Consider the following 50,897-nt stretch of genomic DNA (forward strand, 5'->3'; position numbering starts at 1 on the left):
TCTGGGAAACAAAGGGTTGCAGAAGGGGAGATAGGTGGGAGGATAGGGTAACTGAGTGGTGGGCATTAAGGAGGGCATGTGATGAGATGAGCACTGGGTGTTACACTCTATTTGGCAAATTGAATTTAAATATTAAATTTAAAACTAAATAAATAAATAACATTTTAAAAAAACAACAAAATCCTGATGCATGAATTTAGCAATGTGCCATTTTCCACCGATTATCTTAACCAACTTATAGCTATCTCCTTTATGTGATGCATAGTTATTTATTTGGTACAGGTATGAATTAAGATAGATCAAATACAAGACAAATACCATATGATTTCAGTCATATGTGGAATTTAAGAAACAAAAAAATGAACATAGGGTAAGGGAAAGAACAATAAAATAAGACAAAATCAGAGCGGGAGAGAGACCAGTGTGCCCAAAAGACCCACCACAAATTTTCTATTATTGAGAATACATATTGAATTGCAGTCATTATAACGTAAAGAAAATATAAACAGTTCCATGAAAATTCTGTATTCTCCCCTATAAGACAAAAGGATTGTTTAATTAACAGTAGTTCCTTCTAATGTCCCTGGGATCATTTCCCCAAGGCCCGGCACATTTTAAATATTACCATTAAAATATATCAACCATTTAGTGCCAATGCAAAGTAGGTTAGTCTGCCTAAGGTATTTGCTTAATTCTTTTTTTTTTAAGATTTACTTATTTACTTGAGAGAGAGAGATAAAGAGAGAGACAGAGAGAGAAGCAGACTCCCTTTGGAACAGAGAGCCCTACATGGGGCTTCACTACAGGAAGTTTGGAAGGTCTTGAAACACGTGGAGGTTAAGGACCATCTTGCTTAAAGATGAAAGGGTCAACCAGGAAATGAAAGAAGAATTAAAAGATAGAAAGATAGAAAGAGATGGAGTACTTCCAAATTCGTTCTATGAGGCCAGAATCACCTTAATTCCAAAACCAGACAAAGACCCCACCAAAAAGGAGAATTATAGACCTATATCCCTCATGAACATGGATGCAAAAATTCTCAACAAGATACTAGCCAATAGGATCCAACAGTACATTAAGAAAATTATTCACCATGACCAAGTAGGATTTAGTCCCGGGACACAAGACTGGTTCAACACTCGTAAAACAATCAATGTGATTCATTATTTCAGCAAGAGAAAAACCAAGAACAATATGATCCTCTCAATGATGGAGAGAAAGCATTTGACAAAGTACAGCATCCATTCCTGATCAAAACTCTTCAGAGTGTAGGGATAGAGGGAACATTCCTCAACATCTTAAAAGCCATCTACTAAGAGCCCACAGCAAACATCATTCTCAATGAGGAAGTACTGGGAGCCTTTCCCCTAAGATCGGGAACAAGACAGGGATGTCTACTCTCACCACTGCTATTCAATATAGTACTAGAAGTCCTAGCCTCAGCAATCAGAAAACAAAAATAAATTAAAGGCATTCAAATAGGCAAAGAAGAAGTCAAACTCTCCCTCTTCACCGATGACATGATACTCTACATAGAAAACCCAAAAGACTCCACCCCAAGATTTCTAGAACTCATACAGGAATTTGGCAGTGTGGCAGGATACAAAATCAATGCCCAGAAGTCAGTGGCATTTCTATACACTAACAATGAGACTGGTGGAAGAAAAATTAAGGAGTCAATCCCATTTACAATTGCACCCAAAAGCATAACATATCTAGGAATCAACCTAACCAAAGAGGTAAAGGAACTATACCCTAAAAACTATAGAACACTTCTGAAAGAAATTGAGGAAGACACAAAGAGATGGAATAATATTCATGCTCATGGATTGGCAGAATTAATAACGTGAAAATGTCAATGTTACTCAGGGAAATTTACACGTTTAATATAATCCCTATCAAAATACCATGGACTTTCTTCAGAGAGTTAGAACAAATTATTTTAAGATTTGTGTGGAATCAGAAACGACCCCAAATAGCCAGGAGAATTTTAAAAAAGAAAACCATATCTGGGGGCATCACAATGCCAGATTTCAGGTTGTCCTAAAAGCTGTGGTCATCAAGACAGTGTGGTACTGGCAAAAAACAGACACATAGATCAATGGAACAGAGTAGAGAATCCAGAAGTGGACCCGCAACATTATGGTCAACTAATATTCGACACAGGAGGAAAGAGTATCCACTGGAAGAAAGTCTCTTCAATAAATGATGCTGGGAAAATTGGACATCCACACGCAGAAGAATGAAACTAGACCACTCTCTTGCACCAGACACAAAGATAAACTCAAAATGGATGAAAGATCTAAATGTGAGACAAGATTCCATCAAAATCCTAGAGGAGAACACAGGCAACACCCTTTTGAACTGGGCCACAGTAACTTCTTGCAAGATACATCCACGAAGGCAAAGAAACAAAAGCAAAAATGAACTATTGGGACTTCATCAAGATAAGAAGCTTTTGCACAGCAAAGGATACAGTCAACAAAACTAAAAGACAACCTACAGAATGGGAGAAGATATTTGCAAATGACGTATCAGATAAAGGGCTAGTTTCCAAGATCTGTAAAGAACATATTCAACTCAACAGCAAAGAAACAAACAATCCAATCATGAAATGGGCAAAAGACATGAACAGAAATCTCAGAGGAAGACATAGACATGGCCAACACACACATGAGAAAATGCTCTGAATCACTTGCCATCAGGGAAATACAAATCCAAGCCACAATGAGATCCCACCTCACACCAGTGAGAATGGTGAAAATTAACAAGGCAGGAAACCACAAATGTTGGAGACCATGCGGAGAAAATGGAACCCTCTTACACTGTTGGTGGGAATGTGAACTGGTGCAGCCACTCTGGAAAACAGTGTGGAGGTTCCTCAAAGAGTTAAAAATAGACCTGCCCTAAGACCCAGCAATTGCACTGCTGGGGATTTACACCAACGATACAGATGCAGTGAAACGCCGGGACACCGGCACCCCGATGTTTCTAGCAGCAATATCCACAATAGCCAAACTGTGGAAGGAGCCTCAGTGTCCATCGAAAGATGAATGGATAAAGAAGATGTGGTCTACGTATACAATGGAATATGACTCAGTCATTAGAAACGACAAATACCCACCATTTGCTTCAACGTGGATGGAACTGGAGGGTATTATGCTGAGTGAAATAAGTCAATCGGAGAAGGACAAACAGTGCATGTTCTCATTCATTTGGGGAATATAAATAATAGTGAAAGGGAATATATGGGAAGGGAGAAGAAATGTGTAGGAAACATCATAAAGGGAGACAGAACATAAAGACTCCTAACTCTGAGAAACGAACTAGGGGTGGTGGAAGGGTAAGAGGGTGGGGGGGGGGGGGGGTGAATTGGTGATGGGCACTGAGGGGGGCACTTGATGGGATGAGCACTGGGTGTTATTCTGTATGTTGGCAAATTGAACACCAATAAAAAACAAATTTATTATTAAAAAAAGAATATATTATGTGTAGCTATTACTAACATTACATAGTGTAACATGAAAATATGTCAGTTGTTCAAATGAAAATAATTTTATGTTTTTTTGAGTAGAGAAAAGCAACATAAGGAGATATCCTTAATATCTCTGTGTCTGATGATGAAAAATATTAAAAGAAAATTTTAAGGGGCTTATGCAGACACTTAGTTGGAAATTTTAGTTGCATAAAAACCACAGCATTTAATAAAATAGGGGTATGAATCTAAAAAATGTCAAAAAAATATTTCACATTAAATTTTTACCCAATCTGTACAGTTTTTTGGCCTCTGTATAAAATATATAGAGAAATAAGACCTTATTCTAAGGGGTAACTCATTTATGTTAAAATTGGACAGATAAAATGTACATACTTGATATAACTGGAAAACAATTTGACTTTATTAGCAAGTGTTATGCTGTGGTCAAGTTTAATAAAGAAGAGGAGACAAAATTATTGGTGATTGTGATTATTAGATAAAATTTATGGAAAACTGAGCTTGAGCTGACATTTAAGGAACTATAATTTGCTGATGGGACCTGCGTTCAGCCAGAAAGTACCATCAGTTATATTTTGAATTTTGCCAAGTACTGACCAATCCACCCATGTATCTAGATTAAATGACGATAGTGTTAATTGAGCCCCTGCCATGAGCCAGGAAAGGTAAGTAGTATGATTCCTAACATTTTATTAACAATTTCGGGGCTGAAGGGCGGCGGCTGGGGGGCTGTAGTGAACACCACAGCCCATGCAGTCCCCAGCCCGGAGGTCTGGCCACATGTGCAGGCTCCAGCTCCAGGGCCCAGGCACAGGTGCAGCCCCCAGCCCGAGGTCCAGGTATAGGTGCAGCCCTGAGCCCCGGGCCCAGCCACAGGTTTAGTCCCCAGCCCGGGGCCGGCCGCAGGTGCAGCCCCCAGGCCGAGGCAGGCACAGGCGCGCAGCTAGCCTAGGCACAGGCACAGGTGCAGCCCCAGCCCAAGGCCCGGCCACAGGTGCAGTCCGCAGCCCGCACCACCCCCTCCACAAACATGCTGCTATTTTTCAACCTCATCCTCTGGGAGCAGCTGGTATTTATGCTGTGTGGGCGCCTATGTCCTTGTCACTTGAGATGCCTGTGGCCATTTCCTTGAGGACGTGCCTGCCGTCTGCACACTGAGCTCAGCTGTGAGGAGGCTGCTTTCACCCTCGGCCTGGCTGGCGCTGCCCCCCTGTCTCGGAGACACCTCCCCCCAGGGTGTCCGTACAGCAGCTGCAGTGGCTTTGGGACCGGCTTCCGAGCTGGGCCAGGGGGTGGGGTAGCCGTGCAGCCGCTCTCAGGTGAACAGATGGAAACACCTACCCCCCCCCCCCCCCCCCCCCCCGCAGAGGGCTGCAGGGATGGGGGCCGAGGGGCCGGGCCCTTCCAGCCCCGGGGTGGAGAACTCGGCCCAAAGGCTCTCGCAGGAGGAGGAGGAAGGAGCTGCAGTTGAAGTGGACATCAGACGGTACCCTCCTCAGCGTCCTTTTAAAAACCGTATACTGTAGTCCAATAAGATAGCAACTGTATAGATTTGCTAAAGTAGATTTTAGGATCCTAAAAAAAAAGAATTAGGGAAAAATCGATCCAAATGTAGAGCTTTAGTAAGTGCACAGAATTATAATTTAAATGAAAATGGAAAATTGAAATAAAAAATACAAAACAGCCAAAAGAAGAAAATAACCAAGTCCAGTGTTTTTTTTTTTTGTTTTTTTTTTTTTTTTTTTTTTTTTTGCAAATTCAGTTTTATTCCTGTAGTTCATACCTTGACTTTTTACTCCATTGGCCAGAAACTGAGAGTTAAGAGGTTGATTTAAGAAATCTATTTAATCAAATGAAACCGACTCTCTAAAGTTGTTTTAGGTTTGTCTACATACATATGACAGCATCCAATGACTTTTTAAAGGATTTTATTTACTCATGAGAGACACAGAGAGAGAGAGAGAGGAAGAGACACAGGCAGAGGGGGAAGCAGGCTCCACGTGGGGAGCCTGATGGGGGACTCGGGGTCACACCCTCGGCCCAAGGCAGACGCTCAACCGCTGAGCCACCCAGGCGGCCTGACAACATCCAATGACTTAAAGAAAAATCAAAATACAAAGATTAAGAAGGAAAACATAAATGAATGAAAAAAATGGTGAGAATAATTGAAAATGTTCTTTTTTTTAAAGATTATTTATTTATTTATTTATTTATTTATTTATTTATTTATTTATAGAGACACACGCACATACACACAGAGGCAGAGACACAGGCATAGGGAGAAGCAGGCACCATGCAGAGAGCATGACATGGGACTAGATCCAGGGCCTCCAGGATCATGCCCTAGGCTGCAAGGCGGCGCTAAACCGCTGTGCCACCGGGGCTGCCCAATTGAAAATGTTCTTAAGAAGCAAGACCTTTGATAATTATAAAGTAAAATAATAAAATACAGATGGAACTAGAGGGTGTTATGCTGAACAAAATAAGTCAATCAGAGAAAGACACCATATGGTATCCCTTATATGTGGAATATAAGAAATATCACAGAGGACCATAGAGTAAGGGATGGAAAACTGAATGGGAAGTCATCAAAGAGGGAGGAAAACCATGAGACTCTTAACTATAGGAAACAAACAGCATTGCTGGAGGGAAGAAGGGTGGGGGGAATAGAGTAACTGGGTGACGGGCATTAAGGAGGACACATGATGGGATGAGCACTGGGTGTCATACACACTGATGAATTATTGAATACTACATCAGAAACGGAGTATGTACTATATGTTGGCTAATTGAATTTAGAAAAATAAGAAAATATGTTGATCACTTCATGTTATTATTATTTTCTGTCTTATTTGTCTGAAGTTAATGATGGGAAACCAGACATCAGTGATAGAATTCATTCTTCTTGGACTGACGAATGACACTGAGCTTCAAGCTGTGCTTTTCCTTTTTCTGCTGCTAACTTATGTCTTAAGCATCATGGGAAACTTGACCATCATCATTCTGACCCTTTTGGATTATCGCCTTCAGACTATGTATTTCTTTTCCGGAATTTTTCTGTTTTGGAATATCTTTTACTTCTGTCTTTGTTCCCAAAATGCTAGTCAATATTGCAACTGGAGACAAGACTATCTCCTTCGCTGGATGTTTCACTCAGTATTTTTTTGCCATCCTTCTGGGGGCAACTGGATTTTATCTTTTAGCTGCCATGTCCTATGATTGCTATGTTGCCATTTGTAAACCCTACATTATACAACTGTAATGAGCAGCAAACTGCATTCAACTTGTTCTGTGTTCCTGGTTCTCGGTTTTTGGTTGTCATTGTGCCACATACAATGACTCTCCAACTGCCTTTCTGTGCCTCCAATGTTATCAATCACTGTTGCTGTGGACTATACCATACTGCTGCATCTGTCCTGTTCAGACACACAGTTCATTGGAAATGATGGAGTTTATCTTCTGCAGCAGTACCGTCATTTCACCTTGGTGCTAGTGATTCTTTCCTACACGCACATAATCAGGACAATTCTGAGAATCCTTCTGTTCAACCAAGGAAAAAAGCCTTTTCTACATGCTCCTGTCACATATTGTGGTCTCACTTTCTTATGGAAGTTGTATCTTTATGTACATAAATCCTCTCTTAAGGATGCAGAAACTTTTATAAGAGATGTGGCCTGTTTTAAATAACCTCAGTTGCCCCTCGTGAACCCTTTCATCTATACCCGAAGGAAAAAGGCAAGTGAAAATAGCTTCAAGACATGGTCAGCAAGATAATGATGTTTTCAGGAAATGAAAGTGAGGTTCATAATAATAAAAAATAACAATACATGTTTGGAAAATTATAGATGTACATTATATAACATTGAAGTGTTTGCTATTATCTATCATCAATTATCCTAATGGGACACAAAAACAGTAAAACTACTATTTAATGAAGCCTATTTTGCCATCACTTGATTTCTTAAAAATTTTACAGGCCTGTGTGTATATGTGTGTGTATCCTCAAACATTTCATGCTACTTTTCCTTATCTGTACCTCACTTTTAAGGAAAGGATTTGGGAGAAAGGCAAGATTGGGAATATGACTTCCAATAGTTTCCTTTTGCTACTGAGTTTTGCTTATCTTACTCACTGCAATATGGTGTCAAATGCTGGCAGTTGATAACTGAATAGTTCAAATATACACCCAGAAGAAATCTACTTTGGTTTTGTATAATTAGCTTAAATAATATATTAGTGATTAATAGAAAGTTGGTTATTTCAATTATATTATTCAGATTTAAATTTAGTGTTTCACTATTGAGAACTTAGTCTACTAATATTTGAGATAAAGAAAGTTCTGACGAAGGGAGAAATCAATACATGTTGTTTTCAAACTGACAGGTAAATTCGTTAATAATGATTTATACACACATTAAACTCTGAGTGATCCAGAAAAGAGGGTAAAGGGATGTTCAATTTAGTTTATTTAGCGACATATCATTATGGCAAATTCTTACAATTTAGTGATGTGCCTAATCATTGTTCTGGTTCTCTTTAACAAGCATATGAAACAAAAACTATATTAACAGTATCTATGGTGTTAATAATCTTGTAAGCTTAAATCATATTATTTCTAACTTTCATACTAAACTTTACATTTTTGTAATCTGATCTCCTCAGGCAGAAATGTCCATCACAAGCTGATATTTTCTGAACATTGCTTGTTCATATTAATTTCTCAGAAAGCATGGCCAAACTCATACTATGATTTTTAAATTTTTAGATTTAAAGAAGCCAAAAAATGAATTAAAGAAGCTATAAAGTTTTCTACTTTAATCCTTTCAATGTACAGATGAAGAAAATTTGAATCCTAAAGATATTAACAAACTTTATTAAAGCATATAGTTAAGTTGTACTCTTGAATTCTTTACTCACCCATCATTAGATGCAGATTCTATTAAGTAGCAGAAATACTAAACAGTGCCCTAGGAAGCCATGGGGAAAGACGATTGGAAATGTAGAACTTGTTAGTTCATATACACCTGCCATAATTTCATCAGAAAAAAACACCTAAGTACCTGACACATGGCTGATGTTAACAGGTGAGTAAGTTAGATATTGTGGTTAGTTGTTTAGATTGACAGGTAACTGACTCAATTAGTTCACCTGATTATTTGTTTTCTACATCATCAGTGTATGTCAATCATAGTTACCCAAAACATTATGTCACATTATGGTGGCTGCTCAATTTCAGAAGACAGATCACATAATGATATGTAAGCTGAACACTATTGACAGAGGTGACTGCTTTTCAACAGACAAAATTCTGTTAATCACTGATTGGATAAAACACAAAAGTAAATCAATCAACCAACCAACCAATCAAAATCCAGGAACTGTATGTTGAAGTAGTTGAAAATCTGCAGAAGATAGGGGGGAAAAAGTTAGTCAGGATGGAGGAACCCTAGGACATCCAGGAGAATAATAAGAGGGAATAATAACAGAGTCTCTTAATTATTTTTTTTTGTTTTTTTTTATATAAATTCTTTTTTATTATTTATTCAATTAGAATGAGTTAAGTTCAGGCTGAGTTTGCAGGTTTGTTGCTGTTCTATTTTCTCCTTGTTTGTTTAGTTATTTTTTACAATTTTATGGAGTTAACAATTATGCAAAATAAAGTGTATCTAATAAACGTTTAGAACTTGAGATTTGATACCTGGATATACTGTGAATCCATTACCAAAATCAAGATAATGAACTTCAAAAGCTTCCTTAGGCAACTCTGGCAATTTATCTCTGGAGGCGTTGTAATGTTTCAATTGACTAGGCTGAACTATTTCTCTAGGATGTCCCTTCCCTGTTTGTTTCCTGTTATGGTGAACCACCAGAGAGATTATTTGGAATTTGGAGATAGAGAATAAGCAGAAGCCATTTGGTAGCTCACACAGGTTGTTTTTTATCTGCTGGTTTACCTTGTTGGTAGGAGACGGGTTGGATTTATTTGTCGGTAATTGTTCCATTTTCACCTGGAGTTTTTTTTTCTTCTTCTTCAACTCCAAATCCGGTTATCAATGTTTAGCTCTGTGGCAAAATGTCCAAGCTTTTATAGGACACCAGTAAACCTGAGCTCAGATGGCGACAACACCTAACACAGGTTTCAATTCTTCCTCATGCTTATGTTAGACACTGGCTTTACATTCATCACATAAATGAACTCAAAATTGAGATGTGGACCTATATGTACACGGCAAAACTTTAAAACTCCGAAAGTACAGAGAAAATCTAGATGACTTTGGGTTTAGTAATGATCTTTTAGCTACAACACCATAATCCGTGAAAGAAATATGTATAAGCTGGACTTCATTAAAATTAAAAACCTCTGCTCTGCAAAAGATAATGTCAAGAAAATGAGAAGACAAGGCACATACAGGGAGACAGATTTGAGAAAACACATCTAAAAAGGATTGTCAACTCAAATACACAAAATCTTAGAATTCAACAATCTGAAAAAGAACAATATTAAAAAATGGGCCAAAGATCTTGACAGACCCTCACCCAAGATACTACAGAGATGGCAAATAAGCACACAAAAGATGACCCACATCATGTGTAATCAGGAAAATGTAAATTAAAACAATAAGGAGATACCATCACTACACACATCCTGGAACATGACAACACCCAATGCTGATGAGGATGTGGAAGAAAAATGAAACTCTCATCTGTTGCTTGGTAGAATGTGAGATGGTCTAGCAACTTGGAAGACAGTTTGGCGGTTTCTTGCAAAATTAAACACATTTTTACCATACGATCCAGCAATCACTCATCTTGATATTTACCCAAATGAGATGAAAACACGTCCACGCAAAAACCTGCACATGGATCTTTATAGCAGCTTTATTCATAATTGCCCAAACTTAGAAGCAGCTAAGATACCTGTTAGTAGGTTAAATGGATAATCTATGATACTCTAGAAATAGAATATTATTCAGTTGCTAAAAATAAATGAGCTATCAAGTCATGAAAATACACAGAGGAAACTTAGTGCACGTCACTAAGTGAAAAAAACCAATCTGAAATTTTATGATTCCAACTACATGCAATTCTGGAAAAGGAAAAAACAATGAAGACAGTAAATCAATGGTTTTTCAGTGGCTGAGCGATAGGGAGTGATGAGGTAGGCAGGCCACAGAGGATTTATGTCTATATATCATCAATATCTGTATTATTCTCAAACAACCTATATCATCTACCTAGCTAATATCTTTATATGTCTATCAATCATTATACATTTTTTCCAAATCTATAGAATGAACACTCACTGAGAGTGAACCATAATGCAAAATATGGATTTTGGGTAATTATGATGTATCAATATAGGTTCATTAGTTGTAACAAACATACCTCTATGCTGAAGGAGGGAAATAGGGAAGGCTGTGTGTGTATGAGGTCCATGGGTATATAGGAAATCTCTGTACCTTCCTTTCAATTTTGTTGTATACCTAAAAGTGCTCTAAAATTAGCACCTTAAATATTGTCCCTTTCTGAAACAGATTTCTAGACTATCTGGCCTGATGATATTTGCATAAAACATTAAGTAAAATGTAGTAGACAAAAAATAGGGAGTCAAAGTTTTCTTAGTTTTCATTTTCTCTTGCTTTCTACCTGAGGACAAAGCCACCAAGGGCCAAGAGGTACACCCCTACCCACCAAGGGCCAAGGGGTAAAGACAATATTTAGTAGATAGGACAATTAGATAGATTCACCTTAGTTATGAGTCCCACCTGAAATTCCAAGGGATGAGCTTCATTATTATTGGTTACAGAGAATCAAATTAAGTTATTGGCATTCATATTCTTTCAGTTTATTTCTTGGCTCTGCTTTTCATTACCCTAGTTTGACAGTGAGGTAAACATGCTCTATTTAATGAACTCCTGAAAGTTCTGGGTTATTTTTATAGCTGTAATTATAACAGAAAAGAATATTCTAACATTTACAAAATATTTATCACATTGAGTTTTACTGAACTGACTTTAGTTTCATGCCCAACACTAATTGAGTTCTTATTTGTAGAGAGAATGTGATCATTTGTAAAGCCCAGAGTAGAAGTGTAGTCTTGAACTAATCATGGAGTCCAAAGCCTTGATTAGCTAACTATGGTTTATAGATCCGCATATGAATTACAGAAGTCATTCTACCAAAAGAAGATAATGAAAAAAAAGAAAAAAGAAAGAGAAGAAATGGAAGAAAAAAGAAAAATTTATTGAAATAGAGAAAGGTGTGTATGTGTGTATGTGAGAGAGAGGGAGAAAGAGAGAAAAGTCAGAAAAGACAGTGAGAGAGAGGGAGATTATTTAGGATATACAAAAGCAATTATCTACTTCAAAACAATTTGACTCTATACCAGACCATATGGTAAAACTGTAGGAAGCATCCTCTAAGTAAATAACTGCTACATTACGAAGTTTTCCAGATTTTTAAGTAGCATATCACATATACAAAATGACAAAGCACTACAATAAATTACATTAGCAGGCAATGGAATCAGCATGAGAATCTCTAATTGCATCTCTACACTCAATCCCAAAACTGAATCCATCATCATTTCAGAATACACGTAGATGAGTCTTTGCTACCAACTGATTAGGGATTGCTGGTACTGGATAGACATAGCCTCTGGAATCAAGCAGAAATGAATTTGAATTCTGTTTCTCTGACTAGCTATGTGACGAGAGTAACTTATCGTACCTCTCCAAAGTGCATTTTTTACAAGATAAATCAGAATAATTTATTCTACAAGTTTTCATTTTATTTTGTTTTTTAATCTGAAGAATACTGATTTTATGCTTTCAAAATAGCCTTAAAATATCTCAAAATAAAAAAAACTTGTTATATTATAGATGTAGAAATTAAGGAATACAGTTAGTTCCAAGATGAAGAAGGAATAGTTGAGAAAGCATCAAATATGATCTTTCTCTCCAGGATGCATTTTATTCTTAATCAAAGTTACTTGATTTAGTATACATACATGAGTCAGTATTTATTTACTTATTTACTTATATGGCATAAAATGTAAAATAAAAAATAATATACCATATAATATTTTATTACACTAGCATAGTGGGTTTTTTTTTCAATTCTCAAGACAAAGGATGATATTGATATTTTAATCTCAACTTCCCACTTTTAAATATATTTATTTAAAACAATAGAGAATGTGTATCAGGACATAAAAGCCAAGGAAAGGTAAAATCCCAAGGAAGATATATAATTGTTTCGAACTTAAAAGATTTTGCAGAAAATCAAATATAAGTACAAAATATACCACATAGATATAAAAATAATTAACTCTCCATGAACTAATATATAAAGTTGACTAAAATATCTTTCAAGTATTTGCTACATTTAAATGGAAGAAGCAGAGAAGAAATGAGTCAAATTTGAGAATGTTGGGATGCCTGGGTGTCTCAGTGGTTGGGCGTCTGCTTTCAGCTCAGGGCGTGATCCTGGGGTCCTGGGATCTAGTCCGGAATCAGACTCCCAAAGGGGAGCCTGCTTCTCTCTCTTCCTGTGTCTCTGCTCCTCTCTCTGTGTCTCTCATGAATAAATAAGAAAAATATTTTTTAAAATGTTTTTAAAAATTGAGAATGCTTACAATGGAACAGAAAAATAAAATGCTTGCTTCACTTGCTGTTTCCTTAGAGTATAAATAAAGGGATTCAAAAGTGGAGCAACAGAAGTATTGAGAACTGCCACTCCCTTCATCAAGGATATCCTCTGTTTGACTGAGGGTTTAAGGTACATAAAGATGCAGCTGCCATATGAGAGGGAGATGACAATCATGTGAGAAGAACAGGTGTAGAAAGCTTTTTTCTCTGGTTGACAGAAGGAATTTTTAAAATTGTCAGGGCAATATATGTGTATGATAGATTTACTAATGCCAAAGTGACCAGCAGAGTCACCAAAGCTAAGATGAAACTCATCATTTCCAACACGTGTCTGTCTGTGCAGGAGATCTGCAGGAGGGGAGCAGTGTCACAGTAGAAATGATCAATGACATTGGAATCACAGAAGTCCAGGCTTAAGCCTAAATGAGTCCTGGAAAGATGATGAGGAAACCAGTGATCCAAGAGCTAAGGACTAGCTGGATACAGATTTTGCTGCTCATAATGGTTGTGTAATGCAGGGGCCTGCAGATGGCGACATAACGATCGTAGGACATGACAGCCAGGAGGTAACATTCAGATGCTCCAAGAAGGAAGGCAAAGCAACTGAGTTGCACGACAGTTATAAGAAATGGTTTTGTCACCAGTTGCCATGCTTACAAGCAATTTGGGGATGCAGACTGTCATATAAGAAATTTCTAAGAAAGAAATATTTCGAAGAAAGAAATACATAGGGGTCTTGAGATGTGAGTCCAGCAAAGTGAGGGTAATAATAACTAAGTTGCCTGAGATGCTTAGCAAGTAAGTGAGGAGCAGGAAGACAATAGCACAATCTTCAGTTTGGGGTCCTCCATCAATCCTGCTAAGATAAATACTGTCACAGTTGTACGGTTTTCCATCTTGACCTTTTGATACGCTTCTGCTCTGGTAAAAATATTGAGAAAACAATATGCACAAGAACCAATAGTAAATTATGAAGATAATTATGTCAGAATATTAGTAGTTGCTATTGATTATACATACTAATAAGGCACATTTTTGAAATGATTAATGTAAGATAAACTCTAACAAAAACTAGTACTTATATTTTTTATTATTTTTATTACTTTATTTTTGAGGAAAGACAAATATTTTCTACAAATCTGATGAATAAAAAACTATCTTATAAATCATCTTTGCAGTCTGGCTTAGATTTATGGTAATGAGGTAAAGAAATGAACAAGCATGTGAAAAAATCATTTCTACTTTTCTCAGTATGTAAGCGCTAAGATGTCACAGTACTACTCAGCCTGATGACTGTATAAATATCATTGCCTCAAGGAACTGGCCATGAGTGCAACAGAGAAACAAGGTGATATATAAATACTTATGATGGTTGAAAATAGAAATCAAGCGTAGATTTAAGTTTAATTCTGGAAGTAATTCCGGTAACAACTGTAGCTCTTCCCTGGTTTGGCCTGCGCTGCCTCTACTTAGATAATGAACACTCTTTCTTGGTCCTGATTTTTTTATTCCTATAAATCAGTGTTTTGTTCCTATTCCATCTCTTCATTTCTTCACTTTTACTGCCTCCTATGACAATATTAAACTTATCTGATTGCATAGTAAAACGAACTTGAACAGAATTAAACTAATTCAGTGTTTCTTCTGGTTATAGTTCTGAAAACAGGAAGAGAATAAGAATAATGAGGAGAAATGCAAAATAAAGTGAATAAGTGTTCAAAGAGAAGGGAAATAGAGAAGAAAAAGTAAAAAAGAGAAGGAAGACAAAAGAAGTAGAAAAGAGGTAAGACAGTAAGGGAAGGCTATAAAGATAAGAACTTACCATTAAGATTGGATTTTTCTTCAGATGTGACAGTGACTGGTATTTAGCTCTGGGCCTCTTACCTGATAGATAGAAATGAGTTACAGCAAAACTGTAATTTACCTCCACCAAGGGGAATACAGAGAAGAAACTCTGGCAAATTTGACTCAGATGATCTGTCACTTGGCAAGTGTTTTTAGACACTGGCAAGTAATGCTGACTGCCCCCAAATAATGTGGTAACTCAACAGATAAGCCCGTGCAAATGGAGTTGACTATGTGGTTGAATATTACATAAGCTCTCATTAAGCTAAATGTCATGAAAACTCCCAGGTATAAACATTTCATCCCTTGAGGGCAACTTTCTTGTTTGATGACTTCATTATCAGTTACGCTTCTCTAAGGAGTTCATCATCAATATGAATCACTTATTAAATAATTATTTTTAGTTTCACTGGTAGAATTTAGTGTATTCATGTGCTGCATACAGCACCTGATGCTCATTAACATCCAGTGCCCTCCTTAGTGCCCATCCCCACACCCATCTTCCCTCCAGAAATCCTCAGTTTGCTCCCTGTAGTTAAAAGTTTCTTATGGTTTGCCTCTAAGTTTTTATCTTATTTTATTTTTCCCTCTACTCCCCTATGTTGATTTGTTTTGTTTCTTAAATTCCACATGAGTAAAATCATATAATAATGTCTTTCTATGACAGACTTATTTCGCTTAGCATAATACCCTATAGTTCCATCCACATCATTGCAAATGGCAAGATTTCATTATTACTGTTACTTTTTAAATAAATTTATTTTTTATTGGTCTTCAATTTGCCAACATACAGAATAACACCCAGTGCTTATCCCTACAAGTGCCCCCTCAGTGCCCATCACCCATTCACCCCCACCCCCCGCCCTCCTCCCCTTCCACCACCCCTAATTCGTTTCCTAGAGTTAGGAGTCCTCAGTACTGTCTCCCTTTCTGATATTTCCTACCTATTTCTTCTCCCTTCCCTTATATTCCCATCCACTATTATTTATATTACCCAAATGATTGAGAACATATAATGTTTGTCCTTTTCCGATTGACCTATTTCACTCAGAATAATACCCTCCAGTTCCATCCACGTCGAAGCAAATGGTGGGTATTTGTCGTTTCTAATGGCTGAGTAAAATTCCATTGTATACATAGACCACATCTTCTTTATCCATTCATCTTTTGATGGACACCGAGGGTCCTTCCACAGTTTGGCTATTGTGGACATTGCTGCTAGAAACATCAGGGTGCAGGTGTCCCGGCATTTCACTGCATCTGTATCTTTGGGGTAAATCCCCAACAGTGCAATTACTGGGTCGTAGGGCAGGTCTATTTTTTACTCTTTGAGGAACCTCCACACAGTTTTCCAGAGTGGCTGCACCAGTTCACATTCCCACCAGCAGTGCAAGAGGGTTCCCCTTTCTCCGCATCCTCTCCAACATTTGTGATTTCCTGCCTTGTTAATTTTCCCCATTCTCACTGGTGTGAGGTGGGATCTCATTGTGGCTTGGATTTGTATTTCCCTGATGGCAAGTGATGCAGAGCATTTTCTCATGTGCATGTTGGCCATGTCTATGTCTTCCTCTGTGAGATTTCTGTTCATGTCTTTTGCCCATTTCATTATTGGATTGTTTGTTTCTATGGTGTTGAGTTTATTACGTTCTTTATAGAACTTGGAAACTAGCCCTTTATCTGATACGTCATTTGCAAATATCTTCTCCCATTCTGTAGGTTGTCTTTAGTTTTGTTGACTGTATCCTTTGCTGTGCAAAAGCTTCTTATCTTGATGAAGTCCCAATAGTTCATTTTTGCTTTTGTTTCTTTTGCCTTCGTGGATGTATCTTGCAAGAAGTTACTGTGGCCGAGTTCAAAAAGGGTGTTGCCTGTGTTCTCCTCTAGGATTTTGATGGAATCTTGTCTCACATTTAGATCTTTCATCCATTTTGAGTTTATCTTTGTGTATGGTGAAAGGGAGTGGTCTAGTTTCATTCTTCTGCATGTGGATGTATAATTTTCCCTGCACCATTTATTGAAGAGACTGTCTTTCTTCCAATGGATAGTCTTTCCTCCTTTATCGGAGATTAGTTGACCATAAAGTTCAGGGTCCACTTCTGGATTCTCTAGTCTGTTCCATTGATCTATGTGTCTGTTTTTGTGCCAGTACCACACTGTCTTGATGACCACAGCTTTGTAGTACAACCTGAAATCTGGCATTGTGATGCCCCCAGATATGATTTTATTTTTAAAAATTCTCCTGGCTACCCGGGGTCTTTTCTGATTCCACACAAACCTTCAAATAATTTGTTCTAATTCTCTGAAGAAGATCCATGGTATTTTGATAGGGATTACATTAAACGTGTAAATTGCCCTGGGGAATATTGACATTTTCACAACATTAATTCTGCAAATCCAGGAGCATGGAATATTATTCCATCTCTTTGTGTCTTCCTCAATTTCTTTCAGAAGTGTTCTATAGTTTTTAGGGTATAGATCCTTTACCTCTTTGGTGAGGTTTATTCCTGGGTATCTTATACTTTTGGGTGTAAATGAGATTGACTCCTTGATTTCTCTTTCTTCAGTCTCATTGTTAGTGTATAGAAATGCCACTGACTTCTGGGCATTGATTTTGTATCCTGCCACGCTACCAAATTGCTGTATGAGTTCTAGCAATCTTGGGGTGGAAGCTTTTGGGTTTTCTATGTAGAGGATCATTGGCGAAGAGGGAGAGTTTGACTTCTTGTTTGCCAATTCGAGTGCCTTTAATGTCTTTTTGTTGTCTGATTGCTGAGGCTAGGATTTCCAGTAATATGTTGAATAGCAGTGGTGAGTGTGGACATCCCTGTCTTGTTCCTGATATTAGGGGAAAGGCTCCCAGTGCTTCCCCATTGAGAATGATATTTGCTGTGGGCTTTTTGTAGATGGCTTTTAAGATGTTGAGGAATGTTCCCTCTATCCCTACACTCTGAAGAGTTTTGATCAGGAACGGATGCTGTATGTGTCAAATGCTTTCTCTGCATCTAATGAGAGGATCATATGGTTCTTGGTTTTTCTCTTGCTGATATGATGAATCACATTGATTGATTGACGAGTGTTGAACCAGCCTTGTGTCCCGGGGATAAATCCTACTTGGTCATGGTGAATAAATTTCTTAATGTATTATTGGATCCGATTGGCTAGTATCTTGTTGAGAATTTTTGCATCCATGTTGATCAGGGATATAGGTCTACAATTCTCCTTTTTAGTGGTGTCTTTGTCTGGTTTTGGAGTTAAGGTGATGCTGGCCTCATAGAACGAATTTGGAAGTACTCCATCTCTTTCTATCTTTCCAAACAGCTTTAGTAGAATAGGTATGGTTTCTTCTTAAACGTTTGATAGAATTCCCCTGGGAAGCCATCTGGCCCTGGACTCTTGTGTCTTGAAGGTTTTTGATGACTGCTTCAATTTCCTCCCTGGTTATTGGCCTGTTCAGGTTTTCTATTTCTTCCTGTTCCAGTTTTGGTAGTTTGTGGCTTTCCAGGAATGCGTCCATTTCTTCTAGATTGCCTAATTTATTGGCAATAAACAGAATAGCTGATAATAATATGTTTTTAAAATTGTATTTCCTTGGTGTTGGTAGTGATCTCTCCTTTCTCATTCATGATTTTATTAATTTGAGTCTTCTCTCTCTTCTTTTTAATAAGGCTGGCTAATGATTTATCTTTCATTAATTCTTTCAAAGAACCAACTCCTGGTTTTGTTGATCTGTTCCACCATTCTTCTGGTCTCGATTTCGTTGAGTTCTGCTCGAATCTTTATTAACTCTCTTCTTCTGTTGGGTGTAGGATCTACTTGCTGTTTTTTTCTCTAGCTCCTTTAGGTGTAAGGTTAGCTTTTGTATTTGAGTTCTTTCCAGTTTTTTAATGGATGCTTGTATTGTGATGTATTTCCCCCTTAGGACGGCCTTTGCTGCATCCCAAAGATTTTGAACGGTTTGTATCTTCATTCTCATTAGTTTCCATGCAACTTTTTAATTCTTCCTTAATTTCCTGGCTGACCCTTTCATCTTTTAGCAGGATGGTCCTTAACCTCCATGTGTTTGAAGTCCTTCCAAACTTCTTGTTGTGATTTAGTTCTAATTTCAAGGCATTATGGTCTGAGAAACGCAGGGGACGATCCCAATCTTTTGGTATTGGTTCAGACCCGATTTGTGACCCAGTATGTGGTCTATTCTGGAGAAAGTTCCATGTGCACTGGAGAAGAATGTGTATTCAGTTGAGTTTGGATATAAAGTTCTGTAGATATCTGAGAAATCCATCTGGTCCAGTGTATCATTTAAAGCTCTTGTTTCTTTGGAGATGTTGTGCTTAGAAGACTTATCGAGTATAGAAAGAGCTAGATTGAAGTCACCAAGTATAAGTGTATTATTATCTAAGTACTTCTTCACTTTCGTTATTAATTGATATATTTGGCAGCTCCCACATTCGGTGCATATATATTGAGGATTGTTAAGTCCTCTCGTTGGATAGATCCTTTAAGTATGAGATAGTGTCCCTCTTCAACTCTCACTGCAGTCTTCTGGGTAAATTTTAGTTGATCTGATATAAGGATGGCTACCCCTGCTTTCTTTTGAGGACCATTTGAATGGTAAATGGTTCTCCAAGCTTTTATTTTCAGGCTGTAGGTGTCCTTCTGTCTAAAATGAGTCTCTTGTAGACAGCAAATAGATGGGTCCTGCTTTTTTATCCAGTCTGACACCCTGCGCCTTTTGATGGGGTCATTAAGCCCGTTCACGTTCAGAGTTACTATCGAAAGATATGAGTTTAGGGTCATCATGATATCTATTCAGTCCTTGTTTTTGTGGCTTGTTCCACTGAACTTCTTAAAGGGGAATTTTAAGAGTCCCCCTTAAAATTTCTTTCAGAGCTGGTTTGGAGGTCACATATTCTTTCAGTTCCTGCCTGTCTTGGAAACTCTTTATCTCTCCTTCTATTCTGAATGAGAGCCTTGCTGGATAAAGTATTCTTGGTTGCATGTTCTTCTCATTGAGGACCCTGAATATATCCTGCCAGCCCTTTCTGGGCTGCCATGTCACTGTGGAGAGGTCTGCTGTTACCCTAATGCTCCTCCCCATAAATGTCAGGGATTTCTTGTCTCTTGCTGCTTTAAGGATCTTCTCTTTATCTTTGGAATTTGCAAGCTTCACTATTAAATGTCGAGGTGTTGGATGGTTATTATTGATTTAGGGGGGGATCTCTCTATTTCCTGGATCTGAATGCCTATTTCCCTTCCCAGATTAGGAAAGTTTTCAGCCATTATTAGTTCAAATACATATTCTGGCCCTCTGGCCCTTTCGGAGCCCTCGGAACCCCAATTAAACGTAGGTTTTTCTTCCTCAGGCTGTCGTTTATTTCCCTTAATCTATCCTCATGGTCCTTTGTTTTTCTCTTTTTTCCTCAGTTTCCCTCTTTGCCATCAACTTGTCCTCTATATCACTCACTCGTTCTTCCACCTCGTTAACCCTCCTCCTAGGACTTATAGATTTGATTGCATCTCATTCAATTGATTTTTACTTTCTGCCTGATTGTATCTAAATTCTGCAGTCATGAAGTCTCTTGAGTCCTTTATGCTTTTTTCTAGAGCCACCAGTAGCTGTATAATAGTGCTTCTGAATTGGCTTTCTGACATTGAATTGTAATCCAGATTTTGTAACACTGTGGGAGAGAGGACTGTTTCTGATTCTTTCTTTTGAGGTGAGGTTTTCCTTCTAGTCATTTTGCTCAGTGCAGAGTGGTCAAAACAAGTTGTATTGGGAAAAGGAGAAAAAGAGAGTAGAGAAAGAAGGAAAGAAAAGAGAAAAAAAAAGAAAAAAAGGAAGAAAAAAGAAAAAAGAGAAGAAAAAGAGAAAGAAAAAGAAAGAAAGGAAAAAGGGTGGGGGAAGCAAACAGAAATCAAAAAGAAAAAAAAACGCACGGGGGAGTATCTTCTGAATCTGTATACTGTAAGTCCCTTGACTTCCCCTGGAACTGGTCCGTATAGCTGGTCTTCTGGGGGAGGGGCCTGCTGTGCTGATTTTCAGGTGTGAGCACTTGGGGGAGCTGCTCTGCCCCCTGCCTGGTGCAGGGCTCAGTGGGGGTTGTTTACCCCGTGAGGCCGCAGGAGGAACAACCGCAGTGGTGGGGCCAGCTCTGGAGCCCTGGAGTCAGCTCCCGCAGGAACTACTGAGCTCTTGATCTGCAGGGCCTGGAGGCTCCGGGGCGGGGCCGCTGATATACCCAGCTCGTGGCAGGAGCGTCCTTGCTGTCCTGGGCCCTCCCGGCCTCTGCCTGTCCCGGGGGAGGCCGGATCCTGGGCTGTGTCCCGGCGCCCAGTGCTCCCGGGCCTGCGCTGTTGGATTCCCGCTCCCGCCCCGCAGTCCCCTCCGCGGAGCTGCCCCCGAGCCCCCCGAGCCGCTCCCGCCCCGCAGCCGCCTCCGCGGAGCCGCCCCCGAACCCCCCGAGCCACTCCCGCCCCGCAGCCCCTTCCGCGGAGCCGCCCCCGAGCCCCACGAGCCGCTCCCGCCCCGCAGCCCCCTCCGCGGAGCCGCCCCCGAGCCCCTCCGAGCTGCTCCGGGTCCCGCCGTGCGCGCTGCAGCCCTTAGGGAGCTCGGCGCACTCTCCCGGGGCGCAGGTGTCTGTTACTGTCCCCGGGAGCCCAGGGCATCCCCGCCCTCCTGGGTCCTGCTCCACCTCCCCGCGAGCCCCTTTCCGCCCGGGAGGTCGGTGCAGCTCCTGCGTCTCCGGGACGGGGCTCTCCTGTCCTGGGGACACTCACCCCGGCCTCAGCCCGGCTCCTCGCGGGGCCCCTCCCCCTTGGATGCCCTTTGTTTCTTTATTTCTTCCCCCCCCCCCCCCCCCCCCCCCCCCCCCCCCCCCCCCCCCCCCCCGTCTTCCTACCTGATAGTGCGAACTCTTCTCACTGTAGCATTCCAGCTGTTCTCTCTTTAAATCTCAGGCCGAATTCGTAGATTTTTAGGATGATTTGAAGGTTATCTAGGTAATTTGCTGGGGACAGGTGATTTGGGGACCCTACTCTTCCGCCATGTTGCACCTCCCTCAGATTTCATTATTTTTGATGGATAGGTAATTTTCTATTGTATATACATACCACGTATGTTTATCCTCTCATCCCTCAATGGACATCTGGGCTCTATAGTTTCCCTATTATGGATATTGCTGCTATAAACATATAAACATTGGGGGGCAAGTGTTTGCATCCTTTGGATAAATACCTAGTACTGCAATTGCTGGGTCATAGAGTAGTTCTATTCTTCACTTTTTGAGACACCTCCATGCTGTTTTCCAAAATGGCTGTACCAGTTTGCATTCCCAGTTGTTTTATAGGTCCATGGAGAACGCATCGTTATGCACCAAGGAGTCAAGGATGTATATGTCAATATCCCTGCCTATTGTGGCTTACCAATGTATTGAGGTGACAAAATCTGTGCTTGAATACAGCAACGTACAATGTGCCATAAACTTAATGGTAAATGAGATTCACTCTTTCTATGGGGCTTATGGATGGAAGGAGATTAATAAGAACAGATGTTTTTGTTTTTGTTTTTGTTTTTGTTTTTTAAAACAAGATGGATCCAAAGCTAAGCATTGAAAATAGCTTAGGAAGCAGAGTAAGGCATTTTAGGTAGGATAAACACTGTGAAAAGGTATTTAAGAATGAAAACTCATAAATTAACAAAAGTTTATCAGAGAGAATATAATAACGGTTTTCTCCAGGGAATATTGAAGGTTCTAGAGATCCTGGTTATTAGTGCCAAAGTATAATAGCATCTTCCTAGTAGTAACACGCATTCTCCCAAACCTAAGGAACAATTCCTAAGGCAACTAATTGTATTACAATGGCTACAGTCATTTGAGTCAAAAACAGATCCATCACCCCCACAAGTAATAATTTTATCAAACCAGACCTAGTTTTACTCCTGCTCCCCAGTTCCCTAGATATGCTGGAACAGTGTGCTATAATGTTTAGCAAGCGTATTACTTTTATTTATGTTTTCATTAAAAACTGAAAGAAAATTTTCCCTAACTATAAAATCATGAACACTTTTAGTCAAAAATGGTGTCATTTAACAAATCAATTTCAGATCCTCTATAATTAAAATGAATTAGAATAAAAATTATTAATATAAATTAAGTACTCAGAGTTTTAGATTTGTTTTCAGTATGTGAATTATAAATCAGTCTACAAAACACTAAAACTTACAAACTATTATTCTCAAAGCCAAAGAAACAGAATTATTCAGGCAAAGGTTTTCGTTTGGTGATGTTCATACTTTTTATATTTCCATCGCAGGATAAGGCACTTAGGTTTACTTTTTTTGCTTCTTCCCAGACATCACACTGAAATGTGTAATTCTTAAAATAAGTTTTAACACTTATAGACATTTCATGATTAGCTATTAAGCTAATACAATACAGTACTAAAATTAAAAAACTATTTATCCTTTCAAATGATATGGTTTATTCCCAGGGAATGCTGTAAACTGTGTCCATATTTCTCCAAGGAATTCAGATTCAGAAGCAATATTTCCCTGAGGATCTTTGGCTTGTTTACTACACAAGAGATGCCAAAATATACAGACTCTTTCCTATCTCCTTCAACTATGTTTCAGGAGATGCTGTAACAAAATATACTATAGTAAAGCACCATGTACCCCCTTTACCTTCATTAATTTATTAATCAATTTATTCCTTCCTAAAATACCTATTCATTTTGTGTTTGAAATGTAACAAGCACTTCTGTATATCTAGGTCATATGTCCTGAGAGCTCCCCTACCCCTTCTTCCCTGTGAGAACCTGGCAACAAGTCTATGAAATCTATGAAGGGAGCTCTTACAGATACCTCATCTTTCAGCATGATAAAATGCCTATACACATCATCATCAAACTGATAAACACCAAAGAAATGAGAAAATCTTAAGTGTAGCTAGAGAAAGAGGCTACATTACATACCATGAATATTAGAGAACAATGGCTCAAACAATTTCTAACTTCTTTTCAGAAGCTATGGAGGCCATAAAACAGGGGAATCTTTAGAGTGCTGAAAAAAAAGCTAATTCTTATTTCATCACGCTCAAAACTTCAGAATAACCACCAATTGATCTCATATAAAAAAAAAAACTCAATTTTAAAATTCTTCAACACATTCAGTCTCTAGTTTGAAGGATACCCCAGAGACCCCAGATCCTAAGTATACAGGGATGAGAAAATATAGCAGATAACTTTCTGCCCTGAAATGACTTAGAGTTATCTAAGAGTTTATCAGAACAGAAGGATAAAAGAGACAGTGAGAGAGAGCCGAAACACATGTAGAAATTAATATTAATGGTGTCATAAAGAACAAAAGACTGAGATAAAGTCTATAAAGAAGGGAAAATTCTCCTCACATATCATCTTTTTTTGAGAATGACTCTTTTGTGGAGAATACATTTAATTAGAGGCCTGGAATTTGGAGGTAGAGTAGGAGCAAAGGTAAGGAAAGAGGTGAAAGAGAACTTGAGGAATGGAAAGAGCGTCAGCATTACAACTGGTGACAGCAAATAAGAAAAGAGTGAAAGAGGATGAAGATGAGCAGTGAGGAGCTGTGCCAAGGATTCTTACCGGTTACTCATTGCCTGCAATTCAGTTAGGTTTAGGACATAATTTTAGCAAAGAAGTAGCAAAAAATGAGTTAAATTTTAGAGAACATACTTTTATCTTCTCTACATAAAATAGATTGGGTGAGGGAAGGAAGCAAAGATTCTTCAGAAGGTTATTACAGGCTACTAGTTAGACCAGGTGGAAGGCAATGGTAGACTGGATTGAATGTTAACAGCTGGAGAAGACACTGAGTCTAATCACAAATGTTTCCTGCTGAACACACATTGAGACTGGACATCCTGGACATTTTGCATTTTGGTGTGCTCTATAATTGGATTCTTATGAATGGAGATTATGAAAATGACCTCCAGGCTTACCAGTGAAAACCTCCCATGTGACACCACTCTCTCTTCCTCCATCTGCTGGCTGACTGTAGAAACCTGTTGAAGATGGAAGAACCTTCAAAGTAAATTCTGAATGATTGGATAGAGTAGGGGAGGCACATCCACCCTACAAACAAAATCTCTGCCATCCATGCTGCATGTTTGACTTTAAATTTTCAGGAAATAGTTTTCCATTGTATTAAATCTTTTCAAAACATGAACTGACTCCTTGAAAGTAAGCACAGTGGCTAAGCCTTGAGAGAGATAATGACCAGAAGAGAAAAAAAGGGAGGATTCCGTCGTATTGGTAACAATCTGTTCTTTATCTGAGGGCTACTTATGTGGGTATGTTAAATTTGTGAAAAGTGACCAAGTTATATAGTATAATAGTACATTCTGTACATACATTTTTACTTCATTGAAATATCTTTAAATATCTAATATGTAGCATTGCGATTATTTTAAAGTTTATTTGTTACAACAGTAGTATTTGTTTTAGGTACTTAGCAGTAGAAATAAAGAAGGTAAAATGAATTGAAATAAATTTTCTGTAGAATCAGACAAATTTCCTACAGATTGGATGGAGACAGATAACAGCTGCCCAACCTTAGACTCTAAACTCATCTCCTTTCAATCTAGATCTCATGAGTTTGACCTTCCATGGTATGTCACACATTTAATTATTTCCTTTGTCAATGATGACATGTCTTGGTTTTCAAATCCTGAAACTAATTAAGTCCCTAAAACTGCCACTCTAGAGGATGCCTTGAGAGGTTTAATTTAGGTAAATATAATATAAGCCCCTTATTGAATCAGGATTCAAACTTTTAGCAATAATCCCCTTAAAAGTCTTTCACAATATGGGTTGGGGGATTTCATATTTCCCGTGTGGAATGTATACTTGTCATGGTTAAGTAAGCTGTAACCTCCAAAAACTCCTTCTGGCTTACAATATACAGAAGATTTTGTCTGGTTTTAAACTTGAGTTTATAGATTTTAGAGTTTCCTCACTTAATAAAAAATTCACATATGTTTAACATATTTGTACAATGATCTCCAGGGAAATCTTTCCTTCTTTTAAAAAATTGTTTCATCAGTTAATCCTCTTGAGATCAGTGGGAGAGTATGCAAGAATGATTATAGGTCTTGCAATCTGAAAAAACTACAAAAGAAGCAATTGCGCTTCTCATGCAGGCTAGAAACATCACAAAATAAACAATGAGACTGAAATCTTTTTTACCACTCCTTCTAAATATTTAAAAAATAAATATATTATTTTAAATGTGATGCAAAAAATGTTCTCCAGATTTAATATAATCTAAATTGGAGGTATGGCTTTAAAAATAAGAAATGAAATTAGGTTCAGTCCTGATAAAATCTTTAAGCTAACACATCTTTTTTTTATAAAATTTATTTTTATTGGTCTTCAATTTGTCAACACACAGAATAACACCCAGTGCTCATCCCCTCAAGTGCCCCACCTCAATGCCCATCACCCATTCACCCCCACCCCCCCCGTCCTCCTCCCCTTCCACACACCCTAGTTCGTTTCCCAGAGTTAGGAGACTTTCATGTTCTGTCTCCCTTTCTGATATTTCCCACTTATTTTTTCTCCCTTCCCCTTTATTCCCTTTCACTATTTTTATATTCCCCAAATGAATGAGACCATATAATGTTTGTCCTTTTCCGATTGACCTATTTCACTCAGCATAATACCCTCCAGTTCCATCCACGTTGAAGCAAATGGTGGGTATTTGTCATTTCTAATGGCTGAGGAATATTCCATCGTATACATAGACCAACAGCTTCTTTATCCATCATCTTTCGATGGACATCGAGGCTCCTCCCACAGTTCGGCTATTGTGGACATTGCTGCTAGAAACATCGGGGTGCAGGTGTCGCAGCATTTCATTGCATCTGTATCTTTGGGGTAAATCCCCAGCAGTGCAATTGCTGGGTCGTAGGGCAGGTCGAGAGTGAGTGAAAATCGACCTCCACACAGTTTTCACTCTTTGAAAAAAAACCTCCACACAGTTTTCCAGAGTGGCTGCACCAGTTCACATTCCCACCAACAGTGCAAGAGGGTTCCCCTTTCTCCACATCCTCTACAACATTTGTGGTTTCCTGCCTTGTTAATTTTCCGCATTCTCACTGGTGTGAGGTGGTATCTCGTTGTGGTTTTGATTTGTATTTCCCCGATGGCAAGTGATGCAGAGCATTTTTCATGTGCTTGTTGGCCATGTCTGTCTTCCTCTGTGAGATTTCTGTTCATGTCTTTTGCCCATTTCGTGATTGGATTGTTTGTTTCTTTGGTGTTGAGTTTAATAAGTTCTTTATAGATCTTGGAAACTTAAGCTAACACATCTTGAGTGTAAGATGCTGGGGTTATGTTTGGATGAGAATGCAAGATAAAGGCAGGTTAAAGGAATATAAAAAAATATGATGGATATGCAGTATTCAGCAATTGCCTGTTTCGGGACTCGAATCAAAAGAAGACAGTTGAGAACGAAATTGCTACTAAGGACAATAACAAGGTTTGGGAAAATTTTATTTTAGTCATACTAACCTAATTTCATGAAGCTGGACAAAAAAGTTGATTCCTTTGTAAGCCATTGAGATATATGACATGAAGTTAGAACTATCTTTTTACTCAATTGAGTTATCTTATAAAGAAATCTCTGAACTTTCATTTTGGAGGAATCAAGCTTTGAATAGATATCCTTCACAGCTTTCAACAGAATCTCAGAAATCTTTTATTAAATAAATATATGTTTTCCTGAGATAATTATAATTATATATGCCTTTAATATACAGGGTCAATGTGAATATTATAAAATATGACACTGGAATATAAAATGACATACTAGGAAAATAATTAGTCCTAAACTTGAGAAATTTCCACTTATTGAATTCAATAGAATTTAAACATTTCATGAAATATCCAGTTTTCATATCCCAAAGGAATCACTTCTCTCTTACCTATAAATTGCCAAAGTAATTACAGAAGTCCCTGCATTTATAAAAATGGTCAGAAACAATGACTATTTTACCAACATTTACCAAGTATTTTATTCGGAATTCAAGCAAAATAACGATGTCAAGCAGTTTACAATCGTTTTTTGTTTTGTTTCGTTTGTTTTGTTTTATTTGGGTGATTTTTGTTTTGTTTTGTTTTGTTTTTGTTTGCAATTTTGTAATTTAAATTTAGCCTGGGAGTATTCACGTCTGAATTTTCACTTCTAACTTTATAATTTGGCACCCTATAAAAGTCATCCTTTGCTGATTGACATTTCCCTATGCTTTTGACCTTAAAAAATAGACCAACCTTGAAAAAAGAAAATAGGCCAAATTTGGATTTCAAAAACCTGATTACTGAGCATAAATTGTGCTTTAGTGGCCAGAATGTAGACATTTTCAATGTGATGACCAACAAAATAATACAGTTTTCCAGAGTGGCTGCACCATTTCACATTCCCACCAACACCTGCCCTACGACCCAGCAATTGCACTGTTGGGGATTTACCCCAAAGATACAGATGCAATGAAAGGCCGGGGCACCTGCACCCCGATGTTTCTAGCAGCAATGTCCACAATAGCCAAACTGTGGAAGGACCTCAGTGTCCATTGAAAGATGAATGGAGGGCAGATCCGGTGGTGCAGTGGTTTAGCGCCGCCTGCAGCCCAGGGCCTGATCCTGGAGACCGGGATCCAGTCCCACGTTGGGCTTCCTGCATGGAGCCTGCTTCTCCCTCTGTCTCTATCTCTCTCTTTCTCTGTATCTCTCATGAGTAAATAAAATAAAATCTTAAAAAAAAGAAAGATGAATGGATAAAGAAGATGTGGTTTATGTATACAATGGAATATTACTCAGCCATTAGAAATGACAAATACCCACCATTTGCTTCAACGTGGATGGAACTGGAGGGTATTATGCTGAGTGAAATAGGTCAATCAGAGAAGGACAAACATTATACATTCTCATTCATTTGGCGAATACAAATAATAGTGAAAGGGAATAGAAGGGAAGGGAGCAGAAATGGGTAGGAAATATCAGAAAGGGACACAGAACATAAAGACTCCTAACTCTGGGAAATGAACTAGGGGTGGTGGAAGGGGAGGAGGGCGGGGGTGGGTGAATGGGTGATGGGCACTGAGGGGGGCACTTGACGGGATGAGCACTGGGTGTTATTCTGTATGTTGGTAAATTGAACACCAATAAAAATAAATTTATTATTAAAAAAATAAAAATAAAATACATAAGAACACTTACTGCCAAAAAAATAAAAAAGAAAAGAACATTTAATGCCACTCACAATACATGGGAAATAAAGAAATCTTCAACAGAATCAGTGATTGAAATTATTCAGCATATGTTCTTTGATAATGGTCAGCTTAATATTGAAAATCAATAATAACTAGTTAATTGAGAAGACTCTATGGGTGTGGGTTAAAAATACTTCCTAAAACTCAATGGATCAAAAAGAAATCAAATTAAATTTTACTTAGTTTGAACTAAATAATAAATTATATCTGAACCTCTGCAATACAGAAAAATAAGTACTGAGGGATATATATATATATATATATATATAAAGCAGTATAAATATTATAAACAAGTAAAACAGGGACATCTACATTATTCTTCTATTTTAATATAGTGACAGAGAAAACAGCAAGTTAAAACAAAAAAAATAAACGACAGTAAACAATATACATAAAATTCATGAAATGGAAAAATTATGGACTGCATAGGATATTTAAATGGCTTAACATTTTTTTCTGCTAGGCTTTCTAGTATTTTTATGAAGTCTTAAATTTTAATTCCAGTATAGGTCACTTACAGGGTTATATTAGTTTCAGATTAGTACTATTGTATTACAATATAGTGATTCCCCAATTGTATACCTTACTCAAAGCTTATCATGGATAACTGTATTCTTTAATCCCTATCCTTTATTTCTCCCGTCCCCCCAGCCACCTCCCCTCTGGTAAACATCAGTTTGTTCTCTATAGTAAGAGACTGTTTCTTAGTTTCTCTTCCTCACTCTCTCCTTTCCTTTGCCCATTAGATTTGTTTCTTAAATTTTATATATAAGTGAAATCATAGGGTATTTATCTTTCTCTGATTGACTTACTTCACTTAGCATTATACTATAGCTTTATCCATGTCATTGCAAATGACAAGTTTTCATTCTTTTTAAAATGAGTAATATCCCATTGTATATATAGACCATATCTTCTTTATCCATTCATCTGTTGATGGACACGTGGGTTGCTTCCATAATTTGGCTATTATAAATAATGCTGCAATAAACATAGGGGTGAGTGCATCCCTTTGAATTAGTGTTTTTGTATTTTTGGGGTAAATACCCAGTACTGCAATTACTGGATCATAAGGTAGTTCTATTTTTGACTTTTTGAGGAACCTCCATACCATTTTCCATAGTGGCCGCACCGGTTTGCATTCCCACCAACAGCGCAAGGGTATTCCTTTTTCCCCACATCCTCATCAATACTTGATGTTACTAATTCTTTATTTCATTCATTCTGACAGGTGTGAGGTGATCACATAGCTTAACATTGATTCTTGGAAAGATGAGTAAGATGTATAAAACCCTAGCCAATATGACTGGAAGAACAGCAACACTAAATAACAAGTATCAGGAATGTAAAGGGGATAGATACTCTTGATATTTAAAAATATAGATACTCCTGATATTTAAAAATATATGCACTTGACCCTTGAACAACACAGGTTTGACCTGCATGAGTCCACTTCAATGCAGATCCTTTTCAATAAATACAGTATAGTGCTATAACTGTACTGCCTTCTCCGTATGATTTTCTTAATAATGTTTTATTTTTTTCTAGCTTATTTTAGTAAGATAACATATAACACATATAACACAAAAATATATGTTAATAAAATGTTTGTGTTATCAGTAAGGCTTATAGTCAACAGGAAGCTATGAGTAGTTACATTTTAGGGGAATTGAGAGTTATATACAGATTTTGACTAAATGTGAATTCTATGCTCCTAACCCCTGCTCAGGGGTTCAATTTTATAATAAACAATATTTTTACCAAAAAATTGATGATTTTTTAAAATAAAAATATTTAAATATATCAAGATGTTGTATAAAGGAGAAATATAAATTTTAAAATGTCTACTATAAAAATTAAATTCTAATAATAATCTTTTAATGAAGAAAGATTCTTTTACAATTGGCTTTACTAGTGTTTACTGCCAAGCATTTAAGAAAGAAGCAAGACTGGATAGTCTGGATGGCTCAGTTTTAAGTGTCTCTTAATGTCACCTCAGGACATGATCTCAGGGTCATGAGATTGAGCCCCGTGTTGGGCTCTGTACTCAGTGGGGAGTCTGCTTGAGATTCTCTCTCACCTGCTCCCTCTGCCCCTCCCCCACTTAAATGCTCTCACTTTGTAAAATAAATTAATCTTAAAAAAGGAAAGAAGCAAGATCATTCTTACATAAACAAGAATCATCACAAAGGCAGTATTTCCTAGCTATATTTAAGAGTCTGTCGCAAGTCTCATATACAAATTAAAATAAAAATTATAGCTAAATCTGTTTCATAAATTTAATTCCAAAAGCATTAAACAGGTTATTAAGAAAATATGTTAATATATAAAGAATAAAATCTCTGAAACATATGTTTACCCTAAAAATGTAAATGTCATTTAATATTTCAAAAATAATGAATTTAAGATGTGCCGATATCTACTTATGAAAGAGCAATTCCTAGAAGGTTTGCCTTCTGTGACAAAAAACTAAACTCTGGAGAAATGAACCAACTATTTTCAGAGATTGTACAATACACAGGGAATAACTGTAATTCCTGAGGAAAGGAAACACATCAGAAGGAAAATATTTTCAAGTTGAATACATAGCAAGAGAAACAAACCAAACCCAAGATTGAGTTCACGAGGAAAACTAATGAACAGGCATTCAGTGACAACTGAGAAAATAGTACTCATGTAACAGGAAGAAGAGGGGCCAGAAAAGTAATGTAACTATAATGGGCAAAAATGGTTCATATTTTATGACAAATCTAATCACACAGATGCAAGGACAGGGGCAAAATCCCAAGCAGGATAAACAGAAAGAAAACCAAATAAAGCACTTCAGAATAAATTTTGAAGAGCAGTAGAAAAAGGGACATTGTCAAAGTGGCTGGAGGGGAGAAGAGCCATTACATAGAAGCAAATAAAAGTTCAGCACACACTTGACAGAGGAACTTTTAGATGAAGGAAATCTAAAGGGATGAGTTCATGCCGAAGTTGCGCCATAAGAAATACCCAAAAAAGTTGTCCTAGCTCAAGGGCAACATCATCAGGAGTCAGTAGGAGGATCCCTAGGATCCTGGAGGTACCGCTTTCCCACAAGGACGGGACTGAGGGTGTGAGGACAGGGAAATTCCTTTCTCTTCCAGTGTGCCCTTGGGGCTCCTCTCCCTGGGTCTAGCCCAGGTGCCTAACCCCACCGTGGGCTCACACTTGAAGCAATCCTCATGCTTCTGGGACCCTTGGTGTCACTTCTTCTCAGCCTTGATTCATAGACGGAGGTACGATTGCCTGCTCTTGCCAATCTCTGTGTGACTTCAAGTCCCACTTTTCCCCCAAGTCTTCAACAGACTGTTTAGATTACCTCTGGGTCAGATTTCTTTTGACTACAGCAGGATGCATTAAATGTAGAGATAAGGAATGAGTTGCTCAAAGTGGGGGTTGTTACCTGCTCAGATGAAAATAGTGAATTTCCCCCTGTGTAGATCATCAAGTTGAAAAAAGGAATCAAGAACTTCTCATCCAAATGTGCTCAATTATCATTATTATTTTGTTCACTAAGAGGAAGGATAGTTCTCGTATCCTCCAGAGAGCCCTTCTACCCAAGGCCTGGTGAGTCTCCTAGGGCATCACCTCTTCTCTCATTTTCTTCTGCATTCGGATATAAAGTATGTCACTGGCGAGAGAGACCTTCATGCCTGGGAACACCTTGCAGAGGGAATGGCCACCACTTGGCTTTCCCTCATCGGGAGAGAATTTCTCTTAGGATCGATCCCAGGTCTGCTCATGGTTTTAATCAGTGAGAAAGCATAATAAACTACAGAGAGAGAGAGTGAGAGACAGAGACAGAGGGAGACATAGAGAGGGGAAGAGAACCTACAACTGTTGCTGGGACTTGCTCATCTTAGCAGCTGGAGTCTGATCTGAACAGGGAGGAAATGCGATCCCACCTGGCAGGAAGACTTTCTGTCAAACCAGGGGGCACTTTTCATACTCTTGTTTCTTCACGACTTCACATGTAGTAGAGGCTATACAAGGTAAGAAATGGGTTCATTACAACATTACATTATGTTCTTACAATATATTTTGTATTTAATTTGTTTATTCTCAGCACATTCCTTTTGAGATTGCTTTAATTACATCTTTTTCCTGAATTTTACTGTTGAAAAACAGCATTACATTATGTTCTTACAATATATTTTGTATTTAATTTGTTTATTCTCAGCACATTCCTTTTGAGATTGCTTCAATTACATCTTTTTCCCTGAATTTTTCTGTTGAAACCAGAAACATTTTTATATAAAATTTAAGGTTTCCTTAAATTCATTTTTTTTAGTTGATAGGTGTTACCAGGGGTTACTTTGATGATTCTTCTGCCTTCTAAGTGAATCAGCCCATATTTCTGTTAACTTTTAATTTTTTAAAGAAAGTAGGTATCCTAGATACTGGGCCAACTGACTCTAATGTCCTTGCATAGACCCAGCCTGTCTTCAAAAAATGTCACAATTAGTGAAACCGTAGCAACGACAACAATAAGATGATTTTTATTTATTATAATTTATAAGACATTTCCATAGGATGTGAATCTTTGAATTGTTTGCCAATTTTTCTTTTATAGTTCATGATAGATGGTTGAATAGTAAACCACTCAGCTGCTCAATCTCATGAATCTAAAGGAACTTTTACATCTGTTTTTGTCTGAATTTCTCCATACCTAAACTAAAATAAAAATCACTTCCTTTCTGTACCACCATGTTTTTAAGGACACTTTTATAACTGTAATAGCAGACGCCTAAATACATACAACACAAGCTTTTTAAATACATACTTCTTCTTTTTTCCATTCATAGCTATCTTTCAATTGTCCTGTGTGTCTTCTATCCTCTGTATGCACAAATCTTTGTATTCTATATAGGATTTGTCTGGTTTTAGTTATTTTTACTAAAACAAGTATTCTGAGCACTCCTTTCTTTCAAGTTTACCATCTCCCCAGTTCCTCCTGCATCGCAGCCATGAAGAGCCAGCCTGAACAGGAATTCCTCAGGAGTGACTGAGGTTCATTCTGCTGGGCTTCAGAACCCCTCCGAAGCTGCAGATCTCTTGTTCTTGGTGTTCTGCTGGCCTACGTGGTCACTGTGGTGGGAAATACCAGCATGATAATTGTCATCAGGATGGACTCGAGGCTTCATACACCTATGTATTTCTTCCTTAGAAACTTATCCTATTTAGATCTCTGCTACTCTACAGTCATTGCTCCCAAAACTTTAGCCAACTTCCTATCTCATGAAAAGAAGATTTCCTACAATGGCTGTGCAGCCCAATTTTTCTTCTTTGCTCTGTTTTGTCACAACTGAAGGCTTTCTTCTGGCCGTGATGGCATATGATCGCTTCTCAGCCATTTGCTCGCCATTCCTCTATCCTGTCCGTATGTCTCAACAGGTTTGTGTTCATTTAGTAATTGGCTCCTACATCTGTGGAGGCATCAACTCCATGGTCCAGACAGGATTCACCTTCAGCTTGCGTTTCTGTGGAGAAAAACCGACTGGACCACTTCTTCTGTGATGTCCCCAGCCCTGATCAAGATCTCATGTGTTGACACGTCTGTGAACGAGATGGTGCTATTCATTCCTCTCCTCCCTCATCATGTCACCACCACAAGTGGTCATCCTGGTTTCCTATGCTTACATACTCTCCACTGTCCTGAAGATCCCCTCCACCTATGGTAGGGGTAAGACCTTCTCCACCTGTGGCTCCCACATGGCCACGGTGAGTTTGTTCTATGGGACTGTGTTCTTCATGTACGCCCAGCCTGGGGCCATCTCCTCCCCAGGGCAAAACAAGGTCATAGCTGTGCTCTACACACTCATCATCCCAATGCTAAACCCTCTGATATACAGTCTAAGAAACAGAGACGTGAAAGATGCTGTGAGAAGAATGCTGTACAGGAAGTGATCCCTTCCTGCCATGTGTCAGACTATGATGGTGGCACAGTCTGCTCCTAAGCGTCCCAGTTATCCTTGTACTTGGGAGAATTAGTTTATCAAGTAAATTTTTTATATATGGCAACAAATGTTTTTCTAAATGTTACAAAATGGTATTTCTGTGCTTAGAATATATAAAATCATTATCTGTTTTCAATTTCTCATGTGATAATGATATCTTTTCAATCTTTAAGAAATAAATAGTAAGAACTGCTATTCTATAATCATTAAAATACGACATGTGTGTGAATCATTCTTTAATTTTTCTATCGAACAAAGCATGTACACTGATAATCATTTGGAAAAGAGAACTGCCACACTGTGTATAGTGCAACACAGAAGGGCAAAGGTTACATAGAACACTTGAGTAAGGACTCCCTTCTCTCCCAAAGTCCAGCTTTATATTTTGAAGAGTTATCCTTATAATCAACACTACTATAAAAAGGATCCAAAATATATTATTTGGAAAGTAATTATTCACATGAGAAATATGTGACAATAGCATTCTATTAATTTTTAAATCTTCATTTTCTTCTAGATATGAAATGATATATTTTATAATAAAAGCTGATAAATAAAGAACGTACTAACATTATAATCACTGTTTTTCAAATGAGGAATTTGAGGCAGTCAGAGACTCAACTTGATGTAGCCAAAACTCAACACAAGTAGGGCTCCAGAATTTTATTATTCAAGTATATATTATAAGGGATGTGGAATATCTTAAAAATGTAATCTCACAATCTAGAAACAGGTATTTCTGAAGGGAGGTATAAATTGGAAGCAAGTATTGTCATTGACTCACTATCTTGTCATTTTTTAAAATATTTTTTATTTTTATTTTTAATAAAAAATTATTTTTTATTGGTGCTCAATTTGCCAACATACGGAATAACACCCAGTGCTCATCCCCTCAAGTGCCCCCCACAGTGCCTGTACCCGTTCACCGCCACACCCCTCCTCCCCTTCCACCACCCCTAGTATGTTTCCCAGAGTTACGAGTCTTTATGTTCTGTCTCCCTTTCTGATATTTCCCACACATTTCTTCTCCTTTCCCTTATATTCCCTTTCACTATTATTTATATTCCCCAAATGAATGAGACCATATAATGTTTATCCTTCTCCAATTGACTTACTTCACTCAGCATAATACCCTTCAGTTCCATCCACATTGAAGCAAATGGTGGGTATTTGTCATTTCTAATAGCTGAATAATATTCCATTTGTATACATAAACCACATCTTCTTTATCCATTCATCTTTCGTTGGACACTGAGGCTCCTTCCAAAGTTTGGCTATCGTGGCCATTGCTGCTATAAACATCGGGGTGCAGGTGTCCCAGCGTTTCATTGCATTTGTATCTTTGGGGTAAATCCCCAACAGTGCAGTTGCTGGGTCGTAGGGCAGGTCTATTTTTAACTCTTTGAGGAACCTCCACACAGTTTTCCAGAGTGGCTGCACCAGTTCACATTCCCCACCAACAGTGTAAGAGGGTTCCCTTTTCTCCGCATCCTCTCCAACATTTGTGGTTTCCTGCCTTGTTAATTTTCTCCATTCTCACTGGTGTGAGGTGGGATCTCATTGTGGCTTGGATTTGTATTTCCCTGATGGCAAGTGATGCAGAGCATTTTATCATGTGCATGTTGGCCATGTCTACGTCTTCCTCTGTGAGATTTCTGTTCATGTCTTTTGCCCATTTCATGATTGGGTAGTTTGTTTCTTTGGTATTGAGTTTAATAAGTTCTTTACACATCTTGGAAACTAGCCCTTTATCTGATACGTCATTTGCAAATATCTTCTCCTATTCTGTAGGTTGTCTTTTAGTTTTGATGACTGTATCCTTTGCTGTGCAAAAGCTTTCTTATCTTGATGAAGTCCCAATAGTTCATTTTTGCTTTTGTTTCTTTTGCCTTCGTGGATGTATCTTGCAAGAAGTTACTGTGGCTGAGTTCAAAAGGGTTGTTGCCTGTGTTCTCCTCTAGGATTTTGATGGACTCTTGTCTCACATTTAGATCTTTCATCCATTTTGAGTTTATCTTTGTGTATGGTGAAAGAGAGTGGTCTAGTTTCATTCTTCTGCATGTGGATGTCCAATTTTCCCAGCACCATTTATTGAAGAGACTGTCTTTCTTCCAGTGGATAGTCTTTCCTCCTTTATCGAATATAGGGTACACTTCTGGGTTCTCTATTCTGTTCCATTGATCTATGTGTCTGTTTTTGTGCCAGTACCACACTGTCTTGATGACCACAGCTTTGTAGTACAACCTGAAATCTGGCATTGTGATGCCCCAGCTATGGTTTTCTTTTTTAAAATTCCCCTGGCTATTCAGGGTCTTTTCTGATTCCACACAAATCTTAAAATAATTTGTTCTAACTCTCTGAAGAAAGTCCATGGTATTTTGATAGGGATTGCATTAAACGTGTCAATTGCCCTGGAGAACATTGACATTTTCACAATATTAATTCTGCCAATCCATGAGCATGGAATATTTTTCCATCTCTTTGTGTCTTCCTCAATTTCTTCAGAAGTGTTCTATAGTTTTTAGGGTATAGATACTTTACCTCTTTGGTGAGGTTTATTCCTAGGTATCTTATGCTTTTTCGGTGCAATTGTAAATGGGATTGACTCCTTAATTTCTCTTCCTTCAGTCTAATTATTAGTGTATAGAAATGCCACTGACTTCTGGGCATTGATTTTGTATCCTGCCACCCTGCCAAATTGCTGTATGAGTTCTAGCAATCTTGGGGTGGAAGCTTTTGTGTTTTCTATGTAGAGTATCATGTCATCGGTGAAGGGGGAGAGTTTGGCTTCTTCTTTGCCAATTGGAATGCCTTTAATGTCTTTTATTTGTCTGATTGCTGAGGCTAGGACATCCAGTACTATGTTGAATAGCAGTGGTGAGAGTGGACATCCCTGTCTTGTTCTTGATCTTAGGGGAAAGGCTCCCAGTGCTTCCCTATTGGGAATGATATTTGCTGTGGGCTATTCGTAGATGGCTTTTAAGATGTTGAGGAATATTCCCTCTATCCCTACACTCTGAAGAGTTTTGATCAGGAATGGATGCTGTATTTTGTCAAATGCTTTCTCTGCATCTAATGAGAGGATCATATGGTTCTTGGTTTTTCTCTTGCTGATATGATGAATCACATTGATTATTCTACCAATGTTGAACCAGCCTTCCATCGTGGGGATAAATCCTACTTGGTCATGGTGAATAATTTTCTTAATGTATTGTTGGATCCTATTGGCCAGTATCTTGTTGAGAATTTTTGCATCCATGTTCATCAGGGATATTGGTCTGTAATTCTCCTTTGTGGTGTGGTCTTTGTCTGGTTTTGGAATTAAGGTGATGCTGGCCTCATAGAATGAATTTGGAAGTACTCCATCTCTTTCTATCTTTCCAAACAGCTTTAGTAGAATAGGTATGGTTTCTTCTTTAAACCTTTGATAGAATTCCCCTGGGAAGGCATCTGGCCCTGGACTTTTGTGTCTTGGGAGATTTTTGATGACTGCTTCAATTTCCTCCCTGGTTATTGGCCTGTTCAGGTTTTCTATTTCTTCCTGTTCCAGTTTTGGTAGTTTGTGGCTTTCCTGGAATGCGTCCATTTCTTCTAGATTGCCTAATTTATTGGTGTATAGCTGTTCATAATATGTTTTTAAAATCGTTTGTATTTCCTTGGTGTTGGTAGTGATCTCTCCTTTCTCATTCATGATTTTATTACTTTGAGTCTTCTCTCTCTTCTTTTTAATAAGGCTGTCTAATGGTTTATCTAATTCTTTCAAAAAACCAACTCCTGGTTTTGTTGATCTGTTCCACAGTTCTTCTGGTCTCGATTTCCTTGAGTTCTGCTCTAATCTTAATTAACTGTCTTCTTCTGCTGGGTGTATGATCTATCTGCTGTTTTTTCTCTAGCTCCTTTAGGTGTAAGGTTAGCTTTTGTATTTGAGTTCTTTCCAGTTTTTGAATGGATGCTTGTATTGCGATGTATTTCCCCCTCAGGACTGCTTTTGCTGCATCCCAAAGATTTTGAATGGTTGTATCTTCATTCTCATTAGTTTCCATGCGTCTTTTTAATTCTTCCTTAATTTCCTGGTTGACCCTTTCATCTTTTAGCAGGATGGTCCTTAACCTCCATGTGTTTGAAGTCCTTCCAAACTTCTTGTTGTGATTTAGTTCTAATTTCAAGGCATTATGGTCTGAGAATATGCAGGGACCATCCCAATCTTTCGGTATTGGTTCAGACCCGATTTGTGATCCAGTATGTGGTCTATTCTGGAGAAAGTTCCATGTGCACTTGAGAAGAATGTGTATTCCATTGAGTTTGGATGTAAAGTTCTGTAGATATAAGAGAAATTCATCTGGTCCAGTGTATCATTTAAAGCTCTCGTTTCTTTTGAGACATTGTGTTTAAAAGACCTATCGAGTGTAGAACGTGCTACATTAAAGTCACCAAGTATGTGTACTATTGTCTATGTATGTCTCAACTTTGGTTATTAATTGATTGATATATTTGGCAGCTCCCACATTTGGGCCATATATATTGAGGATTGTTAAGTCCTCTTTTTGGATAGATCCTTTAAGTATGATATAGTGTCCCTCTTCATCTCTCACTACAGTCATCGGGGTAAATTTTAGTTGATCTGATATAAGGATGGCTACCCCTCCTTTCTTTTGATGACCATTTGAATGGTAAATGGTTCTCCAACCTTTTATTTTCAGGCTGTAGGTGTCCCTCTGTCTAAAATGAGTCTCTTGTAGACAGCAAATAGATGGGTCCTGCTTTTTTATACAGTCTGACTCCCTGCGCCTTTCTTTTTAATTGATTTATTATGATAGTCACAGAGAGAGAGAGAGAGAGGCAGAGACACAGGCAGAGGGAGAAGCAGGCTCCATGCACCGGGAGCCCAATGTGGGATTTGATCCCGGGTCCAGGGTCACCCCCTGGGCCAAAGGAAGGCGCCAAACCGCTGCACCACCTAGGGATCCCTCCCTGTGCCTTTTGATGGGGTCATTAAGCCCATTCACATTCAGAGTTACTATTGAAAGATATGAGTTTAGGGTCATCATGATATCTATTCAGTCCTTGTTTTTGTGGATTGTCCCACTGGACTTCTTCTTAAAGTGGAATTTTAAGAGTCCCCCTTAAAATTTCTTGCAGAGCTGGTTTGGAGGTCACATATTCTTTCAGTTCCTGCTGTCTTGGAAGCTCTTTATCTCTCCTTCTATTCTGAATGAAAGCCTTGCTGGATAAAGTATTCTTGGTTGCATGTTCTTCTCATTTAGGACCCTGAATATATCCTGCCAGCCCTTTCTGGCCTGCCAGGTCTCTGTGGAGAGGTCTGCTGTTACCCTCATACTCCTTCCCATAAAAGTCAGGGATTTCTTGTCTCTTGCTGCTTTAAGGATCTTCTCTTTATCTTTTGAATTTGCAAGCTTAACTATTAAATGTGGAGGTGTTGAGTGGTTTTTATTGATTTAGGAGGGGATCTCTCTATTTCCTGGATCTGAATGCCTGTTTCCCTTCCCAGATTAGGAAAGTTTTCAGCTAGGATTTGTTCAAATACATATTCTGGCCCTCTGGCCCTTTCAGTGCCCTCGGGAAGCCCAATTAAACGTAGGTTTTTCTTCCTCAGGCTGTCGTTTATTTCCCTTAATCTGTCTTCCTGGTCGTTTAATTGCTTGTCTCTTTTTTCCTCAGTTTCCCTCTTTGCCATCAACTTGTCTTCTATGTCACTCACTCATTCTTCCACCTCGTTAACCCTCATGGTTAGGACTTCTAGTTTGGATTGCATCTCATTCAATTGATTTTTACTTTCTGCCTGATTGTATCTAAATTCTGCAGTCATGAAGTTTCTTGAGTCCTTTATGCTTCTTTCTAGAGCCACCAGTAGCTTTATAATAGTGCTTCTGAATTGGCTTTCTGACACTGAATTTTAATCCAAATTTTGTAATTCTGTGGAGGAGAGGACTGTTTCTGATTCTTTCTTTTGAGGTGAGGTTTTCCTTCTAGTCATTTTACTCAGTGCAGTGGCCAAAAACAAGTTGTATTGCGAAATGGAGAGAAAGAGAGAAGAGAAAGAAGGAAAGAAAATGAAATAAAGAAAAAAGAAAAAAGGAAGGAAAAAAGTGAAAAGAAAAAAAGCAAAAAAAAAAAAAAAAAAAAAAAAAAAAGAGAAGAGAAAAAAGAAAAAAAGGGGGAGCAAACCAGAACTGAAAAAACAATAACAACAAAGAAAAATCAAGGGGAGTATCCTCTGATTCTGTATACTGTAAGTCCCTCTACTTCCCCTGGAACTTTCCAGTTCTGCTTGGTCAATAACTTGTTTTTCCCCTGTTGGTCTAGCTTGTCTTCCAGGGGAGGGGCCTGCTGTGCTGATTTACAGGTGTTAGCATTTGGGGGAGCTGCTCAGCCCCCTGTGTGGTGCAGGGCTCAGGGATAGATGTTTGAGCTGTTTATCCGGTGAGGCCACTCTGAGGCTCAGTGGGGGTTGTTTACCCCGTGAGGCCCCAGTGGCGGGGCCAATTCTGGAGCCCTGGATTCAGCCCCCGCAGTAACTACAGAGCTCTCCATCTGCAGGGCCTGGATGCTCCGGGGGCGGGGCCGCTGATCTGCTCAGCTCGGGGCAGGAGCGTCCCCGCTGTCCTGGGCCCTCCCGGCCTCTGCCTGTCCCGGGGGAGGCCGGATCCTGGGCCAGTGCTGGATCCAGTGCTCCTGGGCCTGCGCTGTTGGATTCAGGCTCCCGCCCCGCAGCCCCCTCCGCGGAGCCGCCCCCGAGCCCCCCCGAGTTGCTCCCCGCCCCGCAGCCCCCTCCGCGGAGCCGCCCCCCGAGCCCCCCCCTCCAGCTGCCCCCGCCCCGCAGCCACCCTCCGCGGAGCCGCCCCCGAGCCCCCCCGAGCTGCTCCGGGTCCCGCCGTGCGCGCTGCAGCCCTTAGGGAGCTCGGCGCACTCTCCCGGGGCGCAGGTGTCTGTTAGTGTCCCCGGGAGCCCGAGGGCATCCCCGCCCTCCTGGGTCCTGCTCCAACTCCCTGAGAGCCCCTTTCCGCCCGGGAGGGTTGGTGCAGCTCCTGCGTCTCCGGGACGGGGCTCTCCTGTCCTGGGGACACTCGCCCCGGCCTAGCCTGGCTCCTCGCGGGCCCCGTCCCCCTTGGAAGCCTTTTGTTTCTTTATTTCTTTTCCCCCGTCTTCCTACCTTGATAGAAGCCTGAACTCTTCTCACTGCAGCATTCCAGCTTTAAATCTCAGGCCGAATTCATAGATTTTTCAGGATGATTTGAAGGTTATGTAGATAATTTGTTTGGGACAGGTGACTTGGAGGACCCTACTCTTCTGCCATCTTCTGGCCCAAGTGCAAATGTCTGTTTTCATCTCCATTTTTTCATGGTGGCGTAGACTTCTGCATCTGCATGTACAGCTGCTCCATCCAGGGCCACCGTGCCTGCCTCCTGGTGAAGGGGAGAAGCCCCTATCTGTTGATGGGAATGCAGTGACCAGACACTGCTGAGCAACTTTTTGGAGGAGATGAAAGTGAGGCTGGCCAAGTGCTGAGCCTGGCCTACAACACCTTGGGGACAGGGCGCATGACCTGGGCCCTCCATGGCCCACCATTCAGATGGCAAAGTGAAACGTTGCATTGGTTTATCTTTTCTTTTTTACTTTGACTCTTTCCACCTGCTTTGGGAGGAAGCCCTGATGCAGCCCCCAACCAGCAGGGGCTCTAGTACTAGACCGGCTGCCTGAGGAGCAAGCATAACCACTGTCCAGGCTGAGGGCACTTAGTGGACAGCACAGGGTAGTGTGTCCGTCTTCTGTGAGGCCACCTGAGTTCCACAGGTACCCTAGATACCCTGCCTGGGGGGACCTGCTCACCACAGAGACACTCCCCTTCACTCTCACAGCCGTGGGTCAGGACACCTGATGGCCAAAGGGTAATGCAGGATGCTGTCCATTGTGTTCTCTGCATCCCACCTGTGTTTTCATACACAGGGTGGAGGCTGCCACCCAGGGTGAGAGTCCAGTTAGATCCCTAATGGAGCAGGCCCTGAGCCTTTTTGGTTTACATTTTTTTTCTCCTGTGCAGTGAAATGTGTCTTGATTGGCATTGTTTGGTGAGTGGTGAGACGGTTTGGGATTCCAGGTCCCTCCTATGGCTGATTGCTCCATGGGGTTTGTCCCACGTTGCTGCCACAGCTTCCAGGTAGGCCCAGCCCTGGGGTGGCCCTCGACCCTGAAATGCACCTCACATGCTGGGCAAGGGGACTCCAGACCACTCCCATAAGATGCTCTTCCTCAAAGATGATGGTCCTCAATAACGCGTAGTAACTTCTTTTTGATGAACCCTGTCACTTTAGCATGTAATCTATTACAGAATCCTATGCAGTGATTCCAGAACCTCAAAAATGTATGATGTTATATAAGGATTGATTTGCTATCGACAATTCTGGATAAAAAGAGAGAGAGAGACATGTTACACTGTTCTAATGATTTTATGTCAAGATGCTTGTAATAAGCTTGTAAAGCAAACAAATATGAGGGAACTGTCAATGAGCTTTTCTAGTTTTTGACTATTTTCAGAGAATGTTATCTGCATGATATGTATTTCTAATTGTGATGACTCTAACTTGATTGCCTAATTATGTTGGTTTGTTTGTTTTGTAATCATTCCTCATGTGCTGAAGAAGAAAACTATTGTTTTGGGGGATACACATACATTATACATGTGCCATTTATATATGTCTAATTATATATCAGTCTTGTTACTTGCACTTTTTACATTTTTTCTGATTTCTTGTCTGCTTTATTTTTTAAATATTTAGTGAGATATGTGATCATCTATTATGATGGTGAACTTGGCAATTTGTTCCTGTAATATGCTTTCTATATAGAAGCTATTTTATTAATTAATTACAGTTTAAGAATAGTTTCATTTAGTTCTAAATTTCATTTCTATCAAGATAAGAATATTTCTGTTTAATAATGTTCTTATTACATCAGCATCTTTATGCATTTTATTTTTTATTTAATTTTTAGATTAAAAATTAGTTATTTAAGAGAGAGAAAATGCACAGGCAGGAATGAGGGGAGGGGCAGAGGGAGAAGCAGACTCCCTGAGGAACAGGGAGCCCAATATGGTGCTCAATCCCAGGACCCCTGAGATCGTGACGCCAGCTGAGGCAGACACTTAACCAATTGAGCCACCCAGGTGCCCCCTTATCTATGCATTTTTAACTAAATCTGAAGTTGAAAAAAATGTTTTATACAGCCCCCCGAAGGTAGGAGAGTTCCATAGCTCTTCATCTTTGCCAATGCTTTATTTATCTTCTTGCTATTAGCCAGTCTACTCTGTGGAAAGTGAGATTACATAATGATTTTAACTTTAATTTCCATACTAATAGTGTCAATTAGTATGTTTCCATGAACTCATTGGCCATTAGTGGTCAAATAAATGCATGTTCTTTTCGTTCATTTTTATGGTGATATGTTTGTCTTTTAATTTTTAAGTTATAATCAAGATAAAAGTCTCATGTCAAGATGTATGAATCATAGGTATTTTCTCTTAACCCATATTTTGCCCTTTCATATTAAACATTATGTCCTTTGAAGAACACATATTTTAGATTTTGATGAAGTCAAATTTATCATTTAAAAAAATAATTAGTGTTTCTTTGTCCTTTCCCAGGGATCCTTGCCTTCTCCATGTTTTCAAAGATATGCTGTGTTTTCTTCTATATATTTAATAGTTTTTGGTTTTATGTTTAGGTCTGTGATCCTCTTTAAGTCAATTAGGGTGCATAGCATATGGTGGGATCAGGGCATGTTATTGTTTTTTATGGCTAATTGTTCCTGCACCAGTTGTTTAAAAGAATTCTCTTGTCCAAAGAATTCTCTTTGAATTCATCCTTTGGCAAAAATCAATAAATAATACATGTGCAGTCTTTCTGAACTCTCTTTTCTGCTGCTCTGATATACTCTTATGCCAATACAACAGTTTTCTGATTGCTATGGTGTTATACTAAGTCTTGAAAGAAGTGTAATTCCTCAAACTTTTTCTTTAAAATAATTATTTGACTATTCTGTATTCTTTGGCTTTTCATGAAAATAATAGAATCAGCCTTTCAACTTTTACAAGACTGGAATTTTAATTCAAATGGTATTAACTTTATAGTTCACTTTGGGGGAACTCAATATCTTAATAATCATAATTCATTAGCATAGTAAATCTATTTATTTAGGCTTTCTATAATTTCAACAAAGCAGATTTCAGTGCATGTTTTGGTAAATTTACTGTAGACTTTTAAATCTTTCAATGCTCTACTAGATGATATTTTTAGTGCTGTTATTCAGTTGTTCGTTGCTTATAGTAAAAATGCATGCTGTAATAAAATTAAATGAGTATCTTGCAATCTTGGTAACTTAGAAATTTTCTTTTTGTATATACCTTGAAATTCTAAAACATTTTGTGTTGAGATAGAATATACATATAATAAAATTCACCAATTGTAAACATACCAATTTAATGGGTTATGGTAGATGTCTACATTCATTAAACCATCATTAAATCAATGTGGGGGGCACCTAGGTGGCTCGGTCAGTTGAGAGTCGGACTCTTGGTTTCAGTTGAGGTTATGTCTCAGGATGCTGGGATCAAATCCCATGTTGGGCTCTGCACTCAGTGGGAAGTCTGCTTAAAGGTCCTGCCCCTGTCCCTCTGTCCCTACCTCCCTCTCAAAGAAATAAATAAATCGTTAAATCATGATATAAGGGTGCCTGGGTGGCTCAGTCAGTTAAGCATCTGCCTTTGACTCAGGTCATAATCTTTGGATCCCTGCTCAGAGGGGAGATCTCCTTCTCCCTTTCCCTCTACCGTCCTCCCTGCTCATGCTCCCTCTTCCTCTTTCTCTCTCTCTCCCCAAATACAAATCTTAAAAAAAAAAAAAAAAAACAAATCTGATAGAGAATACTTCCATATTCCAAAAAGATTTTCATACACCTTCACAATCAACCCCCTTATTTCATCCTTCCCCTCTATAAACCACTGACAGCTCTGTCATTATAAATTTTCTAGAACTGCATACAAATGGAATCATGTGATAGTTTTTGTAATAACATCTTTCTCTTAGCATAATGCTTTGGAGACTTTTTATGTTAATAAGATGTTAATATCAGCAGCTTGATTTTTTCATTGCTAAGTAGTATTTTATTACTTAGACATACTGTGACTTTTTTATCCACTTATTGAATTATTGAATCTGAATTTGATTTACTTTCTTTAACGTTTATGGAAAAACCTGATATGAACAATTGTATGCATAACTTTGCAGTGGCATATATTTTCATTTCCTTTAATAAATATTTGGGATGAGATTACTGATTTAGTATGTATTTTTTAAATGATACTCCACACTGGCTATATATTTGCATTACCATCATCAATATGTGAAATTTCAAGATGCTCCAAATCCTTATCAACTCTTGGTATTCTCAGTGTTTTTAACTTTAGTCATTCTAGTGGATATGTATGGATTTCACTAACATTACCCTGGTGATTCGTGATGTTAGGGATCTTTTCATTTGATTGTTTAACATTCATATATCTTGTCTGGCAATGTTTTCTGTTAAAGTTTTAGTTTATTGGCTTCTTTGGTTTTGTTTGTTTGTTTGTTTGTTTTGGTTTTGATTTTTTGTTTTGTTTTGTTTTGCTTTGCTTTGTCTTTTTTTGCCTTTATTCTTTGAATTGTAAAAGTTCTTTTTAATATATTGTAGATAGCTTTAATAGATAAATGTTTTTCAAATTTTTCCTCCCAACCCATTGCTAGCCTTCTTCTCCTACCTCCCAGCTTTTGGCAACTACCAATGATACTTTCTATCTCTATGGTTTTAGTTTTTTTGTTTTTTTAAGATTTTATTTATTTATCATGATAGATGCAGAGAGAAGCAGAGACACAGGTAGAGGGAGAAGCAGGCTCCCTGCAGGCAACCGGAGGTGGGACTCAGTCCCGAGACTCTGGGATCACGCCCTGGGCCCAAGGGAGTTGCTCAACTGCTGAGCCACTCAGGCGTCCCTTTCTCTATGGTTTGACAATTTTAACTACTTCTTGTGAGTGGAATCCTACAGGATTTGTCTTTTTGTCTGGTGACTGCTTATGTCACTTAGCAAAATGCCTTCCAAGTTAATGTATGTTGTAACATGTCAAAATTTCCTTCCTTTTGAGATCTGAATAATATTCCTTTGTATGTATGTATCATATCTTGCATATCCATTCCTCCAGTGATATGCACGTTGATTGCTTCCACGTTTTAACTATTGTGAATTATGTTGCTAGGAACATATATGTACAAATATCACCTTGAGGTCCTGCTTTTATTTAATTTTTTTAATTATTATTTTTATTTACAGTTCAATTTGCCAACATATAGCATAACACCCAGTGTTCATTCCTGCCAAGTGCCCCCCCTCAGTGCCCAGACCCAGTCACCCAACCCCCCGCCAACCTCCCATTCCACTACCCCTTGTTCATTTCTCAGAGTTAGGTGTCTCTCATGTTCTGTCACCCACACTGATATTTTCACTCATTTTCTCTTCTTTTCCTTTATTCCCTTTCACTAATTTTTATATTTCCCAAATGAATGATACCATAATGTTTGTCCTTTTCCAATTGGCTTATTTCACTCAGGCATAATACCCTTGTCTATGGCCATACACCCTGAATGCGCCCGATCTCATCTGAGATCCTGCTTTTATTCTTTTGAGGATATACCTAGAAGTGAAATTGTTGGATCATATGGTAGTTCTATTTTTAATGTTTTTAAGAACCCACTATGCATATCTTCCTCTACTTATGTTGGGGTTACATTCTGATAAACCTGTCATAAGTTGAAAATAACAGAAGATGAAAAATGATTTAATATACTTAATCTACTGAACATCATAGCTTAGAGCCCAGCCTACCTTAAGTGTGCTCAGAAGATTTAGCCTCTGATTGGTCATAATAATAGAACATAGAGCCTATTTTATAATAAAGTGTTGAATATCTCATGTAATTTATTGAATATTGTACTGAAAGTGAAAATCACAGAATGGTTGTCTGGGTACAGTACTGATGTAATGTATTGATGGATTACCTTCAGGATCGTGTGGCTGACTGGGAGCAGCAGCTCCCTGCTGTTGCCCAGTGTCATGAGAGAGTATCATACCACATTGCCCTCACCTGGGAAAAGATGTACATTTAAAGTACAGTTTTTACTGAATGCGTATTGTTGTTGCATGGTGGCAAACTCAAAACATAGTAAGTTGAACCATCATAAATTGAGGAACATCTGTGTATACTGTTTTCCACAGCTGTACAACCTTAAATTCCCAACAAAAGTGTACAAGGTTCCATTTTCTCCACATCTTCACCAACACTTCCTTTCTTTTAAAAAAATAATCATAATGGCTGTGATGGGATATCTCAGTAGGGTTGATATTTTTCTCCCTAAAGATTAGTGCTACTGAGTATCTTTTCATGTGATTCTCATTTGTATATTATCATTTGTATGTCTATGAACTCCTTTGCCCATTTTTTGAGGTATGTTTTATGCTTTTTGTTGTTGAATTTTAGGAGTTCCCTATATAATCTGAGTACTAATCACTTATCAGATATGTAACTTGTTTATTTCAATATTTTATTTATTTATTCATTCATGAAAGACACACAGAGAGAAAGAGAAGCAGAGACACAGGCAGAGGGAGAAGTAGGCTCCATGCAGGGAGCCTGACGTGGGACTTGATCCCGGGACCCCAGGATCAGGCCCTGGGCTGAAGGCAGCGCTAAACCACTGAGCCACCAGGCTGCCCTGTAATTTGAAAATATATTCAGCCACTTGGGGAACTGCCTTTTTATTCTGATAATGTATTTTGAAGCAAAAGATTTAAAAATTTTTATAAAGGTCATTTTGCCTATATTTTCTTTAGCTCTCCATGCTTTGGTATCATATCAGTAAATATCAATAAATCATTGACAAATTCAATGTACCTCTAGCTTCATCTCAGTTATCTTGAATTTTTCCCCAGTATAATTTAGTGTAAAAACATTCAGTTAATTTTTTTCTTTTTTTAAATTTTCACATTGATTCATGGATTTTTAGATGTTATTAATGCCAACTATTTCGAGATTTTCTAGATGTATTATTGCTGTGAATTTCTAATTGAATTACTACTTTCTTATTGGGAATTGAATCAAGAAATAGTATGAAGAAGTAAACTATGGCAATTATTGAAGATGCACTTAAAATAATATGCCTTAGCATTATGCAGTAATGCTAACTTAGTAGGATTGTGAAATTAAAATGAATAATTTAAAAGAATTAATGAATCTCTTATTTTAGATGTTTGTTTTATTTCCTCTAAAATATGATAGGTATCTGATGTTTTAAGTTCAATATTGCTCATCCTGGGAACAGTAAATGGTGTATGCGTTGTTTGCCTGGAGTTTTTAAATCAGTCTTTAAAAGAGTCTGTGACAAAAATAAAATAAATAAAATAAAAAAAAAATAAAATGAAATAAAAGAGTCTGTGACATAAGGCTGGAATTCTTATGGATTTTCAATAAGAAATATCTGCAATGTAAAATGATAAGCCCATGTGCACACTTCTTTTTTGTCCCAATTACTACTAGAATCCAACTCCATTTATTCCAGACTCCTAATTTTTCCACAATACTGTATCTACATTTAGATTAGCTATTAGATAAGAGAAAAATAATTCTGGATAACTAGATTCCCACCTCTCTGAGGGGGAATTTCCTTGGGAAATTGGGGAATTTATGGGGAAATTTCCTGTTTGTTTTCTTGTTTATTTATTGTCTCATCTTAATTATGAGAGAGGACAAATCCCTTTAAGGTACCCTTTTCACCTGAAGTGTTTAATGTACCTTCTGGGGTTTATAGTCAAAAGAAATTTACATCTTTGGAGCAGCAAACCCCAGAGATCAATCAGAAACTCACATAGCACTCCTCTATTGTTGCCATTAATCATCTTTGTCCTTGGTGAATATTTATGTGAATATTTTTAATTCAAGATGAAGTCATCCTCAGGATAGCATGTTTGAAGCCAGCTCTGATGGTTTCTGAATAGCATGATTCCCACTGGATGTCTAAAATAATACTCCATTTTCACAATTAAGTGTACCAGTTAGAGGGATACCTACGAGAGGAAGATTGTTGCCTTTAGGAAGTTTAATGAGAAGATGGGACCCCACTGGTCTCAAGATACAATTGCGGTGCCTTCCCTCCCAACCCAGCCCTGCCTCTGCCCTGGCAACCACCAGGGTACTCTGTTTCCAAGAGCTCAGATCCCACATACAAGTGAGGGCATGTCTGAGTGCAACCTAATGAATGGCTCTGAGCCAAAACCTCTCATAAACTGAAATTCAAAAAACATGGGAATTGTGAAGTAATCAATGTTTATTATTGTTGTAAGTTTTGGGTTAATTTGCCACATGGTAATAAAGAATTATAATCAATAGATTGCTGAGAGTTTTTATAAAGAATGACTGAAATACTAACTCTTTGTATTCACCTAATGAAAAGATCACATGATTTTCCATGTTTTTATCTCTTCAAATGGTAAATTACATTGACTGGTTTTTCTAATGTCAAA

The 50,897-nt window shown here is 38.5% G+C and overlaps 1 pseudogene; it reads left to right on the forward strand.

Moving 5' to 3' along the window:
* Positions 1-4,875: 4,875 nt before the first annotated feature.
* Positions 4,876-35,228, forward strand: LOC119879039 (annotated as a pseudogene).
* The last annotated feature ends 15,669 nt before the right edge of the window (positions 35,229-50,897 follow it).

This window comes from Canis lupus, unplaced genomic scaffold (genome assembly GCF_011100685.1).
Source record: "Canis lupus familiaris isolate Mischka breed German Shepherd unplaced genomic scaffold, alternate assembly UU_Cfam_GSD_1.0 chrUn_S2219H2419, whole genome shotgun sequence".
Taxonomy (NCBI): domain Eukaryota; kingdom Metazoa; phylum Chordata; class Mammalia; order Carnivora; family Canidae; genus Canis; species Canis lupus.